This window comes from Pecten maximus, chromosome 12 (genome assembly GCF_902652985.1).
Source record: "Pecten maximus chromosome 12, xPecMax1.1, whole genome shotgun sequence".
NCBI classification, from domain to species: Eukaryota; Metazoa; Mollusca; class Bivalvia; order Pectinida; family Pectinidae; genus Pecten; species Pecten maximus.
Window position 1 is genome coordinate 8,811,929 of NC_047026.1, and position 72,089 is coordinate 8,884,017.

The 72,089-nt window shown below is 37.7% G+C and overlaps 2 protein-coding genes across 7 annotated transcripts in view; both read left to right on the top strand.

The window, feature by feature from the left end:
• The first annotated feature begins 21,905 nt into the window (after window positions 1-21,905).
• On the top strand, window positions 21,906-43,262 carry LOC117339577 (chitin synthase chs-2-like). Its single transcript, XM_033901260.1, has 13 exons — window positions 21,906-22,031; window positions 25,419-25,525; window positions 27,856-28,085; window positions 28,559-28,702; window positions 29,405-30,363; window positions 31,140-31,328; window positions 31,525-31,604; window positions 32,615-32,714; window positions 34,727-34,880; window positions 37,525-37,656; window positions 37,986-38,121; window positions 39,582-39,782; window positions 40,934-43,262. The coding sequence occupies exons 2-13, from the start codon at window positions 25,462-25,464 to the stop codon at window positions 42,682-42,684; spliced, it is 4,140 nt and encodes a 1,379-aa protein (XP_033757151.1). The 5' UTR covers window positions 21,906-22,031; window positions 25,419-25,461; the 3' UTR covers window positions 42,685-43,262.
• A 20,533-nt stretch (window positions 43,263-63,795) lies between these two features.
• The window catches only part of LOC117338783 (myosin regulatory light chain, striated adductor muscle), a 12,429-nt gene continuing 4,135 nt past the window's right edge, over window positions 63,796-72,089 (top strand). The window contains exons 1-4 of one of the 6 annotated variants that reach the window (XM_033900118.1): window positions 63,796-64,018; window positions 67,636-67,651; window positions 69,091-69,150; window positions 71,413-71,488. In XM_033900118.1, coding sequence (XP_033756009.1) covers window positions 67,643-67,651; window positions 69,091-69,150; window positions 71,413-71,488 — 145 coding nt within the window. In that variant the 5' untranslated portion in view covers window positions 63,796-64,018; window positions 67,636-67,642. Of the gene's footprint in view, window positions 64,019-66,775; window positions 66,916-67,635; window positions 67,652-68,944; window positions 69,020-69,090; window positions 69,151-71,412; window positions 71,489-72,089 lie in introns of those variants that run through there. The other 5 variants (XM_033900114.1, XM_033900119.1, XM_033900115.1 and 2 more) reach the window with 5 other exon arrangements.

Consider the following 72,089-nt stretch of genomic DNA (forward strand, 5'->3'; position numbering starts at 1 on the left):
GTAAATATCATGTTTTTACGGAAGAGCATTAAGGCCATGAAGCAAACAAATTTAATTCATTTTTTCATGTTAATAACTCGAAATTTCGACTTAGCAACTCGAAATTTCGAGATAATAACTCGAAATTTCGACTTAGTAACTCGAAATTTCGAGATAATAACTCGAAATTTCGACTTACTAGCTTGAAATTTCGACTTACTAGCTCGAAATTTCGAGATAATAATTTTAGTTATGGAGATTGGTAATGCACTAGATTTAGTGAAAAAAACATGTTTCTCTTAATGTCACACTACTGTAAATATCATGTTTTTGTCTGACAAATAGGACATGATATTAAGAGGAATTATCTCGAAATTTCGAGTTATTAACATGAAAAAATGAATTTAATTTTTTTGCTTCATGGCCCTAATGCTCTTCCGTATTACAAGGAGTACATTTCCGAATGGAATTTTGAATCCGACTGTCACCTGCCCGATCACGTGGTGTTAATTCCAGGATACTCCTGTTTCCTTTCACACCTCACTCGCTTCCATCCGAACCACAGCAGTGATTAATGTAATTTAATAGATCTAATAATTATAAAATTTAAGGACCTTTGATTCGGTCAGTATGGTGTCATTCCAACCTGTTAGAATCTAGAATATTGACCTCACCAAAGGTCAATGATTGATATACGGTTATCAAAACTCTTTGGAATTGTTGTCAATATTTCCAGCGAGTACAATGTTGACTCTGTCGTCCCTATCAGACAGTGATGTACTTTGATCACACAGATATTTCACTCGGCGTTTTATCAGAGCATGTATCTACATTACATATGTGAAAAATATAGGAACAATACAAAATACTTAAAATTAATCACCAGGGTCTAATGAAATAGCGGAATCAACATTCTGAAAATTGTTTTTATTTGTGAGTTTAAAGTTTTAATTATGCGAGTCAGTTTTTCATCATACTAATTAAACATAGAATGACGAGATCCATGTTCCTGTTTTAATTTGGATTTTGAGATCGTAGACTTTTACATTTGCAGTTTGACTTACTGATAAATATCCACTACAACAGGTGTCCCGGCTGTCATTAACACTGCCTCATTACTGGGTTATCACACAGATACAGATATAAGCTGGGCCAAGGTACAACAACCTACACTAAAACAAACCAAAGTTCACAACTAAATGCGGTTACTGCCAGATTGAAGTACAATTTTTAACATCCCGAAATATAACTGTGTATTGAGGTATACACACATAAAAGGTCCCGGATATTGACTCTCAAGGATAGAACCTTGGACAGATGAACGATGGACAGATCCGATTGTTTAGAGGAACAAGGACGTATCTCCAACAATTATTGTTGGAAATGCATGGAAACTAATTATATAATTCACCAATATAAAAAGTGTACAGAATATTTACATGTTTCACAATAATACTTTAAAATACTTAATAATTATCAATGCACAGTCAAGTTCACACACTGGCGGTCTAGACCGGCATGACAATGCAAGGGGCATAACTCGTATTTAAATTTTCAAATCTTGATGTTTGATTTATAAATTTGTTTTGTTCTCACGCTAAAAATACAAAAAATAAATAAATAAATTAATTAATTAATTAAAATATTAAAATAATTTGTGAACATTAGAAGGAAAGAAATGAATATAGCCGTAGATAGGATTAAATAATGATTACAGGTAGAGATACAAATCTAGATATCTTTGTCCAGGAAGTACTCATTACTACATTAGTGCTGACTGGCTGTGATATAAATAAACATTCTGTCTGCATTAGTGACAGGAATGCGGATATTTATTCATGCGCTTTGATATTTAAATAAATATATTCAGAGTGATTACTGTAATAATTTATTGGCGACCAAAGCAGTCGGATCAGAATCTACAGCTCAATTAGTAAGTTGTTTTATGATGATCATTTTTAAATAATTAATATTTTCTTTTAACTACCAGATCACAGACTTAAATAGACTACTGCAGTAAGACAATGTAATTGTTAATCTAAATGTAATATTAATTAATTTACCGGCTCTTACTCTTAATTCCGTGGTCAAACGTCTCATGATTTCCCTCCAAATTGTGGCAGAGTAAAGCGATCCACTGGTATTCTACATTGTAAGGATTTCGTCTTCGTTTCCATATTTCTCTAGTTTTTCTATTTTGTGTCTTTGTTGTTGTTGCTGCTGCTGCTGCTGTTGCTGTTGTTTGCAACTGAAAATGCCGGCTCCAAATGAATTACAATTTTCATTACTAATTAGTTCGTTACTGTTAAGATTTCCATTTTTAACACTCGTATACAGCTTGTCTCTAAATAGCACTAAATGTACCACGATAGATTTCGTCATCACTCACCTGGTCCGTTGCAGCTGACCTTATTCTCATTTTGAGAACGTGATATCATTTGTTACCGACTTAAGTGTACATGACAATCAATCATGCGGGACATTTTCTTTGATCATATATCATTGTGGTGTTTTTTCCCTAGGGCTTCTGTTCGAATACAGCTTCTATTTAGATGTCGTCGTCGTTTCGATACTCATCAACTGTTTTGTTAAAAATAGTACCTGACCATAGGGGTTGGATTGAAATCGAGAACATATTTATGTATAACCGAATATAATATGTTGATAAAGCTAAGTAAGGGAATACTATGCTCCATATTGATTCTTAAAAAAAAGGTTAGCATAACATGCCATTGAAGTGATCAATCACAAAACAGCTTTCAAATGGTTCCTAGGGGGCCGCGGTAGATCTGTCGGTTAGAGATTGCGCCGGTCACGTAATCTCAGGCGAGGGGGCCGGGGTAGATCAGTCGGTTAGAGTGCCAGCCACGTAATCTCAGACGAGGGGGCCGGGGTAGATCAGTCGGTTAGAGTGCCAGACACGTAATCTCAGGCGAGGGGGCCGGGGTAGATCTGTTGGTTAGAGCGTCGGCTACGTAATCTCAGGCGAGGGGGCCGCGGTAGATCTGTCGGTTAGAGCGCCGGCCACGTAATCTCAGGCGAGGGGGCCGCGGTAGATCAGTCGGTTAGAGTGCCAGCCACGTAACCTCAGGCGAGGGGGCCGGGGTAGATCAGTCGGTTACAGCGTCGGCCACGTAATCTCAGGCGAGGGGGCCGCGGTAGATCAGTCGGTTAGAGCGTCGGCCACGTAATCTCAGGTGAGGGGGCCGGGGTAGATCAGTCGGTTAGAGCGTCGGCCACGTAATCTCAGGCCAGGGGGCCGCGGTAGATCTGTCGGTTAGAGCGTCGGCCACGTAATCTCAGGCGAGGGGGCCGTGGTAGATCTGTCGGTAAGAGCATCGGCCACGTAATCTCAGGCGAGGGGGCCCGGGTAGAGCTGTCGGTTAGAGCGCCGGCCACGTAATCTCAGGCGAGGGGGCCGCGGTAGATCAGTCGGTTAGAGTGCCAGCAACGTAACCTCAGGCCAGGGGGCCGGGTAGATCAGTCGGTTAGAGCGTCGGCCACGTAATCTCAGGCCAGGGGGCCTGGGTAGATCTGTCGGTTAGAGCGTCGGCCACGTAATCTCAGGCGAGGGGGCCGCGGTAGATCTGTCGGTTAGAGCGTCGGCCACGTAATCTCAGGCGAGGGGGCCGGGGTAGATCTGTCGGTTAGAGCGTCGGCCATGTAACCTCAGGCGAGGGGGCCGCGGTAGATCAGTCGGTTGGAGTGCTAGCCACGTAACCTCAGGCGAGGGACCCGCGGTAGATCAGTCGGTTAGAGTGCCAGCCACGTAATCTCAGGCGAGGGGGCCGCGGTAGATCTGTCGGTTAGAGCGTCGGCCACGTACTGTAATCTCAGGCCAGGGGGCCGCGGTAGATCAGTCGGTTAGAGTGCCAGCCACGTAATCTCAGACGAGGGGGGCCGCGGTAGATCAGTCGGTTAGAGCGTCGGCCACGTAATATCAGGCCAGGGGGCCGGGGTAGATCAGTCGGTGAGAGCGTCGGCCACGTAATCTCAGGCGAGGGGGCCGGGGTAGATCAGTCGGTTAGAGTGCCAGCCACGTAATCTCAGGCCAGGGGGCCGGGTAGATCAGTCGGTGAGAGCGTCGGCCACGTAAGCTCAGGCTAGGGGGCCGCGGTAGATCTGTCGGTTAGAGCGTCGGCCACGTACTGTAATTTCAGGCCAGGGGGCCGGGGTAGATCACCCGGTTAGAGTGCCAGCCACGTAATCTCAGGCCAGGGGGCCGCGGTAGATCTGTCGGTTAGAGATTGCGCCGGCCACGTAACCTCATGCGAGGGGGCCGCGGTAGATCAGTCGGTTAGAGTGCCGGGTACGTAATCTCAGTTAAAATTCGAGGTGCGTGGTTTGACGCTCCCTACCCGTGTCGGTTTGTGTTTCTCGGGAAGCTGAAAAACGGGTCGGTTTGAGCTGTCGTGGTTGTGTCCTGTGGCAAAATTGATTTGGATGGCATTCGACCGGCCTCACATATTTTGTTCACTGAGACAGTCTCTAACCAGGAGGTCGATATAATTTTAACTTTCTGTTCTTGATGTCGTTAATGTAGGGGGAGTTCGTATGATGTAACCAGGTATGGTGTCACGCCATTGTAACCAGGTATGGTGTCACGCCATTGTAACCATGTATGGTGTCACGCCGTTGTAACCATGTATGGTGTCACGCCGTTGTAAACAGGTATGGTGTCACGCCGTTGTAACCAGGTATGGTGTCACGCCGTTGTAACCAGGTATGGTGTCACGCCGTTGTAACCAGGTATGGTGTCACGCCGTTGTAACCAGGTATGGTGTCACGCCGTTGTAACCAGGTATGGTGTCACGCCGTTTTAACCAGGTATGGTGTCATGCCATTGTAACCAGGTATGGTGTCACGCCATTGTAACCAGGTATGGTGTCACGCCGTTGTGTCCAGGCGTGATATTTCAGTGAGACTACACTACATTCATGGACATACCGTCTTTATGGCCTCCTCGTGGTCTTCTCAAGGACGATAAACCAGCAAAATACACGGTATTTGAAAAATTCAGCGATAATGTCATTTTAAGTCTATGGTGCTAGGTGAATATGTTAAAGGAAAGTAAAGTAAAATTATAAATAATTTTAAATACATGTCAAAATGCATTAAAGGCGGTTTAATTGAACGCTTAAGTATTGAAAACAAACATTTTGGGCACATTTTAAGTCGGTTATAGTTTTTGTAAACAATTTTGATACAGAGAACCTATACAAATGTTGCATTAGATTGTCCCGTGACACCTTTGGGACAGGGTTTTTGTTTGCTGAATATTATTGACTGATGATACGTCCCTTTATTGGCGACATGTAAAGGTTTTGTCGTCCGACCAACTGGAGATAAGCTAGCATGGACAAGGACGGTATTACTAGTATTGAACAAAGTACATGCAATCAAACACTATTATATAATTTTAAATATTTCTTCAAAGATCGACATATCCTTGTTAGCTCGAGAGCATTAGTAGCCTGGTCACGCGATAAACTCTGTTACTATACACGACTTCCGTAAGAACAGACGACGTAGCACAGCGCCTTGACACACAACAAAGGAATGTTCAAAAACGACAAAAAATAAACAAGTAATTAAAGACATTGGTAAATGGTGTTTATTCCTTATCAGTGATATAACTTTGAAGGTCGAGACCAGATTTGAAATACGAGCCTATATAGAAAAAAATACACCCAAAAATATGTAATTATGCAAAGTTGTACAGAATGCCGTCTTTTTGAGAATTTTTAAGGAAGGCCAGTACATTTAAAATTTAAGAAGGGTAACATTTAAATGAAATGGGTAATGTTCAGAGTCAAGTTGACAGTTGTTTCAACATGAAAAGGAACATTGATTTTGTTTCTGTGCGTTGATTCATATATAGTTCGTTTTGTTGGAGCTTCAGATGGCAGCACATGTACTCAACATAATTGTTTTAAATTAAAAGAAAATGCTTTGATTGACAGATCCATCATTTGCTGGTATCTGGACACCAGGCCAAGCATATGAATGGTAATTATAATACTTTCTGAGTTAATCAGGCGGGACGAGCGCGAAGAAAGTTGTGTGTATTTTTTCAGTTCTGGTGTTCCATGAGCGCAAATGCATAATGGAAGTCCCATTGAGACTCCGATGAGGTATTTCTGGTTACCATCCACCAGGTGTATCAATATTATTTGGATCATGCAATTAGTGACGTAATATACAGACATGATAATAGCCGACATGTTTATTCTAGGAGATATATCATAAGCATAGTGAAACAGGTTCAAACCATGCACACATATTTAATATATATCTAGTATCCAAATCGACCAACTAATTAGCGGATAAAGGCATTTGTCTTATCGTCCGTAGTTTGATGTTCCGAACTTATGGAATTTCACACTTTCGACCTCTATAGAAACACTGACGAGTCTCAGAAGAACGGACATGCTGTGTGATACAGATTTATATTGATTTTAATACCACCGTGTACAGCCCCCCCCCCCCCCACCCCCCCCCCCCCCCCCCCCCCCCCCCCCCCCCCACCCCCACCCAGGGTTGCTGAAGTCACTTCTCATATCTATCAATACCTGTGCAACTGACGTCTTTCTTCTTGTTACTTGCTGATCCGTCTGGAATAATCTATCACAAACCTTTGCCGCCTTAGTCGTGAAAGACCAAATATTCATTTATGAAATTGAAAATTGTAACTTAAATCTATCAGTATTCTTGATTAAATGTTGGGGAATGGCAAATAGTTTCGTTTTGTTTCTTGGACAACTCGGAATTTCTAAAAAGCAGAAGGTGGAGGTCTAGCGGGATGAAGTCTTTAAGCTCGCGATACACTATACTGCAAATCACTAAGATTCCGCGAGTTCTTTATTTCGCGAACTGACTTCTTCAGATATATTCACGAATACATGATTTCGCGAACGCTTAACTACATGCATTAGATGGCCTCCACAAGAGTCCTTTATCGGTAACAGATAGCATGGCCGCTATACAAAGGTGTTGTTTTCATACTGATAATCGCGAATGATTTTTAAAATTCGCGTTTGACTCTCCTCGCGTATAACGCGAAAGTAAATCCTACGCGAAATATAAGTGATTTACAGAAGTAAACGTTGGTCGGTTTAACTGTTACATACAAAAACATTGTATGGTGTTCCGTTAGGGCCAAATTTCCAATATCGCTCCTTCGACCCAAACGCGAAGGAGCAAAAATACGATGGCGAAGGAGAGAAGAAGCGAAGGAGCTACTTCGCCATCGTATTGTCGCTCCTTCGTGTTTAGGTCGAAGGAGCGAATGAGCGAAATTGGAAACATTGATAGTGTTTATAATTAATCAAATCATTATTGAGAGTGATTGACCTGTTCCTTAATCTGACGTGCGAGATGTTATATTTTCTGTCACTAATTAGATTGTAGAACCGGTTCGAAGACCCTGTGAGTTGTAAACGGTAATTAGTTAAGGGGTAGCTATTGGCTTTCCGAAGGTTATATTGGTAAATCTCTAAGAATAAAGGTGGCAGAAGGACGGTTAGGTAATTCAGTGTTAAATTGTTGATAATTTTATTGAAGTATTATCTGTAAATAGTTTTGATAGGCTCTGGATATTATCAGATATCACACTTACATTTAAAACAAATAATAAGGGACCGAGTACAGAACCTTGTTGGACATGTATGTGTAGTATTCATAGAAGAATTAACGAGCCAATCTAAAAGTTTACCACGTACGCCGTAATTTGCTAACCGGGGTAGGGGTTGTACATTATGATAACGACACTTACTTGTCTGTATATTTAAAACACTAAATACTTTATCTATTGGTCCTACTATTTGATAAAATGAATTGAAGAACATAAATCCATAAGGAAAACTTGAAACAAGTTGTTTTTAAGCTTAATGTATTATGTTTAATACTTACAAAATCAAAGGCTTTGAAACTCGTAAGATGTTTTAAGGAAAAAATGACCGAATTCCCACTCCCCTTATTTTTTTCTATTTACCTAAGCATATGTATATCATACACTATATATCAATATAATTTTACGATTTCCTTCCTGGTGCTCGGTACGGTAAATGTTGACCCGTGTTACCTGTTATAACGGAGTTTAGAGCCGGCCAGACAGCAGGCAAACCTATTGACAATAACAGATAATGACTTACCAGAAAGCAATTTAAAATCTTCCATAAATCTTTAAAGCTATCGATATTGACGAAGGCTGCAGTTTACGGGTAGATGTATCTGTATAGAGGGTAAACAGGTGACCGGTACTAGGACCAACAGTACAGGTGGAGAGTTCGACCAGGGACCTGGCACAAGGTAGGTACGTATAGTATATACTACAGGGACTTGAGAATTAGTTACAGTCTACATGTATTTGGACCTCCCCTAGTGTGTATCACAGGGACTTGATAATTAGTTACAGTCTACATGTATTTGGACCTCCCCTAGTGTGTATAGCACATTTTGAGACGTTTGAGTGGCTAGATTAAAATTCGGTAAACATTTATGCTTATTAATTGAAAATCAACAAATCAACATTTTCAGTTTTGTCTTTATTGTCAAAATACCGTCTCTGTTTACAACATTTGCCTACTTTTCGGTTTTTTAAAATTATTCATATAACAAAGAAAATTCCAATGAAGTCTCTGTTTTGATTGCGGATTTTAAATTGTCAACTGTTTTATTTAGATTTTAATCATTTCAAAATATATGCCTGACTCTCTGATCATGATTACAAGACAAACCAGGAAATTATGACACACGGAAATTCTTATGAAAAAGGTGAAAATCTTTACAAGTTTAATTTAAATATTGGCAGTGCATAATCGAAAAGCAATATTTATTTTCTTTGTGAGAGTACAGTCGTTCTCTAGGAGGAAGAATAGCTTCTCTCTATCTATACACGCTTTGTACGTGTACATGCATTTCGATTTTAGTTTTGTGTTCAGATCATAGATTTTTATATATATATTTTTTTTTAATTTAAAGTGTTTGTACAGGTACTGTTAACATCAAATGTTTATTTAATACGTCTTCGTTACGTAATGAACTCATCTGTATACTGGCGGCGAGGTTAGGGAAACGTTCATTATGGCTACCACATGTGGATTTGGTGAGCGCCGTGTTGTTGGCATTCTGAATGTCTGTCCTTTTGATGTCGCGATATTCCACGACTACTTTAGATGTGAGGAGGTCTCACCACGTAACTCGTTGACATTTTTTTCTCGGTGGGTCATTTTGTTTCCCTTTGTCACTACCTTGCGGTATATCTTGTCCGCTTTTTACATCTAACAAAACTTACAAGAAGCACTAAACATTGATAGAATGTTACAAACAAAATGATATGCATGAGAAATGCAGTGGTAGATATAGAATAACGTATACCTATTGTGTGTGCTCTGCTTAGTTTCTATTCCAGTTGAAAGCTAATCCATTATCATGGCCGCTGCAATGGGTATACAACAAAGAGGTTCGGCGATCGGTATAATGTCTGTTATTTTGATCGCAGTCTTACAGTGAGGTCCATTTATTTGGCTTTAAATCAAGTGTTCAAATGACACGGGGATTTGGCATTAACATAATGTAAACATTGTTAAGTTCAACACCAATGTCAATACTGTTTCAGTGTATAGATTTTTTTTTTCAAGCAACATTTTTTTCCTAGTAAACTAAACCTAGAAATTCTTCAATCTGTTGCGTCCGTATTCGTCTCATCTTGAAATCCTGGTTATGTATTTGATTGGTTGACAATGTTAAGATAACCTAGTAAATGAAACATGCCTTCAGGGTATCGAAACTTCTGAAAATCTGCTAAGGAAAGGAAAGCTTTACACTTAAGAAATTAACATACACTTGTTTGTTAAACGATTGGCAAAGACTCGTATATTTTTTAACATCCTTACATTACTTATTAAAGTATTCGTAGAATTGGCTGATCTTACACGTTGATTACACGATAAAAGAGTCAATCAAAGAAATTAAATCTACCCTTGAGATGTAAGATGAAGTTGTGTATGTTGATACCAGCGAGCGATGTGAAGGCAAAGCGATATTCTGTGTACACGTTTTTGATAAATCACCGCTACAATCTAGGTCCCGTGAATCAGGTCAACAGCAAACAGAAATTGCAAATATAAACTTTTTTTAATTTTACACCATGTGCTAAACGCTATACCAAATCCTGACATGAATCCCTCGTGTTGGCCCGGGTGGAATCGCGAGGGTCTTACTGTTGGAGGGAAACGGCAGTACAAAGACGTTAAAATGAGGGTAAGATATTATCAAAATATAGCTTTGGTACAGAAACCTTTAAAGAATAAAAGCAGAATACGACCATGTGTTTCGGTGGAGTACGCGTCTTCTGCTTCAAGGACACACGCCATGAACATCTAGGTCAATCAATGCTTTTGAGAAATGAGAACCCGGGCTGACAACGATTGTTCAGACATTTCATTAAACAGGTCTAACCTTACATCGAACAAGGAAACAAAATTTCTCAATGGAATCATGATTGTCGACCTTACAACGTTTGCCTGTATTCAACCCGCATCTCACGAAATAGAGTGCTGTTGTATGGAGATAAGTAGCACATGTATACTCAGATGTTACCAGGTATTGCTGGTATACGTATAAATGTGATTTGACAGGGCTGGGTTTAGGTAGGATACGTGTGGCTTCTAATAAATAATTATTTATATTGCTGTAGACGTCGGGCTGAGATAGTCGTGTCGTCGTCTGTATCAGGTCCACTGTTAAACAAACAGCCACTCTCGTATAACTTATCTGTCAGTTTCACTGGGACAAGTCTCGTGTTTTTGGTCTCGTGTGATGTATGATTGTATTTCTTTGTCATTGTCCGTCGTGTGTCGTCCGTCCACCGTCTTCCGTGCGTCGTCCGTCTGCCATGCGTCGTGCGTCGTGCGTCCGCCCACCGTCTTCCGTGCGTCGTCCGTCTATAAATACGATTCGCATTTTCGATTTCTCATGAACAGCTTACTTGCTAAATGCAAACAAAAGCTGTGTATTGTAGCATAACTGTCCCCCACTTAACCGATGTGTGGAGTAAAGAGAGGTCAGATAGATGTAAAGCTTCTTCTTCAGACCCAGCCATGCCAACGTCAAGATAATTAAATGGTCTACATGTGTTTTATGAATATATCGTTTCCGTTCGGGGAGAATGTAATGTTATAAACGAACAAAAAATATTAGTCTTTTGTTTATTTTGTCTAGAAACAATTCAAACATCCTTTGAACAGCAAAAATGGGACTGAATTGTGTTGCTTTATGAATATTTTGACCGTATAGTAGGACTTTTTAAGCCTTCGAGTGGGGACAAAGTTGGTCAAACAGGCTAAAATTGTGAATTCTGCTTATCAAAATATGAAAGAAAAATATTCCTCGTTGATTGACATGTCCCAACTTTGTGAATTTCATTACCTTTGTGTCCCCTGTTTCATTCCCGTGGGAAGGAAGTACATGTATGATTCGGCGGGAAACATTTAAGGGTGTTTTTCCTTGTCTTTGTAAAAAAAAAATAATATGATTGACATGCGATGCCATTGAATGGCTGTTGAATGAGTAACAAAACAATCTTAATGTTAAATTGAGATCATATTAAAACTGTCTTGCCTTCCACGTTCTTTAATCTATACATTGGCTATAAATATAGTTTGTATATTGTTCTCGGTGGGCAGCTTGTTTTAACATTTTTATTTTTACCTTATCAGCTTCTTTATCGGTATTTGTGTTCACTCATATATAGTAATGTTTGTTACATTATCTATATACATCTTGCCTTTATCTCTTTTCAATATTTTTAAATCGCCATCACAATAAATATGACGCTGCCGAAGAATCTGACTCTACCAATTAATGCTATTTCTTATTCTACAATTAAAATATTATGATTTAAACACTTAAACATAAGATTTCCGCACATAAATATCATTTTGCCAACCTTATGATCCTTCCACGTAAAACTTTAGGCTATGAAACATTTGAAAACAGCAGTGATGTTTACAAAGTGTTTCTCAAGTTGTGATATATAATTATATACCCAATATCGGTGACAAGACGTGTGTAAACAAAACATGTAAACATCTGCACACAATGTTGTTTGTTTAAGGAGGTAAAGTCTTGTCGCCCACACTGGGGCTAGGTATGTAGGTCATAAAGGTATTTGGGGAATCGTCGAAATCTACTTTTGTTTTACTCGGTACGACGTGGTCAGTGGTAGGAAGGGGACTGTCACCACGCAATTTGTAATAAACATTTCAAAGTCTTTTTTATCAGGTCAATTAATAGATGACGGAAAGATTATCTTCATTTAGTACATATCTCAATCTAATCCTATTGGAAAAATACTTATTTATTACTTTTAATGACATTTGAAAAGTTATTACAAATTGCGTCGAGTTGCATGTGCACATAAACGCAATTTGTAATAAAAAATTCAAAGTCTTTTTTACCAGGTCAATTATCATACTTAGTTACATAGGGAGCGCCATAGCTGTCACACATGACCTTAGAATGGCGTTCCATAGCTACATGTACAGTATGTATTTTATTGTCTGACTGGGTGACTATTCACGCAAAGGCCCCCCAGGTATGTATACCTGTTGATACCACCGGCGATATATTTCATTTTCTTGCTAAGTAACGATATCTGTTATCACCGACGAAAAGTTTCGAAAGTAAGACGATCTCGTAAAAATGACTTTTAACAATATGACGGCCTTGAAAATAGGCCTGCTTCGAAAATTAGTCTGGTATCCGTACAAAAAGATAAAGAAGAGAGAGAGAGAGAGAGAGAGAGAGAGAGAGAGAGAGAGAGAGAGAGAGAGAGAGAGAGAGAGAGAGAGAGAGAGAGAGAGAGAGAGAGAGAGAGAGAGAGAGAGAGAGAGAGAGAGAAACCGCGTCTAATCAAGTTTTAGGATTCACGATTCAAGTTTCATTTATTTCTCACCAACTTAATGGTACAGAGATAATAAATTAACATGATATAATATACATATATTTGTGTGTTAAATTAGCATATATTGTAGTTTTGGATTTACACATGAGAACAGACTTTGTCATTAATACATTTGATAAACTCACATCTGAGCTTTTTTATACTTGAACAGTTCAAAACAGAAGAATATTTCAAAACTTATTAACTTTTTCACAGTAATATTGACCAGCTATACACTTTAACGTATCCGTCATTTCAATATGTGAAAAGAGAATAAAATTAATTTGGGATTTGGATTTGTAATGCACTCAAGTAGTGCATGTATGTGTTAAACTCAACACGATAAGTCTTGTTTACACTGTTCACTAGAGAAATCTTAAACACACAGTTACAGAGTAATTAAATGTTATATATATATATCTTAAGGTCTTGGCGTTACAGCAAGTGTTATATAGACATATAATGTCCTTTGTACCGGAGGGATTTCTCTTACAAGGTGCTGTCATGGTTGTGTCCTTGGACAAGACACTTCACCCTAATTACTCTTGATCGCATGCGACGGGCCTCCCGTATGTTGTTCCGTGAGGTAGTCACCAGCTACTACAAGGACACCCCAGCTCAAAATGATACTGGCTGTTCATAGGGCGATAAACCCAGCAATCGATAGAGCTATGTCTAATTTATTTACAAATAAATTACGACTCATGATGTATCACGTTCACATTGACATGTATGTTATATAATATGTAAATACATATGTAATTATCAGTACGTGATAAAAGTCACGAAGACACCCTTCCCAAAGTGTTAAGCGTGTTTAAACAAATCAAAAGTAGTTCGATTCTTCCTGTTTTTTTTAAATCTTGAATTACCTTCTTGTAGTGGAAAGCTTACACAAACAAAACAACCGTGCCAAAACGTGGTGTAGGCTTGATGTATTGTGGTAGGGTAAAGGTGGGGAATAATATTTTTCCAGGGAATTTTGAAAGAAAATTTCTAATACTTTCTCCACATATGACAAAAAATAGACAAGGAGCATTAACAGTTTGATTATATTTACATGTACCGTAAATCGGTTACATTTCGCAAATACTTTATTTCGCGAGCTCACCTTTCCAGACATATTCGTGAATACGTGATCTAGCGAACGCTGATAAAGAAACGACTTAAGATTCAATTTAAAAAATGACGAGATATTGGTCATGGATTCCTAAGACCCCTTTATCGATAACCTACAGACTGTTTGTCATCCAGATGTGTTACTTTCTTACAAATAATCATGAAGAATTTTGAATTCGCGATTGAGCCTCCTCGCGTATTCACGTGAACATAAATCGCACGCGAGATATAAGCAATTAACTGTATATAAGACAATGAGAGATTAAATATATTAAAAAGGGTAAACTGTGGGTCATTCAGCTGATTCGTCCTTCTGGGACTCGTCAGTGATGGTATGGACATCATACAGCTGTTTCGTCCTTCTAGGACACGTCACTGATTCTATGGACATCATACAGCTGTTTCGTCCTTCTAGGACACGTCAGTGATGCTAGGGACATCATACAGCTGTTTCGTCCTTCTGGGACTCGTCAATGATGCTAGGGACATCATACAGCTGTTTCGTCCTTCTGGGACTCGTCAATGATGCTAGGGACATCATACAGCTGTTTCGTCCTTCTGGGACTCGTCATTGATGCTATGGACATCATACAGTTGCTTCGTCCTTCTGGGACTCGTCATTGATGGTATGGACATCATACAGCTGTTTCGTCCTTCTAGGACACGTCAGTGATGTTAGGGACATCATACAGCTGTTTCATCCTTCTAGGACACTTCGATGATGCTAGGGACATCATACAGCTGTTTCATCCTTCTAGGACACGTCAATGATGCTAGGGACATCATACAGCTGTTTCGTCCTTCTGGGACTCGTCATTGATGGTATGGACATCATACAGCTGTTTCGTCCTTCTAGGACTCGTTAGTGATATAAGGGACATCATACAGCTGTTTCGCCCTTCTGGGACTCGTCAGTGATGCTAGGGACATCATACAGCTGTTTCGTCCTTCTAGGACTCATCAGGGATGCAAGGGAAATCATAAAGCTGTTTCGTCCTTCTAGGACGCATTAGTGATGTAAGGGACACCATAAAGCTATTTTGTCCTTCTGGGACTCGTCAGTGGTGCTAGGGACATAATGCAGCTGTTTCGTCATTCTAGGACGCATTTGTGATGTTAGGGACATCATCAAGCTTTTTTGTCCTTCTGGGACTCGTTAGTGTAGTCCCTGTCGGACTCGTCAGCCAAGTTTTGGGCCTGACGTGTTGGTTCTAAACAGGCGACGGAACCCAAAATCTGTATGGAGAGGTGTTAAAATCGCATACTTTAAGACAAAATGAACGTCAACTACAAGTGTATATTTACATCTCTCCCTTCTTCAGCTTAGTTCACTCTGACTGCGTTAAAATTAACGTAAACGCAACGCAATGAAAAAGGGCCCAGAAGGTCTGCAAATTGCTTTAAATGTATTCCAGCATTATTGTGAGACCTGGAAGCTAAAAATCAATGCAAATAACACAAAAGTCATGGTATTTTGTAAGAAAAACAGTAAACATAATCATGTATTGGTATTGCAAAAGGAATTGTCTGTATCACATTGTGTTCATACCACTGTAAACGCAATAAAACACCGTTCAATTCCTATATATTCTAACCATATGTAGGTATTCAAATGAATTAAACGTGACATACATTTTAAGGCAAACTTAGGAAACTAAAGTCCAATATCAGAATCTACCACCTACAATCTCAAAGGATTGTACGAAAGACACTGATGATACAGGAACCTTTCGATAAAAATACCCAAAGACAGTAAAACAGTGGTGATTTTTATACTCTCAGTCTGTGGGGCTAATTGTAACTATATATATATAGAACACCGAGGTAAAACCCATATAACGTGCGACCCAGCACTCCTAACAAAATTATGTAACACAGGTATACATTAGTTCATTTAAATATCAATTGAAATAGATACAGGATACGCTACAGAAATGCACCAAACTATCGCTTTGTCCTTTAAAGGACTCCTTTGATACCGGGAATTAAATGTATGGAGAGACAGGGGGACAGTGGTACAAATGTCAGTACAAGACAGTCGGATGGTCGGGTGGTTCAGTGGTAACACAGTTGTCGGACGGTCGGGTGGCTCAGTGGTAACACAGTTGTCGGACGGTCGGGTGGTTCAGTGGTAACACAGTTGTCGGACGGTCGGGTGGTTCAGTGGTAACACAGTTGTCGGACGGTCGGGTGGTTCAGTGGTAACACAGTTGTCGGACGGTCGGGTGGTTCAGTGGTAACACAGTTGTCGGACGGTCGGGTGGTTCAGTGGTAACACAGTTGTCGGACGGTCGGGTGGCTCAGTGGTAACACAGTTGTCGGACGGTCGGGTGGCTCAGTGGTAACACAGTTGTCGGACGGTCGGGTGGTTCAGTGGTAACACAGTTGTCGGACGGTCGGGTGGCTCAGTGGTAACACAGTTGTCGGATGGTCGGGTGGCTCAGTGGTAACACAGCTGTCGGGTGGTCGGGTGGCTCAGTGGTAACACAGTTGTCGGGTGGCTCAGTGGTAACACAGCTGTCGGGTGGTCGGGTGGTTCAGTGGTAACACAGCTGTCGGGTGGTCGGGTGGTTCAGTGGTAACACAGTTGTCATGTGGCTCAGTGGTAACACAGTTGTCGGACAGTCGGGTGGCTCAGTGGTAACACAGTTGTCATGTGGCTCAGTGGTAACACAGTTGTCATGTGGCTCAGTGGTAACACAGTTGTCCGACGGTCGGGTGGCTCAGTGGTAACACAGTTGTCATGTGGCTCAGTGGTAACACAGTTGTCATGTGACTCAGTGGTAACACAGTTGTCGGGTGGCTCAGCGGTAACACAGTTGTCATGTGGCTCAGTGGTAACACAGTTGTCATGTGGCTCAGTGGTAACACAGTTGTCGGGTGGCTCAGTGGTAACACAGTTGTCATGTGGCTCAGTGGTAACACAGTTGTCGGGTGGCTCAGTGGTAACACAGTTGTCATGTGGCTCAGTGGTAACACAGTTGTCATGTGGCTCAGTGGTAACACAGTTGTCGGGTGGCTCAGTGGTAACACAGTTGTCATGTGGCTCAGTGGTAATACAGTTGTCGGGTGGCTCAGTGGTAACAAAGTTGTCATGTGGCTCAGTGGTAACACAGTTGTCATGTGGCTCAGTGGTAACAAAGTTGTCGGGTGGCTCAGTGGTAACACAGTTGTCGGGTGGCTCAGTGGTAACACAGTTGTCATGTGGCTCAGTGGTAACACAGTTGTCATGTGGCTCAGTGGTAACACAGTTGTCGGGTGGCTCAGTGGTAACACAGTTGTCGGGTGGCTCAGTGGTAACACAGTTGTCATGTGGCTAAGTGGTAACACAGTTGTCATGTGGCTCAGTGGTAACACAGTTGTCGGGTGGCTCAGTGGTAACACAGTTGTCGGGTGGCTCAGTATTAACACAGTTGTCATGTGGCTCAGTGGTAACACAGTTGTCGGGTGGCTCAGTGGTAACACAGTTGTCATGTGGCTCAGTGGTAACACAGTTGTCATTTGGCTCAGTGGTAACACAGTTGTCGGGTGGCTCAGTGGTAACACAGTTGTCGGGTGGCTCAGTGGTAACACAGTTGTCATGTGGCTCAGTGGTAACACAGTTGTCGGTTGGCTCAGTGGTAACACAGTTGTCATGTGGCTCAGTGGTAACACAGTTGTCGGGTGGCTCAGTGGTAACACAGTTGTCGGACGGTCGGGTGGCTCAGTGGTAACACAGTTGTCGGGTGGCTCAGTGGTAACACAGTTGTCGGGTGGCTCAGTGGTAACACAGTTGTCGGGTGGCTTAGTGGGAACACAGTTGTCATGTGGCTCAGTGGTAACACAGTTGTCATGTGGCTCAGTGGTAACACAGTTGTCGGACGGTCGGGTGGCTCAGTGGTAACACAGTTGTCGGTCGGTCGGGTGGCTCAGTGGTAACACAGTTGTCGGACGGTCGGGTGGCTCAGTGGTAACACAGTTGTCGGACGGTCGGGTGGCTCAGTGGTAACACAGTTGTCGGGTGGCTCAGTGGTAACACAGTTGTCGTGTGGTCGGGTGGTTCAATGGCAACACAAACAGGGTTATAGCTGTATACAGACAGTGTTATAACTTGATACAGACAGTGTTATAACTTGATACAGACAGGGTTATAACTTGATACAGACAGTATTATAACTTGATACAGACAGGGTTATAACTTGATACAGACAGTGTTATAACTTGATACAGACAGTGTTATAACTGTATACAGACGGTGTTATAACTGTATACAGACAGGGTTATTACTTGATACAGACAGTGTTATACCTTGATACAGACAGTGTTATAACTTGATACAGACAATGTTATAACTGTATACAGACAGGGTTATAACTTGATACAGACAGGGTTATAACTTGATACAGACAATATTATAACTGTATACAGACGGTGTTATAACTGTATACAGACAGTGTTATACATTGATACAGACAGGGTTATAACTTGATACAGACGGTGTTATAACTTGATACAGACAGTGTTATACCTTGATACAGACAGTGTTATAACTGTATACAGACGGTGTTATAACTGTATACAGACAGGGTTATAACTTGATACAGACAGTGTTATAACTGTATACAGACGGTGTTATAACTGTATACAGACGGTGTTATAACTGTATACAGACAGTGTTATACATTGATACAGACAGGGTTATAACTGTATACAGACAGTGTTATAACTTGATACAGACAGGGTTATAACTTGATACAGACAGTGTTATTCCTTGATACAGACAGTGTTATAACTGTATACAGACGGTGTTATAACTGTATACAGACGGTGTTATAACTGTATACAGACAGTGTTATACATTGATACAGACAGGGTTATAACTTGATACAGACAGTGTTATAACTGTATACAGACGGTGTTATAACTGTATACAGACAGGGTTATAACTTGATACAGACAGTGTTATACCTTGATACAGACAGGGTTATAACTTGATACAGACAGGGTTATAACTTGATACAGACAGGGTTATAACTGTATACAGACAGGGTTATAACTGTATACAGACAGGGTTATAACTTGATACAGACAGGGTTATAACTTGATACAGACAGGGTTATAACTTGATACAGATAGGGTTATAACTTGATACAGACAGGGTTATAACTTGATACAGACAGTGTTATACCTTGATATAGACAGGGTTATAACTGTATACAGACAGGGTTATAACTTGATACAGACAGGGTTATAACTTGATACAGACAGGGTTATAACTGTATACAGACAGGGTTATAACTGTATACAGACAGGGTTATAACTTGATACAGACGGTGTTATAACTTCATACAGACAGGTTTATAACTTGATACAGACAGGGTTATAACTGTATACAGACAGGGTTATAACTTGATACAGACAGGGTTATAACTTGATACCGACAGGGTTATAACTGTATACAGACAGGGTTATAACTTGATACAGACAGGGTTATAACTTGATACAGACAGGGTTATAACTGTATACAGACAGGGTTATAACTTGATACAGACAGGGTTATAACTTGATACAGACAGGGTTATAACTGTATACAGACAGGGTTATAACTGTATACAGACAGGGTTATAACTTGATACAGACAGGGTTATAACTTGATACAGACAGGGTTATAACTGTATACAGACAGGGTTATAACTTGATACAGACAGGGTTATAACTTGATACAGACAGGGTTATAACTGTATACAGACAGGGTTATAACTGTATACAGACAGGGTTATAACTTGATACAGACAGGGTTATAACTGTATATATACAGAGTTATAACTTGATACAGACAGTGTTATAACTTGATACAGACAGAGTTATAACTTGATACAGACAGGGTTATAACTTGATACAGACAGGGTTATAACTTGATACAGACAGGGTTATAACTGTATATATACAGTGTTATAACTTGATACAGACAGGGTTATAACTTGATACAGACAGGGTTATAACTGTATACAGACAGGGTTATAACTTGATACAGACATGGTTATAACTTGATACAGACAGGGTTATAACTTGATACAGACGGTGTTATAACTTGATACAGACGGTGTTATAACTTGATACAGACAGGGTTATAACTGTATACAGACAGAGTTATAACTTGATACAGACAGGGTTATAACTTGATACAGACAGGGTTATAACTGTATACAGATAGGGTTATAACTTGATACAGACAGGGTTATAACTTGATACAGACAGGGTTATAACTTGATACAGACAGGGTTATAACTTGATACAGACAGTGTTATAACTTGATACAGACAGGGTTATAACTTGATACAGACAGGGTTATAACTTGATACAGACAGGGTTATAACTTGATACAAACAGGGTTATAACTTGATACAGACAGGGTTATAACTTGATACAGACAGTGTTATAACTTGATACAGACAGAGTTATAACTGTATACAGACAGAGTTATAACTTGATACAGACAGGGTTATAACTTGATACAAACAGGGTTATAACTGTATACAGACAGTGTTATAACTTGATACAGACAGGGTTATAACTTGATACAAACAGGGTTATAGCTTGATACAGACAGGGTTATAACTTGATACAGACAGTGTTATAACTTGACACAGAGAGGATTATTGTGTGGTTTACTTCACTGTGTGGCCACCATACATTTTAACGTAGTTAAAATTCGTATTGTTGATCGTTATCATATGATAAAGTTGGAAGCATTGGACCATTGTTATCAGTATACTTATATAGGTAAAACAACATTTGGTACCTGTCCTGGAGAATAAGGTAAGCAAAATCATATGTAATAAATAAATAGAAATATAATTCAGATTAACTTTCATTTTCTCCTGGGTTACCTGTGTATGTAGGTATAAGTCGTGGCTAAATTAAGTATGCATACATACATATCTTACCTGTGTTAACAATACGTAAAACATAGGTATCACACTGTTACATACAACAATACTTGTCCTACAAAACAATAAATAAACCAAATCATAATGCAGTCCATCAAGCATGCCTAAATACCGTACACAGGTGTGCTTTTGGACAATTTTGACTTATATTTAATCTGAATTTAATCCTGCCTCAAAATGACCTTGAAGTTTAAACATAAACTCGTACCAAGGTATAGTTTGTAAAAATTGACGATAAGAAATCGAGATGTAGGTCAAATGTTTTTAAAAAGCTATTACATAACCAAGATACTGTACCCGGGGTATTTTTATTGACAGGATTTCTCTTTAAATGTTTACGATACGTTATCAATGGATTATGATATCACATATCAGATACTAACTGTATATTCAAGGTGATTGTTGGGAGAGAGAGGGTGCTGATAGATGACACTTAAATATAGATAACGTGGTCAGATGTAGGTGAACAATTCACAGGTGTTTTAATCAACATAACGGGAAGACGACTTCCACTTCATGTAAACACGAGTACTTTTTCAGTAAAAAGGAAAATACATCAAGCTCATGAATGGAATGGTAAGCAGTCTAAAAATAGATTCGTGAAGTGAAGAACAAAGGTATGTCGAAGACCTGTTGTCAAATAAGATAAAAATATCTCTGTTCTCAGAAACACACACAGTACGGACTTGTTCCGAGAAAACCTCAGCTATACATAACACATTTATAATGGTGTCAAATCAGAGGTTGTCAGTTTCATTGGATCTGCTTCAAACTCTAGTCCTCCCTTTTTCTATAACTCTGGGAAACAATGGCAGACACGTAAGTACATTAACCCAGACTTGACAAGGCTAACCTACACTAGCTACCTAATGTTTTGTTTCTATTTTGAGCTACGTATTGTTTCCACGATACTAACAATGCTATTTCCCTGTACCCTGTTTTATGTTTGCAGAAACCGTGTGACAGGAAGGTTCAGACCAGCTTGTGAAAGAACATGTCTGCCTTGGATTAGATGATTGACAACAACCAACACTCGGTATTACTGAATATATTGACAGGTACAGTACCATATTCGGGGTAGGAACGATAAATTATCCGGAGAATCCGGAAAAAATAATTCCAGATCTGGTTTTAGTATTCGTTTTTGTTTGTTTTGCTGGGGGTTATCACGCGTGAACAGGCAGAGTTGTTTTGAGGCGGTTCTCCTTGTAAGGTTAGGGTTAGGGTTACGGGGGCCCATCACGTGCCATCCAAAGCAATCTGGATAAAGTGCCATAATATTGAAGGTGATAGATATCAAAACATTAAGCGACAAAAAAAAAAAAAAAAAGAGAGTTTGTCATTCATGTGACCTGAATGATATTGAAGACGAGTTCCATTTTGTATTGTATGTCTTTGATTTTCAAATTTAAGAAATACTTTTTAAAATGAACAAATGTATGTGACGATTCCATGCGTGTACAAATTAATGGAATTACCTTCTACAAATAGCTCCAAAGAATTCACAACTTTGGGTAAATATATAAAGCTTTCGAATCAATCTGATTAAAATACAGATCCTAATACTATCGTGTCAACACGATAGTATTAGGATCTGTATTTTAATCAGATTGCTTTCGAATAAGAAAATGCTTAAATCATTATCTGGATAAAAAAAGTTCATGTACAATGTGTGTACACATACTTATCTATTATGTGATTAACAATACATCGTTTATATGTTATAATGCTGTAACGATTATGTAAATACACTGCCCATAATATTTTTTTTTGTAAAATCTAATCTTTTTCTATGTGTCTGTTCTCTACTGGTAGGCAGAGCTAATTAGGTCAAAGTAATAAAGAACTTGACCTTGTTCAAGGACACAGGCACGACAACACAGGCCGACAAGTTTGTTGTATGCATATTACTACATACTAAATACTTAATTTTGAAATGTAGCAATATGCAAACAACAAAACATCGATAAAATCTTAGATCGGCGAAGTTGACAATGTTCAAAAGCTAACCAGCAATCCAATAGACGTCCGGAAAAATCGGAATTCGAGTCTATTTCTTTTTCTTCTCTCGTTCAAGTTACAACGAATCATTTCCTTTCCTAAGGAAATACTAGGGTTTTGCCGATTCCACACTACTTGTGTCTTTTTTTCTTTTCTTTTCTTTCTTTTTTTGGCAGAATCTGTCTGCGTTTTCGCAGTTCCACGCTTGCGGCGTTATGCCATTTTGTATGGACTGTAAAACCCGCCGTTGCATTGTGGGACTACTTTTCAGAGAAACTTGGTCCAGCAGCCACAGTTACTATGTTTAGGAATTCCCCGTATACTTTCATAAATGCACATTTTCTTTCAGTTACTGATTCACGATAATTTGTTAGGTATGTATCAGGTCCGAAAACTGTAAAAAGCTCAAAATGTAAACATTGATATATGTTTTTTTCGTGAGTGTGTGGCTTTAATTAAATTCGATTAATCTCGACAAGAAGAATGAAGCAGCGGTATGTTGTCGTTTCGTTTTGAAATCACGCATTTTCGCAAGGTTGAAATTTCGTGGTCAAAAATACTATGGTCAATCGAGTTAGTTAATAAATAGTATCCGTAATTTTTTCACAGTTCATCAATTCATGCAATTATGCGTTCATTGATTAAGGTATTAAGGTATTAAGGATTAAGGTATTAAGGTATTAAGGTACACAGGTATATAAAGTCGCTCGCACATTAATGATTTAAGATTATGATTCCTTTCCACCACAGGGGCATGTCTAGTATTACATAAAAAAAGCCAGAAATAGCTATATATTAAGATCATATAGGTATTTCTGGCTATTTTTTAATATAAGGCTAGACATGCCCCTGTGTTTCCACGTCAATATAGCCCGATGTAAATATTTTTCTGGGCACTTAGTAATATTTTTCAGCTAAATAGATGAACAGTAGACTATGAACATGTTGGGGAAAACAGCAAACTCGTGTAAATATACGCAAGGTGGGGTATGGATTTGTTACTAAAAATAGCCAAAATCGTTTAACAGTAAATTTTACAATATATTATTATTCAATGGTGTATTCATTTACGACAAGGTAAATACTATCATACTAAAAGACGTTTACTGAAAGCGTTGTCTACTTAGAAAACTTGATACGTTAACATAAGACAGAGGATATCAAATTGTAGACTGGGTATATTTTCTGAGCACTCGAATATCTTAATGTCGCAAGGGGAACAGTGTATATAGCTAACAAAGATAAAATAAAAATAAAAATAAAAATAAAAATGAATCCGTCAAGGCGCTACTTATCTGTGCATGTCGTTTGTGCCATTAAAATCAATATTTTTTAAATTACTCAAACAGGGAGACCATTTCTGATTAAAAAATCAATATAGTGTGTAATACGGAACATTGGGGGGGGGGGGGGGGGGGGGGGGGGGGGGCGGCAAAGCTTATGGATGGTACTTTTAAAAAATCAAATCACTAACTACAAATAGTTGACTGGTTCGATCGATGTCAGTATAACATGACCGAGTGCGGTGTCTTTCTGGGTGTCTTCAATTTCAATTTGAAACCATTGTTGACATATATTAACAGTTATGTTGTCATAAGAAAAAGTAGAGTGTAGAGGAGGGAGGCAATCCTATGTAACTGTTTCAGAAAATATCCTTTGATGTGATTTAATTTCTTCCCCTCAACAAATACATGTCAAAAAGCCCATTTCACTATCCACAAGTATGAAGTAAAAAATCCACATCAAATTATTATACATGTGCCAATGTGTAAACGTTTTGGCATAATTCATACATGTCAGTTAAAATAATCATCAAAGTTTTCTTGTTTAAACAATGCCCCCTCATGTGATAATAATGGGTATCATAATGACAGTTGGCGGTATAACATTATATACAATGTATATCTAGAATGAGAAAATAAAATGACTTCTATCACCAGATCTCCGTGAAAACAATGTTGAAAATGTGTGTACTTCAATTTTACTGTTTTTAATGTTAAAGGGAAGTATTTATCTTTTTCTCCAATCCTGGGATAAAAAAAAATCACGTTAAAACATAATAAGTTCATTTCAAGTTTAAAAATTCCAAATAAGCACCTGTATTTCGACACATTAACAATACATTTTCGTTCGTTTTGGACTACAATATACCATTGTAGTAGTGACAATTAGAAATTATGACAAAAGATAAATGAAAAATCTTCTGTCACTGTATGATATAGCATGGAATACCGCTGGAGTGACTTAAGATACATATATATATATATATAGAACGCCGATGTGGCGCAGCGGTATAAGCTGCGGATATTTCTGGCTAGGCGATTGGGTGCCGTAGATCGTTCGAGGCCCGGTCAAAAAGTTGTCTTCCATCGTCATTTGTGTTGCTATGTTAATTCTTAGCCGAACAATGCATTAACCAACTTTGAAACTTTGTTTTTCATCAGAAGATGGCGTCTGGTTCGGCTATACCCATGGGTAAGATTAACGATGGTTACGATGACGACGAGGAGGATCGCCAGAGGAACGATCTCTCCAGCAGTGGCGACTCCAGGTAAGGAGGGGTCCTCAAATTAGGAAAATAACCTTACCAGTCCCCCCTATACCTCTAAAATCAATTATATTTGCAACATCGGGCATCCCATAAATGACACTTAATACATCAATGTGTATGTATTTTTCCAATTTTATTTTCTTAAATTGTGTATATGTGTTGTTCAAAACATATTAGAGGTGAAACTAACACAAAAAACAAGCTTGTGGTATTTTTCATTTTGTCCAATAGATTGAGATAGAATGAGCAATATCAATTTTCTTTTTTGAACTTTGACCTTCACGTGACCTTGACCTAATTTCATACTTTCATGTTTTATTGCATAAAACCTTATGCTATATTTAACCATTGTGTTATAGGTTATAATGAACTACAATATTGATTAGAAAACAAAATACAATGAATTTAGTTTTCTTACCCCCGTCAATATGATTCAATATTTCTTTGTGGGGGTCGTGTAATAAATGAGTGAAATAGATATTTTCCCCGCATTAGATTTTTTAAAGATTTTTTGTTGTTGTACAGAACATGTCAAAGATGACAAAAATGCAAAGATACTTCCCTGTTGCTATTTGTTTGTGGTTTGGCGATTTTTTTTGCCAGATTGACTAGACTATTAAGGCAGAAATGGTATCAAAAATTATCTCAAGCAAACATTTAGGTTTTCAAGATTCAAGATTTTATTTGAACACTCAGACACATGAAAATGTGTTACATGAGGAGTATACCAATTCACATTATAAAGCATGACAGGACAAGATAATGTCTTGAGCGAACAAGTGGCATATTGATTTTCATGTTCATTTAGGGCAAGGTCATTATTGTCTCGCTAAACTTAAAGATTATAAAACAATATCAACCTATCAGATCTGCAGCTACACAATCTGGTCCATACCTCGAGCTCTGTTCGCGCCAAAATTATAAAATATAGGTAATTATTTTTTAAAACTCTAAACAGAAACGAGATTTAGCAACAACCATCAATTCAGAGGTCTTCCCACTAAAAAATAGATCTTAATAAATCACACGTAGCACGATAAATATGACAATGTGGTCCTACTTTTAATGTGGATATAACCAAATTGCATTCTATACAACATCGAGAGATCCGACAGGAAATCTAACAAGTTGTCATTTTATTAATGCGGAAATAATCATGTATTCATGACAACAATGAAATACAGCGGTAAATATTATCTAATTGATATATTTTCGTTAAAAACTTCCTAATATAACAGTCATCACCACATATTGGATAATTATAGAATATTTATGTAGTTAGTCATGGAATGATTTTCGTTTAAAACTTCCCAATATGACCGTCATCGCCAGATATCGGATTACTATAAAATCTTTATATAGTTATGTATGGAATAGTTTTCGTTAAAACTCCCTAATATACCAGTCGGCGCCACATAGCGGATATTTAGTCAATCTTTATGCTGTTGATAAATTTTGTTGGCAAATTTGACTCTTGAAAAGAAAGGAAAGCAAAGAAGAATGACAGGAAGAAAGACAGATCTAGAGATGTAAGAGTAAGATGAATGTTGCTACATTAGGATATACTACATATTAGGGTTCGTAAATGATACATAATATCTATCTTTAAATACACTTAATTAAAACTAATTATAACTAATACATGACACATTCTAGCTACACATCCAATACACATCACTCATCCATTGTCCACATAAACACATTCCTTAAATCCTGAACTTTATATGTTTTAGGTTTCTTATTCATATGCCATGCATTAGAGGTTTATTATAAACTGTAAATGATATACGTAATATTACAATATTAATATCAACAAAAGATAGGCTTTAACAGTGACATAGAGAGGATAGGAAATCATATAGATGTAAATGTTCACACGAATGTTTTGCTTAGAAACAGCCACTTAGTCCAATAAAAGTTTGATGATTAGGGTATCTATCATGTTTTAGTTAATCAATTCTGTAATCTCGTTATTCTATGTTCATTTCCATCAATTTATTGGTGCATTGGTGTTTCGCTTTCTGTGTGAAGATCAGACAAGAAAAAAAAAACCTTACTATAATCAATATTTATAAATATCAAATTACATGGGCGTCACCGTTGGCCAAATATATAGCAAAGCGGCAAATGTAAAAAGAATTTCTTTAACATAGTTATGCTCTCCGAGTACATTACTGTATTTTGTCTCTGACACGAATTTATGTGGGTTTTGTTTATGTTGTCATTGTTATGTAAATTTGTATATTGTGTATGTGTAGGATACCTGATGAGTCGGAAGACTCAACGTTAATAAAGAACTTGAACACTATTGTTTCTGTTACTGCGTGAAGCGATCAACGTGAAAAGCCGCTATGGAACGTATTCCGGAAGAAGAACTTTCGGACCCGACACAGGGATCTTCACTCATTTCGGACGGAATCTGCTCAAGGCCGTAAAGATCCTAACCTACATTTTCCTGTGTTTCTTTATTTTCGTGGGAGTGATAGCGACCCGAGGATCACTGCAGATCTTAGTCACGCAGCTGTACAATGAGATCAGACAGGGTAACATCAGAAATGATGTAAGTTTTTTTTATTTTATTAATATGTCTCTAACTCGAATGGTTCTCAGAAGTACAGGCGGAAATTTAACGATAACGAAATCACACTTAATCATGATGAGAATGTTTTTGTCATTTCCACACTTCTCATTTCAACAACGCGGCATTAGTAACATTTGACCTAGATATGTAAAGCGGATGTCGGCGATAAAGCAGGAATATATTTTCTCCTTAAATATTCTTTCTTTTTTTTTAGTTTTTCCAAAAGCACCATAGAAATGACCTTTTTTTTAAAATATTTTCCTTCGTTTCAAACATTTATTTTGAGCTCGATTCATGGTTTTCATTACAAAATATTTTCTTGTTTTGCAAACAATACTAAGTCCAAAACTATCACGTTGAAACGTAAGTTTTGCTTGTCTTTGAAGTAAAAATTGTACACCATTGTTGAAGTTAAACATAACGTCATTTCCGCATGCGTCACGTGTTGACAGAGAACGGTGACAGAGGACGCCATCTCGTGGTTATTGATATTGATCATTTGTATCCCGGATCTACTCAATGGTACTATGTGTGCTCTCAGCTTCCTGTTTGGCGATCGGACGTTACCCGGGACCAAGTGCTTCCAGTTCATTCTGGTTGGTTCTTTCATCTTTAATTTATATGTCGCATTGTTTTTTGTTGTTGTTTTGCTTTGTTTGTTTGTGTTTGTTTTTTTTTGTGTGTGTTTTTTGTTGTTTTGATTTTTGTTTTGTTTTTTTTGTTTTGTTTTTTTGTTGTTGTTGTTTTTGTTGTTGTTTATTGTTGTTTTTTTTGTTGTTGTTTTGTTTTTGTTTTTCCCCCTTCTTTTTCCCCGATTTTGAGTAAGAATTTTGGTTTGTTTATAAGTTGGATTGTTATTGTTATTAACGACTAGAGTTACTCAAGTATCAGTTCTAATTAACCTTAATCACCCAAGGATGACATAATTGGCAGCGAATTGTTATCACTTAATTGATCAAATCACTGAAATAAAGCAACGATTTCAATAAAGTGAATCGTAAGCAATTAAGGTTCATGGAAATAGTAAGTTGAGTGATATTTTACCAGAATGAAATCACTATTATGTTACAATCAAACAGAAGTAACTTGACCAATTGTTAATATGTGTCATGACTTTCCATGGGTCTTGATATTGACATTTGATTTGTTAAGCTGTTTGTAAATTTCGTCAGATTTGACTTTATACAAAACATAAACGTTCTCTTTTGACCTTGCTAAGTTGATAAACTATAACAAATTAGCTATGTAGATGAACCTTAACAAATTAAATGATATAATTTTCATTTTCTTTACCACAGATCCAACTGAAGGAAGTACTACACGTTGTTGGGTTGATGGGATTGGTGTTTCGAGTGATGCCCTTCGTCGGTCCCGTGGAGACATCCGCCATCTTGGCTGCGATTCCCGGCATTCCAACAATCGTGCAGGCTATTTTTATCCGTAATGTACATAGGTCAAAGTGGACAATCAGACTGATAATCACCGTCGTCACGGCGCTTGTAATGATGGCATCAGTTGTAGTCATGTGTGTTTTTAATGCCGGGAGAGGCAGCAATTCGACCGAGGACACAGAATTGATGATCTGGATCATCGCATCCTGTGTTTTGTTGTCTCTCAGGTGGGTAGAGACTTACATAACCCGGAATAAAGAAGGCACGGAGAACAAGTACAACACGGCGTTAGGATCCTCGGGAAACGACGGTGATTCGTTCAACTTCCTCGTGTCGTCTGTTTTACGACTACTCGTCGCCCTTGTCCTGATATCGCAATACTTCTGTCGTGGAATCCGAGGCATCGAGACGACATTCCACTTATTTAGGAACATTGATCATAGCGGTAACAACGGGGCGGTGGCAATGCCCCCGTCTAATTGTACCCCTTCTAACACAACTGTGTGCCCTACTCCATACCCCTACACTGTGTGGCTACCGTGGGAGATCCTTCCATCCTTTCTCGTCCATTTCTTCTCCTCTGCACTCGTCTACCATCTAGCAATCACTGCCTGTAAACTGTGCATGCAGCGTGTGTGTTTCGCTATCCCTTTAGTGATTGCGTCTCCCGTTTACGTCATTGCCACGTTTGTGTCACTGGAGGCCGGACTGGATTGGAGTCAAAGTATGTTTGACGGGAACCGTCCCCAGGCGTCTAACTCCATATACATGGCCCTCGTGGTTTTCTTTGCGGCCTGGATAGCACAGGTGTGGTCGTGTCGACAGGCCTGGCATGAACCAACAGAGCGACTCTGCTTCCGGGAAAAGTAAGTAAACGACACTATGATATGAATTAGCTATTCTTTATGTTGGTGGCTAGTTAGGGCCAAATAGCAAATATCACGATCTCGCATCCGCGAGTATACATGTAGGTCGACAAAGTGATGTTGACATCTAGCGAGTAGGGCATACTGAGACCTAAGGTCGAGGTTGCAAGGTTGCGAGATGACCGGCTTGCCTACTTCTGGTTTGTCGTTTTCAGAATATAACCCAGTTTCTAATGGAACAATATGTATCATGGCACACTTGCTTGAGTTAATCTATTGTTTTGAATAAAATAAACCACACTGTTTAATTACTACACAGGGACACTACAAATGATAGTACATTTTTTGTTACTTCGAGTTATTCGAACATTTCAAGTAGGACTTTTATTGTTGGGACCAAATTTTTACTTTGTATTATCCGAGTTTTTCGATCTTTCCGAATTGGAGTTTTCCGAGTATTTTTTACTAGGATAAAGAGAGAATTCGGCCGGGACTGACGAAGTACTTCGAGTTAAGTGGGGTATTCGAGTTTTCCGAGTTCGAGTTAACGAAGTTCCACTTTATGTATGCTGGGTATCATATCATATTTACCTTGTCTTGATCTCCTACAGATAAGAATTGTTCGCCTCTCTTGCTCTGTTCCAGGGTCGAAATTTTTATTTTAAACCATTTCGTCATTTTTATTTGCAATTTGCTACCTCCATCCAGTCGACAAGTTCCTTTAATGTGTTGTAAAAACTGTGATGATTAAAATCGTTTCTTTCTTTCCTTTTCAGACTTTTTGTGATACCGCACTATTGTAGTCCCGTCATCGACCTTTCCCTGCTCCACAGTAGACGGCGCATGCGTCCTGTAAATATGACGCACGGACAGAAGGCGGCATCTACCAGTAAAATCTACATCTGTGCCACCATGTGGCATGAGAATCGCGTGGAGATGAAGCAGATCCTCAGCTCCTTCTACCGGTAAATATAGACATCAACTCCATCACTGTTAGATACAGAGCTAAATTACTCTAGTGGTAAGGTTAAGGACAAATATGCAGTGTAATTATACCCCCTTAAAAGAAAATTGATTTAGATACCCAGTGCTAATCCAGATCATGGTAATTAAGTAGATCTTAATTTTCTTTTAAGGTTCTCATTATGTTTTTGTTGACAGACTTGACCTGGATCAGTTTTCTAGAAAGATATCCAAAGAAGAATTAAAAGCCAAAGACCATGACTACTATGAGTTTGAAGGTATCTCCGTTCATTACAAAAAACAAAACTTGTTTTCATTTAAATTTTTTTATTTCCTGTACTGTCTCGGAAATGTAAGAACATAAAACCCAGAGTTCCATTCTCTTGCAAAATAGAGCCCTTCACAAAAATCAACATTCTATCCTTTAATTATATCACTTTCATTTAGCCAAGAAAGAATATCACTAACCTATCTGACTGCGTAGTGTAACAGGTGTTTTTTACCACCTTCCCCTGCAGAGTCGGAGTGGTTTATTTGAGAGCCAGAGAATAAGGCCTGCTGTATCACACTGTGTGTTGATCATAAAAGGTGACACACGGTTGGCCCCCTGATGAATCGGACATTTTCTTCCGTGTCCTCTATGTAGGGGACTTTAAAGAGACCTATTTCAACACTTGGGATCTTAATTCTTACATTTCTTTTCTTACAAAACTTTCAGTGTTTTGTTTTCTCTCTCTAGGTGTGTCCTTGACCCCCGTCTTTCTTGCTCTAGGTGTGTCCTTGACCCCCGTCTTTCTTGTCCTAGGTTTCTCCTTGACCCCCGTCTTTCTTGCTATAAGTGTGTCCTTGACTGCCGTCTTTCTTGCTCTAGGTGTGTCCTTGACCCCGTCGTTCTTGCTCTAGGTGTGTCATTGACCCCCGTCCTCATATGACCCTTACTTTTGCTAGGACATCAAACACCTTAAAAAGGGAGCCACGGTGGCCGAGTGGTTAAGGTGTCCCGACACTTTATCACTAGCCCTCCACCTCTGGGTTGCGAGTTCGAAACCTACGTAGGGAAGTTGCCTGGTACTGACCGTTGGTCGGTTGTTTTTCTTGGGTAATCCGGCTTTCCACCACATCCAAAACCTGGCACGTCCTTAAATGACCCTGGCTGTTAATAGGACGTTAAATTAAATAAACCAAACATAACCTCTTAAAAATCACAAAAAATAACCGTTATATTTTCTCTCAATCTTATGCTTTCTGTATGATACATAAAATAAAATGTTTTGATATCGATACATAGGTCACGTGCCTTTTGATGACGCCATGACAACGAAGGGCAACAAGAGGGTTCCGAATGATTTTGTAGAACAGCTGATCGAAGTTATCGATGAAGCCGGAAGGTTTGTATGCACTACATACAATGTTACAGACATGCCATATACTTCCATTCTTTATTGAGCAAAATTAACAAACATGTCCCAGTCCGTGTGTGAAAAGCGATTATCTTTCCTTTTGGTCTATTTGTTGAAAGAGTGATAGGTGTAATTACTAGAACAAATGATTTGTGGTTCAACGTCAGCCACTAACCTCGATCTTTACTTACAGCATTACTAATAGGGTCAGCTGACAACTTTCCTGCAGATTTCAATCCCCAATTGTTATTTTTGCATTTCTAGATAGTAATATTCCTGCTTCCGCTACATATTATCTACATTTCCCAGTTGATTCGATATTGGTTCGGCTTTGTTCCGATACCACGATATCCGTGGCAGATGTCGAATACTGCCAGAAGATGAAGATTGGTGATGATGATGGGGATGTTTTGGTCGACATGATAATCTCGCCTGGAAATATTCTAATGAATTCAAGCCTTACACGATATAAAGTGCCACACGTCCTCGATGCTTCTTGAAATGCCTATAGATTCCATTGTCACTACCGTAGCATTTTGAAATTTTGACTTAACCCGAATTTGACCTAGATTTGTATGGCGGGTGTCGTGGTGACCTAGATTTGTATGGCGGATGTCGTCGTGACCTAGATTTGTATGGCGGGTGTCGTCGTGACCTAGATTTGTATGGCGGATGACCTCGGGACCTAGATTTGTATGGCGGGTGTCGTCGTGACCTAGATTTGTATGGCGGGTGTCGTCGTGACCTAGATTTGTATGGCGGGTGTCGTCGTGACCTAGATTTGTATGGCGGATGACCTCGGGACCTAGATTTGTATGGGGGGTGTCGTCGTGACCTAGATTTGTATGGCGGGAGTCGTCGTGACCTAGATTTGAATGGCGGATGTCGTGGTGACCTAGATTTGAATGGCGAATGTCGTCGTGACCTAGATTTGTATGGCGGGTGTCGTCGTGACCCAGATTTGTATAGCGGGTGTCGTCGTGACCTAGATTTGTATGACGTGTGTCGTCGTGACCTAGATTTGTATGGCGGATGTCGTCGTGCCCTAGATTTGTATGGCGGATGTCGTCGTGACCTAGATTTGTATGACGGATGTCGTCGTGACCTAGATTTGTATGGCGGATGTCGTCGTGCCCTAGATTTGTATGGCGGATGTCGACGTGACCTAGATTTGTATGACGGATGTCGTCGTGACCTAGATTTGTATGACGGATGTTCGTGACCTAGATTTGTATGGCGGATGTCGTCGTGCCCTAGATTTGTATGACGGATGTCGTCGTGACCTAGATTTGTATGGCGGATGTCGTCGTGACCTAGATTTGTATAGCGGGTGTCGTCGTGACCTAGATTTGTATGACGTGTGTCGTCGTGACCTAGATTTGTATGGCGGATGTCGTCGTGACCTAGATTTGTATGGCGGGTGTCGCTGTGACCTAGATTTGATGGCGGATGTCGTCGATGAAACAGAAGACGCTTACTCTTTCGAACCACCTGGTCTCATTATCTTTGAACTTGTTCAAGAGTCTCAATACAAATGTAGATTTTATTCATATTTTCCCTCGATTTATCAATTTTGTGTTAGAAGTTCTGTGTCGGTATTATTTCGGTATGGCGATGTTCTCTCTTACTTTTAAATATCCCGTTCCTATTTAAGTAAACACGAACTACAGCAACAACAGTTGATGTCTTCATTTCATTAATAATTATGACATACATGTTTAAAAGAAGATATTAAAAGACTTTATGATATTTCCATCGATGAAAAAAACTGTCCATGGTGCTGTAACAACAAAGGTTCATATGTAACAATAGACTCATCTCCCGTCTGATATCTATTTCACGTCATTTTCCTTTACTCATACTTGTGAAATATGAACAAAAAATATCAGTATCGATTTAAAAATCATAATTCAGAATTACATAAAATATTACATAAGTAATCATTAAGTACTCTTCATTTACAATAACATTAAGTACATAACTTTATCATATGTTGTCAGTGCTGTTCACGGACGAAATATCACCCTGGGACCCCCCGAGAGGGTGATCACTCCCTACGGAGGGCGACTAGTGTGGACACTCCCCGGAGGAAACAAACTCATTGTTCATCTCAAGGACAAAGATAAAATACGACACAAGAAACGCTGGTCTCAGGTACGTTTGTTAGTGACGGGGTCTCAGGTACGTTTGTTAGTGACGGGGTCTCAGGTACGTTTGTTAGGAACAGTGGTCTCAGGTACGTTTGTTAGTGACGGGGTCTCAGGTACGTTTGTTTTTAACGTTGGTCTCGGGTACACTTGTTTTTAACGTTGGTCTCGGGTACACTTGTTAGTAACGCTGGTCTCGGGTACACTTGTTAGTAACGATGGTCTCGGGTTCACTTGTTAGTAACGATGGTCTCGGGTACACTTGTTAGTAACGATGGTCTCGGGTACACTTGTTTTTAACGTTGGTCTCGAGTACACTTGTTAGTAACGATCGTCTCGGGTACACTTGTTAGTAACGATGGTCTCGAGTACACTTGTTAGTAACGATGGTCTCTGGTACAATTGTTAGTAACGATGGTCTCGGGTACACTTGTTTTTAACGTTGGTCTCGGGTACACTTGTTTTTAACGTTGGTCTCGGGTACACTTGTTAGTAACGCTGGTCTCGGGTACATTTGTTAGTAACGATGGTCTCGGGTACACTTGTTTTTAACGATGGTCTCGGGTACACTTGTTAGTAACGATGGTCTCGGGTACGGTTGTTAGTTACGGTGGTCTCAGGTACGTTTGTTAGTAACGATGGTCTTTGTTACGCTTGTTCGAAACGATGGTCACGGATACTCTCAGGTCTCTGGTACGCTGGTTTGCGAAGGGATCTCAGGTACGCTTGTTAGTTAGGGTGATTTTGGGTACACTCAGGTCACGGGTACGCTTGTTAGTAACGGTGTTCTCAGGTACGCTTGTTATTGATGGTGGTCCCAGGTCCGATTGTTAGTAACGATGGTCTCGGGTACGCTTGTTAGCAACGGTGGTCTCAGGTACGTTTGTTAGAAACGTTGGTCTCAGGTACGATTGTTTTTAACGTTGGTCTCGGGTACGCTTGTTCGTTACGGTGGTCTTAGGTACGGTCAGATCTCAGGTACGCTTGTTTGTGGTCTCCGGTACGCTTGCAAGTGGTCTCTGGTACACTTGTTAGTGGTCTCGAGTACGCTTGTTCGTGGTATCGGGTACGCTTGTTAGTGGTCTCGTGTACGCTTGTTAGTGGTCTGGGGTACGCTTGTTGGTGGTCTCGGGTACGCTTGTTAGTGGTCTCGAGTACGCTTGTTAATGGTCTGGGGTACGCTTGTTAGTGGTCTGGGGTACGCTTGTTAGCGGTCTCGAGTACGCTTGTTGGTGGTTTCGGGTACGCTTGTTGGTGGTCTCGAGTACGCTTGTTAGTGGTCTCGAGTACGCTTGTTAATGGTCTGGGGTACGCTTGTTAGTGGTCCCAAGTACGCTTGTTAGCGGTCTCGAGTACGCTTGTTGGTGGTCTCGTGTACGCTTGTTGGTGGTCTCGGGTACGCTTGTTACTGAGCTTGCAAGAAAATGTCTTCAAATTATTCATATATATGAACATTGTATTTGGTGACTTTGAGGTTTGTTCTTTCTGAATAGTCATAATTAACGTCTTGTGGTAAGCTGTAACCAGAGTAACAAGTCTTTAGGACAGTTTTACAAATTTTCAAGTTTAGATTCGGAGATGTTTTATGTTTAATGCCTTATGGGATACAAGATTATGAGGATTATATCATTAACACTATGTGTCAATCTGTTAATCTTTATCATTGTAGATAATGTACATGTACTATTTATCATTGTAGATAATGTACATGTACTATTTATCATTGTAGATTATGTACTATTTATCATTGTAGATAATGTACATGTACTATTTATCATTGTAGATAATGTACATGTACTATTTATCATTGTAGATAATGTACATGTACCATTTATCATTGTAGATAATGTACATGTACTATTTATCGTTGTAGATAATGTACATGTACTATTTATCATTGTAGATAATGTACTATTTATCATTGTAGATAATGTACATGTACTATTTATCATTGTAGATAATGTACTATTTATCATTGTAGATAATGTACATGTACTATTTATCATTGTAGATAATGTAATGTACTATTTATCATTGTAGATAATGTACATGTACTATTTATCATTGTAGATAATGTACATGTACTATTTATCGTTGTAGATAATGTAATGTACTATTTATCGTTGTAGATAATGTAATGTACTATTTATATCATTGTAGATAATGTATTATTTATCATTGTAGATAATGTACATGTACTATTCATCGTTGTAGATAATGTACATGTACTATTTATCATTGTAGATAATGTACGTGTACTATTTATCATTGTAGATAATGTACGTGTACTATTTATCATTGTAGATAATGTACATGTACTATTTATCATTGTAGATAATGTACATGTACTATTTATCATTGTAGATAATGTACATGTACTATTTATCATTGTAGATAATGTAATGTACTATTTATCATTGTAGATAATGTACATGTAATATTTATCATTGTAGATAATGTACTATTTATCATTGTAGATAATGTACATGTACTATTTATCATTGTAGATAATGTACATGTACTATTTATCGTTGTAGATAATGTACATGTAATATTTATCATTGTAGATAATGTACATGTACTATTTATCATTGTAGATAATGTACATGTAATATTTATCATTGTAGATAATGTACTATTTATCATTGTAGATAATGTACATGTACTATCTCATCGGATACGAGATGCTGGAACAGAACCGACCTTTGTTCGGTAAAGAATCCAACTTTGATGACTTTGATAAGTCTATCTTTGAAATGCTCCCGGAGACTGTCAGGATATCGGTAAGATCTGGATTAAGTGAATTTTAACAGCATGTTTTATATACATTAAGCTTATCAACGACGAACAAAAGAAGAATAGATAAGTACGGAATGTAAAACTAGTTAAATAAACTCGTCGCGATTGTCATTTTCACCAACAATTTTACAATTTTGATGCATTTTAAATGTACATGTATATACTAATTTTTCGCTGTTTTCAAAATTAAGTTTAATTTTGATATGAAATGAAAACGTGTGTCTTGCTTTCCTTCATTCTTTTCTTGAATGTATTTACTTAAGATTAAAGTACAGAATACATATGCTATAAGTTATCATTGTTTTTGTTTCAGGCCGAGAACACCTACTTCCTGGCCCTCGACGGGGATGTGGACTTTGAACCGGAAGCAATCCGACTATTGGTTGACCGGATGAAGAAAGATCCGAAAGTTGGAGCTACGTGTGGACGGATCAAGCCAGGCGGATCAGGTAAATATTACTCGTACCAAGCCAGGCGAATCTGGTATATATTACTTGTACCAAGCCAGGCGAATCTGGTATATATTACTTGTACCAAGCCAGGCGGATCTGGTAAATATTACTTGTACCAAGCCAGGCGAATCTGGTATATATTACTTGTACCAAGTCAGGCGAATCTGGTATATATCACTTGTACCAAGCCAGGCGAATCTGGTATATATTACTTGTACCAAGTCAGGCGAATCTGGTATATATCACTTGTACCAAGCCAGGCGGATCTGGTATATATCACTTGTACCAAGCCAGGCGGATCTGGTATATATTACTTGTACCAAGTCAGGCGAATCTGGTATATATCACTTGTACCAAGCCAGGCGGATCTGGTATATATTACTTGTACCAAGTCAGGCGGATCTGGTATATATTACTTGTATCAAGCCAGACTGATCTGGTATATATTACTTGTACCAAGCCAGGCGGATCTGGTATATATTACTTGTACAAAGTCAGGCGGATCTGGTATATATTACTTGTACCAAGTCAGGCGGATCTGGTATGTATTACTTGTACCAAGCCATGCGAATCTGGTATATATTACTTATTCCAAGCCAGACGGATCTGGTATTTATTACTTGTACCAAGTCAGGCGGATCTGGTATATATTACTTGTACCAAGTCAGGCGGATCTGGTATATATTACTTGTACCAAGCCAGGCGAATCTGGTATATATTACTTGTACCAAGTCGGGCGGATCTGGTATATATTACTTGTACCAAGCCAGGCGGATCTGGTATATATTACTTGTACCAAGCCAGGCGGATCTGGTATATATTACTTGTACCAAGCCAGGCGGATCTGGTATATATTACTTGTACCAAGTCAGGCGAATCTGGTTTATATTACTTGTACCAAGCCAGGCGGATCTGGTATATATTACTTGTACCAAGCCAGGTGGATCTGGTATATATTACTTGTACCAAGTCAGGCGGATCTGGTATATATTACTTGTATCAAATCAGGCGGATCTGGTATATATTCCTTGTACCAAGTCAGGCGGATCTGGTATATATTACTTGTATCAAGCCAGGCGGATCTGGTATCTATTGCTTGTACCAAGGCAGATATGTTCGGTGTTTGTTGAAATGCTTTAGTGGTTCAGTTGCCACCATCTTTATTCTCATTTAGAAAATGAAACAATCCTGATTTGACCTAGATCTCCACATTGTAGCAGAAGACGCTTTATCTCTCGGAACAGCTGGTCTTATTCTGGTTGAACTTTAGGAAGTGTCTCCACGCAAATATTTATACTTTGTCGTATTTAACATCGTTTCGTGTCGATTAATAAGTTATAATTACGGTTTATTATTGACTGGTCTGTAAATATGACTTACACCACATTCATTTAGATCGACGACAGCATAATATTGAGAACCAGCTAGAGGTGTGAATATTTTGTGTCGTGTTACAGGCCCTGTGGTGTGGTACCAGAGGTTCGAGTATGCAATAGGTCACTGGCTCCAGAAGTCGGCTGAGCACGTGTTCGGATGTGTCCTGTGTAGTCCCGGATGTTTCAGTATGTTCCGCGCCAAGGCGTTAATGGACGACAATGTGATGAGGACATACGCTTTACTGCCCACGGAACCCCGACACTATCTTCAGTATGACCAAGGTACGTGTTGTGGTCAAGTTATAAACGGGAAATTATCTTAAACAATGGGTTCTTATAAAGGGAGATAATTCATACACAGATGGAAGATAATCCAAACTTAATGAAACATAAGAAAACATATTATATACATATTATATACATATTATATACATATTCTTCAAGCTAACAGGACATTTCAGTCTGTAAATTGTGTAAGATTACATATTGGGTATGGTAATCTTGTGGGAGAGTGCTGGGCTGGTGGTCCAAGTGTCGCTAGTTCGAATCCCGACCAGTGTAATGTGTGCATTTCATTGTACAAGATGTTTTACCCCATTGTGTTCCAGTCGACGTATCTGTAAACGAGTATGTGATAGGGTCTTGTAGCGCTCGAATTGTATTTTATCCTGAAACTGCCATCGCATTGTCGGAATACACCCACCAGCTGTATTCTAGAATCTTAGCACGTGCGTCAATTCGACTGACCTACTTCCAAGTAAAACAACGTTTAAAAGGCGAACATATTTGGATCATTATTGATACCGTTTCACTTCAAAATGATTATTTTGATAACTGTTTCAGGATAAATAGAATACATTGTAAGTATCTTAAAATATACATTGTAAACTGTATTTTTGGCTCGGGACAGAAAGACAAAAGTCTCGCCACTTTTGTCTTTTTTTACCCTCGCCCAAATACAGCTGATATTTGAAGACACTGACCATGTATTCTCTATGTGTAAATTGCTAACACAGAATCCAATGGAAACTTAAGAGAATGGCTAATGTCTTTAAGGGTAAGAAAACCCCGGTTAATGATTTTCGAACGGAGACTGTATTACTGTAATATAGCGGTATATAAGATCTTAATATGATAACATCATCACTGTGTATTTGTCTAAACTTGTGTTTACTTTTGGGTTAATATAACATGATTGTAAATTGGTAGTATGAGCCATGGTGAGTTCTGGTCCTAAATATTTGGTTCCTGAAAACACCAAAATTGCACATTAAATAGTACCTCTTAAATTTACATGACAAAAATCTTTAAAAAAAATTCGCAGTATTTTCCTTGTGGTTTTAGAAAAGTTGGAGAGACCAAAACTCAGCTATGCGACCTTGACCTCCCTTTGACCTCTCTTTATTAATACACTTTCCCTTTTATGATTACAGGAGAAGACCGTTGGTTATGTACACTGATGTTGCAGCAGGGATATAGAATAGAATACTGCGCAGCCGCAGAGGCATTGACCTTTGCCCCGGAAGACTTTAAGGAGTTCTTTAACCAGCGAAGAAGATGGCTGCCATCAACAATGGCCAACATCATCGACCTCCTGGGGAGCAGCAGTCGGACGACGAAGAACAACAGTAACATCTCCTACCTCTACATCATCTACCAAACTGTCCTCCTCGCCTCGTCCATCCTCGGTCCGTCAACTGTCCTCCTGGCTATGGAGTCCAGTCTCCGGACAGTGTTCCCAGTAGCAACGTGGGTGTCCTACGTCATAATCTACGTGCCAACCATCATCTTTATCTTCATCTGCCTCAAGTTCAGTAAGAACACTCAGCTGAATGCCGCCATGGTACTCAGCGCCCTCTATGCTTTGTTGATGATGGCTGTTATCGTTGGTATTATAGTCAGTATAGCCGGCGATGGCTGGTATACACCCACGGCCATTTTCCTCTACATCCTCATCGCCTCCTTCATCTTAGCTGGACTGTTCCACCCTCACGAGTTTAAGGACCTTTTATTCGGTGTGGTCTACTTTATCTGTATACCGGCAGGGTACTTGTTCCTGATCATCTTTGCCATCTGTAATCTGAATGACGTATCTTGGGGCACAAGAGAAACACAAAAAGCTGTCCTAGAAAATCCGAATCGTTCGAGAAAGCCCAAAATAAAAGAAGCAGAGGACGAGTTCAGTGAGGCAGCTCAGGACGTGCTAGCGAGCATTGTGAAGCAGGTAAAAGCTGAAAAGGTCGGAGGGGGCAATAACTCATGCAAAGATGCATTTTTATCTATATTTAGGTGGGCTAATAATCTTGTTGTCCTCAAATCCTTATCGACAATGCAAACCATATTCAAGAATGACCCGGATATGAGTGACGAAACAACTCCCGCTGGTCATCCATTACGGCAAGGTTTCAGCATTTACAGGAAAACGCTCAAAGTCAAGCAAAGCAGCCATGCAATCGACGATGAGTCGTGGGCCAAGAAATCGCCACAAAGGGTTTCCGACAAGGAAGACTCGTTTTGGAAGGACTTAATTCAGACATATCTCTATCCTCTTGACCACGACGAGAAGCAGAAACGGGAAGTATCAGAAATGTTAGAAGATTTTCGAAATCGTATTTCGTTTGGATTTTTCTTCGTGAATGGCTTGTGGGTGGTCATCATGACAGCAATGACCCAAGTCAAGGAATCCGTTAGTGTAACCGTGTATCTGCGTGACATGTATACATTTGAGTTTGAGCCACTGGGATTTGTCTTTCTCATGATATTTGCCGTTTTGTTGCTTATGCAAATGGTTGGTATGATTGCCCATAGACACGAGACACTACTGCACGTGCTTGCCGCCACCGATCTGCGCTCAGATTCCGACGGCATGCTGGCCGCACGCAAAAAGATACAGGAAATGTCGTCTAAAGGAGATGAAAGTGGAGAAGTCGACTTGGAGTTCTCTACTGGGGGAATTGACGTAGAGTCTGTAGAAAACCCAGAGGATCTCGAAGAAATTTATGAAGACTTCCAATTGGTAACCGAGAAGGTTGAAAGAAAACCGAGGATAAAACAGCGACTTGACCTGGATCGAAACTACAGAAAGACTGTTAGGAATATGAAACGACGACAGACACAGAGAAAACAGACCAATTCACGTGTCAACTGGAAAGGGCGTGGCACTAACGGTGACGTAGATGCGTGAGAGCGAGACGTCCGCGTGTTATGTTTCGTAGATGCGTGAGAGCGTGACGTCCGCGTGCTTGACAATCATGTACATATATTGGCCAATACACTTTCTCGTTGCGTATATGTGCATCATAAACGTAATTCAAAGTAAGAGATTCCGAATTATATTCTATTATACTACTTTATATAATGTGATATTAAATAAATATGTATGAATATAAGATAACACTGCATTAAGATATATTACACTATCGTAATGTAGGCTAAGTTAGAAATTAGTGTTAAGTCACTTTCGTCTCATGACATGAATAGAGAAAAAATGAAAAGTATAAAAAATATAAGAATATTTTTTAATATATATTTGTTAACCGATTCTGTGATATTTGAAGTAATGTTGTTATGTGTCGGCATAAACGTTGTTGTAAGGAATTATATTTTTCTGAGTGACTGATTTATCAGCTGGTGTATCTATTAGATGTACTAACCCCTAGTCAGTAAACAGGGTTTAAAGTCATCGGTGGCACCAGAAAAATACAAGTACACAGTGGCATGCATACCTCACCACAGAGACTCTTTTCAATCAACATGGCGGTTAAGGGGGGGGGGGGGGGGGGGGGGGGGGGGGGGGGGGGGTCAGAAACAGTGGCATGCATAACTCACCACAGAGACTATTTTTACTCTACTCGGGGGACAGACACAGTATCGATACATTAATATGGAAGTATTTATTACATGTAAGCGTGTTATAATGATAGTAATAAACATGGTATACCGAGGAAAAAAACCTGTCAAACAGTTAATATTGTATATTATTGATGAGCTAATATTCCAAAGAGTCCTTTAGTTATATAAATTGGACGTTTTAGTTTTAGAAGAAAAAGTTTTTAAAAAAAAGTATAAAATCTATTTAAAACGGTTTGTATTGTTAAAATGTACACCTTACGGTTATAAGAGGGGTTGTGGGGTGGAAACAAACACCATGGTTACAGAACATTGGATGGCGGTCCGGTCTCCTGGAAGGTATTTCTTGTTAAGAACGGTCCTGCTTAATCATAGTAGCTATGAATGACATAAAATGTTTCGATAGAGATTCAGAAACCAATCATGTTATAATACGGCCATTTCAGAAACAGTGGCATGCATAACTCATCGCAGAGACTATTTTTACTCTACTCGGGGGACAGACACAGTATCGATACATTAATATGGAAGTATTTATTACATGTAAGCGTGTTATAATGATAGTAATAAACATGGTATACCGAGGATAAATACCTGTCAAACAGTTAATATTGTATATTATTGATGAGCTAATATTCCAAAGAGTCCTTTAGTTATATAAATTGGACGTTTTAGTTTTAGAAGAAAAAGTTTTTAAAAAAAAGTATAAAATCTATTTAAAACGGTTTGTATTGTTAAAATGTACACCTTACGGTTATAAGAGGGGTTGTGGGGTGGAAACAAACACCATGGTTACAGAACATTGGATGGCGGTCCGGTCTCCTGGAAGGTATTTCTTGTTAAGAACGGCCCTGCTTAATCATAGTAGCTATGAATGACATATAATGTTTCGATAGAGATTCGTGATTGACAAAAGACTTTGTTTTTACTACGTCACAATAGCGTGACGTCATGCATTCCTAACGCCCCAATCATGTTATAATACGGCCATTTGGTCGTTTTTGTGAAAAAATAAAAACTAATATTTTTGTGTGTTTTTTTGACACACCTATAACATCACAACCCCGTTATATGATTAGCGTTAGGATTAGCGTGTTTAATGTATGCGTGTGCAAAGTTGAGTGTGTGTGAGAGTGCACGTGCATTTGTACACTTGTATATTAATGTATATACAGTGTGTATACCATATTTAATTTAATATGTCTGCCTATAATATGTAATATATATTTTGTATCTCCAGGTATCTAGATATATAGATATACTGATTAACCAATCACATTCCATTTTGACAATCAAATATGTTTACAATTGTAATAATTGAAATGAGAAATTATATTAAAGTTGTTTTTACTTTTTATTGTATTATTTTCCCTATTTGGCAATATTCTTCATAATATATAATCGGTCTCTGTGGAACAATACGGACAATTCGAGAGTTCCAGATGTAAAACACACATTATTTGTGTTTAAATATTGTCAGAGATAGAATGGGGTACTTATTACAATGAATAATACATCTGGAGATCGTCGTCCAGGAAGTACATGTATGCTACAATAAATCTACTTATCTGCAAACCACTGGTGGTATACCTATACTGCCGAGCTACTCGACTATTGATTATGACAAGTTAACATTCTGTCTGACCTGCATGAATCACAGGAATGTGGATATTTAATCATGCCCCTTGCTGTTTGGTTTAAACTGTATTTTAGAAGCCGTGCAAAGGAAAGACACTTCTAGCTATTCCCGCCGACTGGAAACCAACTGTTGCTTATTTCTAGGATAAATACCGATATGAGTTCTGGATAAGACAAAAAATTCTTTCAGAAAAAAAAAATTTCCTCTGCTGCGAAGCATTTTCTATTTTTAAAATTCGATTAACGTTTTCTATAATCTATTAAGTTATTACGCTTGGTGCCTGGTTTGTGCGAGGGGAGGTAACTCTTACACACTCCAGATGATTAGACATGGGCAAGTCACCTCTTGGATTTATAAAAATGGCCCTCACCCGTCAAATACTAATCAGTTCTGGAGTTATTACAAAGTAGGCCAACAAAAATGGCCGTGCTGGTTTAGCTGGTTCAAATGATTATGAGGCGAAACCTTCGTCGTTTCCGCAACAGAGATTCCGATAGCAATAATGAAGCTGCATGGTTTAAACCAGTCGATAGTGAAATGATTATTATATATCAAGAACGTGCGATTAAACAAATCATTCATAGGTATAATAAACAACAAATTTACCAGACAAGTTTCTTGTAATGAAAGTTATCAAAGAAAGTACAGAATAGTGTAAGTCACCAAATATCAGCTGAGTCGAGAAAGATCACTCACTCTGTCTAAACACAATACTTTTTAAAATTTCTTTTTGAAAATTGTAAAAAAAAATTTTTTTTAAATGTAAACGAAGGGGATTTCCACATTCTCTCCCTCCATTCACTGATAAACATCCAATCTCTACTCGTCCTAAACTCCTTAACTCCCATTTCAAATAAAATCAAATCACTTTATCTAAATTCTAATGTCATCTGGTGTAAATAGTTGTGTTGCATAATGTTGTTGGGAAAGGGTTACATGAAGGGCATTTAAAACACCAAGATTGAATCTAAGAATTAAACTTAATCATAGTATGCCAATGCAAGTGAGCTTTAAAAAAAGTAATTCTACATCTGTCAGCAGAACGTTAACACAATCACAGCGTTTTTAATGTAAATAAAATTCCTTAAAATGACAGGATAATCACCAGTAAAACATTCAGGAATGCACAATTACGTAAAGAAAAAAAGTTCTTCTTATGTTCTGCCGTTTCATATCTATATATCTATGTATACATGTACTTGCTTTTCTCCTTTATTTCGATCCCTTATGGACAGCACCTATGTACGGAAGCGTATAGGGGACACGACATACTTATTTATAATACATTATGTATAGTTATCATATCCCGTTTTACACACATATTTACTGTTATCATGAGATAGATATGTCGACATAACATACTTTATCTTCACATTTTACAGTTAAATAATCCAACTTATACATATAAAATCATCTATCTAGAGTAAACATATGTCGATATACATAATGTCATTATAAGTCCTTATAACACTATCTTGACTTGTTGCATTATATCTAATATGTTAACTTTACCGAAATCGACTTGTATATATATTTTCCCTGAAGTTGAATCTTTTTATCTAGTTTTCGTGACATATTTAGTTTTATTAAGATGTGTAATGTCGAGAAATCGTCTTGCAATATGGCTATTCGAGTAACGTGGAATCGTTTTTGTACTTTGATATTCAATATGCAGCAGTGTCAAACTTAAATATATAGATACACAACGAGGATTCGTAAACAAGTGTTGGGTATCGTCTCCATATCACCATCGATGGTAGGCCAGGACTGTCAAAGACATAGCCGCGGTGGTCGAGTGGTTAAGGTGTCCCGACACTTTATCACTAGCCCTCCACCTCTGGGTTGCGAGTTCGAAACCTACGTGGGGTAGTTACCAGGTACTGACCGTAGGCCGGTGGTTTTTCTCCGCGTACACCGGCTTTCCTCCGCCTCCAAAACCTGGCACGTCCTTAAATGACCCTGGCTGTTTATAGGACGTTAAACAAAATAAACTAAACCAAACATCATAGACAAAAAGATAGTTTAGCGAAAAAAAGGAGTAGAAAAACCCAGGGGAGGAGGCAGGAAAGGAAGAGGTGCAACAGGCAAGTGAAGAAAATGCTTACGAAGACAAATACATGTATGTAAGAAGTTAATGCATCAAAACAAAGAAAAATCGTTAGAATGTAGCTGCTATATCAAGAAATTACGAATACTATTGTGTTAATTGTCAGAATCTACAGCTTAACTGGTATGTTGTTCTAGGGCTGTGGATGTTACCTATATAGGTAAATCAAAATAGGCCTAGACAAATATGTATTTATACGTTACACGGATTGTAATCTACCTCACCGAAGAAAGGCGGAAGTCAAGGCAGTGTGGAAGTCAAGGCAGTGTGGATGTTAGGGATACAGAGTTCGGAGTATGGGTTACCTCCCCTCCTCTCTACCGCCACCGACGAACCATAGTCTCAAACACGTGTTACAAACACGTTACAATCAACCATCAAATAAGTCGATACTATAGATTAAATAATTGAGTATCATACTAGTAAATAGGAATTAGGCGTGCTCACTTTATGTGTTTTTGTGTATTTTCTTGTTGATTTTTTTTTAATAATGGTGGGGGGGGGGGGGGGGGGGGGGGGGGGGGTAATGGTATATGATATGATAAATAATGGATGCAGGCAATTTACCTCTATATCCATATCTCAATTATTAAAATTAAAAAATTGAAATGTTATTGTTTCTTCCGGATGTTGTGTTATAACCCGCCAAATGGTTGTATTTCAAATCAAGGTCCTTCCAGTGGATATCAAGGTTTATTTCAAAGTCTTTTATCGTTGATGAAACAACATCACGTTCGGGAAGACTGTTCCAGATGTCTACGATTCTAAAACTGAATGAATGTTTTCTGACCTCGAGCTTGCAGTATTTCTTCAATGTATGTCCTCTTGTTCGGTTTGATTTTTCAATTTCAGAAATTCCATTTGTGACCCTGTGGTCGTGCTCCTTGTATATAATTTTAAAAACATGTATGATGTCCCCACTTAATCGCCGATAGGCCAACGTTGGGAGTCCTAGCTTTTTTAGTCTCTCGCTGTATAGATACTCCTTATATCCTGGAATTAACTTAGTTGCTCTTCTTTGCACATTTTCCAATGTTTCTATATCTTTTATTTTATAGTGGCACCATACAATAGCACCGTATTAGATTTGTGGTCTAACCAAAGCCTTGAATAAGTGCTTGAATGAGCCCAAGTATACTATTCGCTTGATTTACTGCTGTAGATTTTGGTTTGGTTTTATTTTGTTTAACGTCCTATTAACAGCTAGGGTCATTTAAGGACGTGCCAGGTTTTGGAGGTGGAGGAAAGCCGGAGTACCCGGAGAAAAACCACCGGCCTACGGTCAGTACCTGGCAACTGCCCCACGTAGGTTTCGAACTCGCAACCCAGAGGTGGAGGGCTAGTGATAAAGTGTCGGGACACCTTAACCACTCAGCCACCGCGGCCCCTCCGCTGTGGATACACTTGAATTTTGAAACATTTGATCAAATACTATCAACAATGTATTATTAATCAATGGGTAAATAGATGGGTTGATGTTGAGTATTTCAAAGGCAGTTTTTAGATAAATATCTCTCCACGCTTCAAACACAAATAAATTTTGTAGCATTTTGATATTAATGATAATCATATCTTAATCAATATTAAATAGTAAGTATTAATAAATATGAATTTTTATATTGTGCTATAGACGTTAACATTTCAGAGAATCTTCACGATGTACATAATTACAGAAGAGCCCTGTAATTGAGGTAGTCTGGATGATTTCAGTCAAAATATTCTTTTGAAAGAGTAAGATGAACGACCCATTGAAAGTGAGAAAAATATAGGCGTGTTAAACTCGACATGATATTATCGAAAGTCAATACTTCCTATCAACATCTGGTATAAACGTAGATTTATGTCGAGACATGCGAAATTCCAGCGCAGTTTTCCTATTGATAGTAATTACTTACACCCTGGAGTAGGCTTACCACTGTGGCAGGCACGTACATACTAACTAGTACCACGTGGTATACGTCCTGACGTACATTCCTAGTCCCGGGGTGGGGGGGGGAGGGGGTACAGCACCACTTACTTCCCTCATACAGAACAAATAACAAATTGACACCGAGTTGTTCATCATGTCCATCAGTGTGTTCTATTTCACTTAAACGTTTTGTTCAATGCCCCTCCTCAGCTTCCCTACATGCTAACGGGATGTTTTATAAGACTTCAGAAAAGGATTTCGCTTTCCGGATCCCCCGATAATTAGAACAGTAATTTATCAGAGTTGTCTCCCCTGAGGTTGCACTCGAACGCCGTCATCAGCCAGACATCAATATAAAGTGTCTATTGAAGTCCAGCTTTGTCCTTTTATGGAAAAAACACAACCATGATCTGAATGAAGACATCCCGTGATATATATGGCGGAGATAGACAATTTCATGACGCGTGCTCTGACCGGGTCTCGAACTCACGATCTACGGCACTCAATCGTCTATATTTAACAATGAACACGATTATCAAGTATCAGTATTATCATCAGTATGCTGAGGTGGTTACATTTTGTACGAAAGCTTCAAAAAAAAAAAAAAAAAAGAATCAAGAAATATCTTTAAAAAAGATAAACGGCATAGTTTTATGAATGCTGGTGGTTATAATGTAAAACTGCTGATGGAATAAATTAACGAACTAATGCGTTAGGGCAGGGATTAAAAAAAATATCAATTTAAATCATTTTTGGCGATAATAAGACTGCATTTGAATCAGGAAAATGATTTTATTAATGTGTCATTTGAAAAGATACATCCACTTATTCAGCTTGCATTAAATCTTAACTTTGTTTCGTTATTAACCTCATATCTGCATTTTGCATTTACCGCTGCATCGACCAATCACATACTTCATCTTGACCAGTAACGCCACCTGTCGCGTCATATCCGGGGCCAAAAGAATATTATACGGCTATGCCGAAAAAAAACTGCATTGGAAAAGGTATTGAATAGAATTATCATACCAAAGTACAAAAATGACGTGCAAATAACACGTAAAATCTAGTAGTCCACAACAATACAAGCATTACTATGTTGTTTTAGATAACATTCTCAATTCTCAACCTTTTCTCGTACGACTCACTAAATGTTTTATACGCAAAGCAGATATATATATAAATGTCGAATATACATCATGGTCTTTTAAGTATGTAAGGGGGTGGGGGTGGGGGTATCACAGGGACTTGAGAATTAGTTACAGTCTACATGTATTTGGACCTCCCCTAGTGTGTATCACAGGGACCTGAGAATTAGTTACAGTCTACGTGTATTTGGACCTCCCCTAGTGTGTATAGTATATTTATAGTACAGCGGTGTATGTCAGGGTTCACCCTGGACCCAAAAATCATGGGCCATTTTGACAAGATTTCAGAAATCGTATGGGGCAAAACATAGAATTTGAAGAAATTTGTGAGTTTTGGTGGGCTATTTTGGAAAATATGGGGTAAATGGCCCCCAGGGCCCCCTCCAGAGTTATCCATGGAATGGTATAGGTTTTTGTGTCATTATCAATACTATTTTTATTGGTTCGTATTTCCAAAGACAGACTCGGTGTCATATCAGCACAATTCTCCTGTCCCGATCAACCCTTGGCTCAGAGTCTCGACCTGGGATCTGACCGCCAATTGGCCCTCTTCCCTGCGGCAGTCAGTAAAAAGTTACTGAACTTAGTGATGGGGAGACGAATTTGGTCGATCACTTCTGTTGGCCTTGAATAGCTGTCCTGATTATCTAGTCAACCCAGCTGTATAACTGAGAGCTGGCATCATCTGGGAAGTTAATACTCTACAATGACCCACCAACACATTACTCCAGTTAGGTAGACAAGAACAGCTCGACATTACATCTTCACATACACGAGACGTGGAAACAAAAAAAGTACTGTTCGCAATATGAATGTCATACACGTGTGCAAAATAAAAACTGGTACTGCGCTCTCACCGAGGCATCACGGGATAGCATATAGTTCCCACCGAGCACGTTGCTGGCCCGCTCGCAGTGATGCCGATACATACCGGTGTTACCGTAAATATCGGTCGGATGGAACCAATGGATGCATACATGTATCTGTAACTAACGATAGCGAAACCCGATATTAACCTTGTCTATAAATCGTAAATACAAGTATCAACCTCATTCTTATAACCCGTTACTCCTCTCTTTCTAACATCATAGAATATAATGTGACACCAGTATCCGGGCCGCCCATATCGAAGGATTAAAAACGGGTTTGTGGTGTCTTTCTGTCTTGGACGGTTCTTTTCTATACATACAATCATATACTCACCAATCTGTCAAATGATCCACATTGTTTTATTTATTTATATATTTCTTCATTAATTTTTTATTTTATTTTTACAAAAAAAAAAAACCCCCAAAAAACCGGAAAAAACCCGGATAAAACAAAAGGAAATATAGCATTGTTCGGCCTTTATATATGTATAGCAATACATTTTATGATTAATTCTTAAACGGGTTGTTATTAAAATATGGATTGTAATATGGCGGTATTTCAATCCCGATACTCAAGTTTTTTAAACTTTTTTCTCCGGTAACACTAGATCTGTAAATCTTGTCGTTATATTGACATATGTGTAACGCCTATGTATACATTGGAGAGAGCATGCCGATATTGTTGTAAAAAGCTTTGGCTTCATCTTCGAATTCTTGTCACTGTTTTTGTCAGAGAGTCTCTCCTGTGTTGTGGTGTATGAGTGAATGTCTTACGTTGACATAATACTACCGATTCTCCCTGGATCACACACCAAGCGATACTTAACCTCTTATGTAGGTATACATAATCTCAACAGTCGCTTTTATCAGCTAACGTCTGTAGTAAGACGATGTGGTTGGGAGGGCCATCACATAAATGAGGTGTTTTTTCTTTCCGTTCGTGATTATGTCTGACGCTCAAATACAAAATGTCTAAATCGCGGGTTTCTGAATAAAACTTTTTTCTCTGTCTCTTTCTTTCTGTTTTCTTAGCCACTTAATAAGTTTCGAGCGTTTGCATTTTCCCGACTGCAATATTGAGCCTCAACTTCTCAAATTGATTCATCACACATGCAGACATATTTTATTTACTTGATGCAGAATAAGTTATTATTTTTACAGTTAAGAGATTATTTTCATTCGAAAACTTCAATTTCTGAAATGAAATTAATTTAAATATTCAAAACTGGTTTGATACGCCAATTTTCACGGAGGAAATGTGTTGTGAGAGTTCGCCTCCTCTCAAAAAATAAATCCTGTCTGTCGGAACTCCTCGGGTGTGATTAACATTCCTGAGTTCCGAGTGGCTAATCTGGCACCTTGTCAATCCATTACTCCTCCTGAGTTCTGTCTAGAGCTATTATATTTTTTTGTTCAGGGCATCGTTATAAATTTATGTGTATTAAATAGATTGGGTGTTACCCGTTCAATGCGGCAGATATTTCAGATTTATGACAAAATACTGATGGTCTACCATATGATTGATATAACATTCAGGGGGAAACATTATTTATTGAAATTTTGTATTATTGCATCATCGAAAAGTTGCTGCATACATCGCTTGACAGCATGATGCACGCCATTTTGAATAAGTTCTGCAACGCAACATTCCATAGTAGTATACGTTAGTCTCTTAACTGTAGAAAAAAAAAGACTTTTTATGTATCTGTTTCACTTTCATATGAAAAAATGAAGTGAATCGAAAATAAAGTTCTGATTGGTCAATTACTATGAACTTTATTTCATTCAGATTTCAGCATTAAGCTCATAACAACACAAAGTACAGTACAGAAAAATTAAATCCAGAAACGAAGTTGTAGTAACTTATATTAATTCATCTCCCGACATTATGTAGTTCAGTTAGCTTAATATCTGAAATCCACACACATAGCTGTTACACAGTAATTTACTTGTAAACGTTATTTGAGTGATTTTATGAAGAAAAAAAAATGAGTGAATAAGGGAGGTGATTGGTCAAGTACTAAAGTACAAATGCTGCACGTGCATCCTAACATAAAGACAAGGATCATTGCAGATAGAGAGAGATTTTTAACAAGTTTACGTTGTTAATAGATGTATAATAGCGCGCTAATTGAGGACGTTACACTTGAAAACAAGTATAGGTGCCAATTTGTATCAATTATGCTCAACTCAAATATTTATGCTTTCGTTTGATAAAGTTTGTCTGTAGAAGTAATATCTAATGTGTAGATGCTTTAGTCTAAGTTGAACATATGTACCACATACTTCACTGACTCTCTCGTGGATACGTTTGGATCTGAACATAAATATCAATGGCTGTGACTATCACAGGGACTTGGTACGGTTATCCACCCGTGGTCTATGATATATATGTATGGATTGTGGACCAGGTCCCTGTGGTGTAGCTGTACCTTTCTGATTGGTCAATACTTAACGTTCTGTCGTCCAATTGACGACTCCTGATATTTTAACGGTATGCTACATTTAGTAAGATATCAAATAATAATATCCAGAGCCATCTTACAAGAATTTATTTTCCCTTAAGTTCTGCTCGAGTTGACTCAATACTTACTTCATGTATTTGGTATTGCCTGTTCTAACAATGCCTGAGCGTATGAATATGTGCCTAATTTCACATCAGCTAATCATTATCCATCCGCCTCAAAAGTTGAAATGCTTTGTCCTAACACTTTGAAGAATTAAAGGGAAAGATTTCCAACATTGAATTGGCAAGTGATTGTTAAGCACATACATATTTATATATAGAGATAAAAATAAGGTATGGCAGAGAGATACTTATTCTACCGATGGATTGATTCTCCGGGGCTTGTTTTGTCGTATTTCTTTAAATGTCGCCATTTCCGGTACCATGCTTTCTCTTTTGTTACCACACTATAAAGATTTTATTTCCGGTATTGTCGAAGTAGACACCACTTTGTACAGATTGACACTTTGTAGAACATCACACCCGTTATCGTTCTTATCAGACAAATATTTGTGCTAGCATGCGTGTATCTGATAAAACTGTGTTACAATAACATTGATTACACGGTAACTAATGAAGCTGAAAGTGACACGATCCCGGAAGTGACGTATTCAGATATATATTGTGTTATTATTTCTAATACATCAGCACTCTAGTATATCAATACATTCCAGCTAATTTCGTCTCGATATACAATTACAGTTCTGCTTCAGTACTATACCGACATGTTTGTACATATTTTGGCAAGTCTGGGAGCCATAATTAACCAAAGAAAAACCTGTTGCGCTTTCTATATTTCTTATTCATATTCAATTAAACGTAGGTTCAATACTGTTTTAACAATCAAAAGACGTATTTTTACATCTTTATAATATTGTGGTGGTGTATGTAATTTTCATTCCGCCTCTTTATGGATTAGGAATGTAAAGTATTATATTGCTACCAAATCGCGTGCCCTCAACAACACATAACGTATGAATTATATATATTATGTACAGCACGTGCATCATGTCTACACACGCGCATATGCACGAGATAAAATATTCCGATATACAAGACACTGATCTCCTCCTACAAGTGTAAAATTGGTGTCAGATGGTGAATCGAGCTTGGTTACCATGGCGACCGTTTTGCCGTGTGTATTTTCGGTTGTCGATTTGTGATTCTGTCTGTTGTACCTGTGAGTTAGGTATATACGATGAACGGAACACTCTGTAGAGTTCCGACAATCAGTAATACTCCCTCAATCAGAAAGAGTCGGCAAACACGTGAAATCATTTATACACAACACATCCAGAGAACTACCATTAGTCCGTTTGTAAATGTATGTTGCTTGCCAAACATTTCCCTGATTATCTGCTACGCTAGCATTGATCATTTGTTTAAAACTTTGTGGCGATGAGTTTGTCTGAAAAAATCCTGAAAGAGAAACCATAAAAAGGTTTTAAGACATGGTGGTAATAATTGTTGACTTTCAAATTATCAAATTTTATCGAAATATTTATCTCAGCCGCTCCAATCGTTTTTACACACTGTCAGGCGAATAACTCAATGTCAAATAAGACAAAATAATGACGATCACAAACCGTGGAATCCTACACGATTTCATAGGAAACAATAAAAAGATACCAAAGTACACAGAGTTACAATCATCTGCCACAAATATCAGGTGTGACATATTGTATTGCAAGCTACACGAAATTACATAATGTAAATATGGTTGCGCAAGCGGATTTCGATACAGTCCAAGCTTAATGAACTGTGAACCGATTGTAGATCGTAGTTATAAGTGATGGTGATACGAGGGGCAGTAACATAAGATAAAGAAAAACTAAAATGAACAAATATTAGTTACACTAGTAACGAGTCATAGTTATACGAGCGACAGTGAAACAAGAGGCACAGAGGGCCTGCATAGCTCACCTGGATATTTCAGTATGTATGGCAAAATACTCTTATTTAAGTTTTTCAAATATTTTCCTACTTTTGAACTGACTCTCACAACAATGGTTCAAGCTTGATGATGCCTAGATCCTGTCATTCTTGAATATTATTTTTCTACATATTCCCTATGAGGCCACCTTTCTCCTGGGCTTCACATTCTTACATTGTAAAATAATTCTCCAGACAAAATTTCATCAAAATCCATTTAGTTTTTCAGGATTGGTAGTGTTTCTAAAAGATTTACCCTTTGGGCCAGGTGAGCGGGAAAATGTTAATAATAAAAGCTTTACAAAGGGCAATAACTCTGTAAGTTACAGATGAATAATTCCCATTTTCGAACTCGTCAAACATTTTGCCGATATATGGCTACATACCAAATTTCATCAACTTGGCTGATATTTACTCAAGTTATCGTGTTCACAAGGTAATTGTTGAACGAACGGACGGACGAACACCGAACGCCACGGTACGGCATCAGCTCAACTTTATCCTTTGGACAAGGGGAGCTAACGAATCAAAGTTATATGAGCAACAGTAAAACTAGTCATAGATATATCATTGACAGTAAAACGAGTCATAGTTATATCATTGACAGTAAAACTAGTCATAGTTATATCATTGACAGTAAAACGAGTCATAGTTATATCATTGACAGTAAAACGTGTCATAGTTATATCATTGACAGTAAAACGTGTCATAGTTATATCATTGACAGTAAAACGAGTCATAGTTATATCATTGACAGTAAAACTAGTCATAGTTATATCATTGACAGTAAAACGAGTCATAGTTATATCATTGACAGTAAAACGAGGCATAGTTATATCATTGACAGTAAAACGAGTCATAGTTATATCATTGACAGTAAAACAAGTCATAGTTATATCATTGACAGTAAAACGAGTCATAGTTATATCATTGACAGTAAAACGTGTCATAGTTATATCATTGACAGTAAAACGAGTCATAGTTATATCATTGACAGTAAAACGTGTCATAGTTATATCATTGACAGTAAAACGAGTCATAGTTATATCATTGACAGTAAAACGAGGCATAGTTATATCATTGACAGTAAAACGAGTCATAGTTATATCATTGACAGTAAAACGAGTCATAGTTATATCATTGACAGTAAAACAAGTCATAGTTATATCATTGACAGTAAAACGAGTCATAGTTATATCATTGACAGTAAAACGTGTCATAGTTATATCATTGACAGTAAAACGTGTCATAGTTATAGCATCGACAGTAAACGTGTCATAGTTATATCATTGACAGTAAAACGAGTCATAGTTATACCATTGACAGTAAAACGAGTCATAGTTATATCACTGACAGTAAAACGAGTCATAGTTATATCATTGACAGCAAAACGAGTCATAGTTATATCACTGACAGTAAAACGAGTCATAGTTATATCATTGACAGCAAAACGAGTCATAGTAATATCACTGACAGTAAAACGAGTCATAGTTATATCATTGACAGTAAAACAAGTTATAGTTATATCACTGAGAGTAAAACAAGTTATAGTTATATCATTGACAGTATAACAAGTAATAGTTATATTATTGACAGTAAAACGTGTCATAGTTATACCATTGACAGTAAAACGAGTCAAAGTTATATCATTGACAGTAAAACGAGTCTTGGTTATATCATTGACAGTAAAACGAGTCATAGTTATATCATTGACAGTAAAACGTGTCATAGTTATATCACTGACAGTAAAACAAGTCATAGTTATATCATTGACAGTAAAACGAGTCATAGTTATATCATTGACAGTAAAACGTGTCATAGTTATATCATTGACAGTAAAACTAGCCATAGTTATATCATTGACAGTAAAACGAGTCATAGTTATATCATTGACAGTAAAACTAGTCATAGTTATATCATTGACAGTAAAACGAGTCATAGTTATATCATTGACAGTAAAACGTGTCATAGTTATATCATTGTCAGTAAAATGAGTCATAGTTATATCATTGACAGTAAAACGTGTCATAGTTATATCATTGTCAGTAAAATGAATCATAGTTATATCATTGACAGTAAAACGTGTCATAGTTATACCATTGACAGTAAAACGTGTCATAGTTATATCATCGACAGTAAAACTAGTCATAGTTATATCATTGACAGTAAAACAAGTCACAGTTATATCACTGACTGTAAAACGTGTCATAGTTATATCACTGACAGTAAAACGTGTCATAGTTATATCACTGACTGTAAAACGTGTCATAGTTATATCATTGACAGTATAACAAGTCATAGTTATATCATTGACAGTAAAACGTGTCATAGTTATATCACTGACAGTAAAACGAGTCATAGTTATATCACTGACAGTAAAACGAGTCACATTTATATCACTGACAGTAAAACGAGTCATAGTTATATCATTGACAGTAAAACGTGTCATAGTTATATCATTTACAGTAAAACGAGTTATAGTTATATCATTGACAGTAAAACTAGTCATAGTTATATCATTGACAGTAAAACGTGTCATAGTTATATCATTGACAGTAAAACGTGTCATAGTTATATCATTGACAGTGAAACGTGTCATAGTTATATCATTGACAGTAAAACGAGTCATAGTTATATCATTGACAGTATAACAAGTCATAGTTATATCATTGACAGTAAAACGAGTCATAGTTATATCATTGACAGTAAAACGAGTCATAGTTATATCATTGACAGTATAACAAGTCATAGTTATATCATTGACAGTAAAACGAGTCATAGTTATATCACTGACAGTAAAACGAGTCATAGTTATATCATTGACAGTAAAACGTGTCATAGTTATATCATTTACAGTAAAACGAGTTATAGTTATATCATTGACAGTAAAACTAGTCATAGTTATATCATTGACAGTAAAACGTGTCATAGTTATATCATTGACAGTAAAACGTGTCATAGTTATATCATTGACAGTGAAACGTGTCATAGTTATATCATTGACAGTAAAACGAGTCATAGTTATATCATTGACAGTATAACAAGTCATAGTTATATCATTGACAGTAAAACGAGTCATAGTTATATCATTGACAGTAAAACGAGTCATAGTTATATCATTGACAGTATAACAAGTCATAGTTATATCATTGACAGTAAAACGAGTCATAGTTATATCATTGACAGTAAAACGAGTCATAGTTATATCATTGACAGTAAAACGAGTCATAGTTATATCATTGACAGTAAAACGTGTCATAGTTATATCATTGACAGTAAAACAAGTTATAGTTATATCATTGACAGTAAAACGTGTCATAGTTATATCATTGACAGTAAAACGAGTCATAGTTATATCATTGACAGTAAAACGTGTCATAGTTATATCATTGACAGTAAAACGAGTCATAGTTATATCATTGACAGTAAAACGAGTCATAGTTATATCATTGACTGTAAAACGTGTCATAGTTATATCACTGACAGTTAAACGAGTCATAGTTATATCATTGACAGTAAAACGAGTCATAGTTATATCATTGACTGTAAAACGTGTCATAGTTATATCATTGACAGCAAAACGAGTCATAGTTATATCATTGACAGTAAAACGAGTCATAGTTATATCATTGACAGTAAAACGAGTCATAGTTATATCATTGACAGTAAAACGTGTCATATTTATATCACTGACAGTTAAACTAGTCATAGTTATATCATTGACTGTAAAACAAGTCATAGCTTGCCTCTGTATTCATGGGTTTAGATTTATATCTTATTTCATTGTTTAAGATTAGTAGCTTATGTTTATACAACAGTCATAGTTACATGTACAAAATGTTTATAAGGACGACCATCAAGGGGAATCTGAAATGAAGGAAACGAAACACAGGGAACGAGTAACAGAAAAGAACAGGATAGACAAGAAACGGATCAACTCTAACTCTACAATAAGGTAATTATAACTCTCCTGGATCTCTCTTCGAATCCATATCTATTTTTTTTCTTGTAATCAAACGATAAAAAGGAAAAAAGTTTTGAAAAAAGTGAAATGAAAGGATGAAGATAATTCAGTGATCTTGGATGTTTGAGTTTGTTGGAACGTTAAGAATGTAGCTTTTGGAGGGTGGTAATAGTGTAAAGTATGTTACTTTTGGTGGGTGGTAGTAGTGTAAAGTATGTAACTATTGGAGGGTGGTAATAGTGTAAGTATGTAACTATTGGAGGGTGGTAATATTGTAAAGTATGTAACTTTTGGAGGGTGGTAATAGTGTAAAGTATATAACTTGTTGGGTGCTAATATTGTAAAGTATGTAACTTTCGGAGGGTGGTAATAGTGTAAAGCATGTAACTTTTGGGGGGTGGTAATATTGTAAAGTATGTAACTTGTTGGGGTGGTAATATTGTAAAGTAAGTAATTTTCGGAGGGTGGTAATAGTGTAAAGTATGTAACTTTTGGAGGGTGGTAATAGTGTAAAGTATGTAACTTTTGGAGGGTGGTAATATTTTAAAGTATGTAACTTTGGAGGGTGGTAATAGTGTAAAGTATGTAACTTTTGGAGGGTGGTAATAGTGTAAAGTATGTAACTTTTGGAGGGTGGTAATAGTGTAAAGTATGTAACTTTTGGAGGGTGGTAATATTTTAAAGTATGTAACTTTGGAGGGTGGTAATAGTGTAAAGTATGTAACTTTGGAGGGTGGTAATAGTGTAAAGTATGTAACTTTTGGAGGGTGGTAATAGTGTAAAGTATGTAACTTTTGGAGGGTGGTAATAGTGTAAAGTATGTAAATTTTGGAGGGTGGTAATATTTTAAAGTATGTAACTTTGGAGGGTGGTAATAGTGTAAAGTATGTAACTTTTGGAGGGTGGTAATAGTGTAAAGTATGTAACTTTTGGAGGGTGGTAATAGTGTAAAGTATTTAACTTTTGGAGGGTGGTAATAGTGTAAAGTATGTAACTTTTGGAGGGTGGTAATAGTGTAAAGTATGTAACTTTTGGAGGGTGGTAATATTTTAAAGTATGTAACTTTGGAGGGTGGTAATAGTGTAAAGTATGTAACTTTTGGAGGGTGGTAATAGTGTAAAGTATGTAACTTTTGGAGGGTGGTAATAGTGTAAAGTATGTAACTTTTGGAGGGTGGTAATATTTTAAAGTATGTAACTTTGGAGGGTGGTAATAGTGTAAAGTATGTAACTTTTGGAGGGTGGTAATAGTGTTAAGTATGTAACTTTTGGAGGGTGGTAATAGTGTAAAGTATGTAACTTTTGGAGGGTGGTAATAGTGTAAAGTATGTAACTTTTAGAGGGTGGTAATAGTGTAAAGTATGTAACTTTTGGAGGGTGGTAATATTTCAAAGTATGTAACTTTGGAGGGTGGTAATAGTGTAAAGTATGTAACTTTTGGAGGGTGGTAATAGTGTAAAGTATGTAACTTTTGGAGGGTGGTAATAGTGTAAAGTATGTAACTTTTGGAGGGTGGTAATAGTGTAAAGTATGTAACTTTGGAGGGTGGTAATAGTGTAAAGTATGTAACTTTGGAGGGTGGTAATAGTGTAAAGTATGTAACTTTTGGAGGGTGGTAATAGTGTAAAGTATGTAACTTTTGGAGGGTGGTAATAGTGTAAAGTATGTAACTTTTGGAGGGTGGTAATATTTTAAAGTATGTAACTTTGGAGGGTGGTAATAGTGTAAAGTATGTAACTTTTGGAGGGTGGTAATAGTGTAAAGTATGTAACTTTGGAGGGTGGTAATAGTGTAAAGTATGTAACTTTTGGAGGGTGGTAATAGTGTAAAGTATGTAACTTTTGGAGGGTGGTAATAGTGTAAAGTATGTAACTTTTGGAGGGTGGTAATAGTGTAAAGTATGTAACTATTGTAGGGTGGTAATATTTTAAAGTATGTAACTTTTGGAGGGTGATAATAGTGTAAAGTATGTAACTATTGTAGGGTGGTAATAGTGTAAAGTATGTAACTTTTGGAGGGTGATAATAGTGTAAAGTATGTAACTATTGTAGGGTGGTAATAGTGTAAAGTATGTAACTTTTGGAGGGTGATAATAGTGTAAAGTATGTAACTATTGGAGGGTGGTAATAGTGTAAAGTATGTAACTATTGTAGGGTGGTAATAGTGTAAAGTATGTAACTTTTGGAGGGTGATAATAGTGTAAAGTATGTAACTATTGTAGGGTGGTAATATTTTAAAGTATGTAACTTTTGGAGGGTGATAATAGTGTAAAGTATGTAACTATTGGAGGGTGGTAATATTATAAAGTATGTAACTATTGGAGGGTGATAATATTTTAAAGTATGTAACTTTTGGAGATGGTGATAGTGTAAAGTATGTAAATTTAAGTACTGTTTAAAAACTTACAGCAATCTTTTTTTTCCTTTTTTTTTCAATTCATCAAAAGTACTCTTTGTCGGAATTGTGGTTTCTTTGGTCAGATAAGACATAGTTTATCCTAAATTCATGATTACAAAATCACACCAATCGGCACTTCAGTGTATGTTTTCAACATTTAATATCGCTGTTTGAATAGAAATTGTTTGACATATCTGACCACACAGACAAACATGGTACTAGACATAAACTGATCAGACCAATCACTTTATAATCCAACTCCGAACATATCACGGCCATATTTCTAATGTTGTTTGCGGTCATGTGGCCGGACGAGATCTCGCGTGACACAGGGTAATTCTGGATGCTGAAAAAGTTTCCTGTGAAACCTAATAAAGTGATTCATTATATTTCGCAAATATACCACATTGGACATGTTTAGACATCTGACCATTGTGAGAAGAATGCTTTCAGGTGGGGTTTGGGCGATTTTCAAAAATCTGCATATTTCAGCTCAAACTCTGCGGTGGAACTAATTTTTTTTTCAAAAAGCAGTTCTATTGCTATGTCGTTGTTTCTGAAAAGAGCATTTTTTTTTTTTTTATTTATTGAAATGTTTCCCGACATGCCTTATTTGTGTAATATTAAACAAACCGCCATTTGCATTTCAAGGTCAAAAGAGAATCAATGTTTATGTTTTTTAAAGTCAAAACTGGTCAAACAAATGTCCCTATTGCCTGTAATGGCACTTGTGAGTATAACAGCGTGGTTATTTTGTGCAATATATGTGAACTACGTGAGTTTAATGGGTTTTCCTGAAACCTGCATTTTTACGCATGTTTTGCCAAATTAACAAGCAGCTTAAACAAATAATTCCATATCAATAGCAAGACGCATGGTTAGGTATGATACCTACTGACAATTGATCAGGTTACTTCTATTACATGGTGATTTGTGCTATTTACATGAACCTTAAAGTTCAAATAAAGTACAATTAATTATTACGAAGATCGTCAATTAATTAATCGAGTGAATAAATTGATATGAAATCAGTTTATACATCAAATTACCATGTCGATCATTCAGCAATTATCTATTCAAAATTATCAATCCAAATATCCATCTTTTAAGATCCATACAGACACCGGGTCAATGAGTACAGTCTAGATGATGTTTGAAATGTTATGAAGTTGTTAAAAGTTAATTAAATTAATGTTTCCTTGAGTAGAATGAATCCGCGTGCTCCAAATTAATGATACATCAAAGGTCAAGGACCCCAGGTTGGTGTTGCTAACATCAAGATGTCGATTATCATCTCCGGGCAAATGTTACACCACAAAGGAACTATGCATAACACTGCAATCTCCGCCTAGACGAGCGTACAAGCACGCGCTTTTCTAATTATAACCCAGTGTGCACAGATACCCCCGGTGTTGTCTGTGCTCTCACACATACAGTGCGCGCGCGCCTCGCCAGTCGTTACTGTATAAGGGCAACTGCTCATATCAACTTCCCAGTAATATGTAAAGGGAACGTACGCAGCACGTGGTATATACACGATGAAGGAACCAACTCATTGGTTCTCATTCAAGGCCACACAAAAAAATATTCGTTTAAAAAGAAAAAAACTCCCACGCATAATCATGAATATATTAAATGTGGACAACCCTTTTTCTTAATGAATCCTGGGAAAGCAAACAAACGTTTGTAAAGGCTTTCCGAGATTCGTGGTGAGCTAAAATATAAAGTTTCGAGTGAAGAAGAAATGCATTCCGAAATTACCAAATAAAACCTACTGTAAATGATTGTAATCGTTAAATATCAATAAGTATTATCTATTAATGACATACTGTCCGTATCATTCCTAGGACCCTTACGGCCCTAAGCGGGCACCATGGGGCGCACAGTAGGCGCAACTCGGGTCTGCCAACGGTCAAATTTCGCCGTGCGCTGCAACCAAATACTTCACACAGCTTGGCCTGTTGAGATCTCTCTATAGGTGTTTGTTCTGCGATATCGTACTCCTCGCCGATAGGGGGAGCAGGCCCATCTATGGTACAAGGGTTGTGACGTCACGGCCTGGGAGGCATGCATGATAAATTGGGGACCAATGTGATTTTCACTTTCGTATCGCTCTTGTTCAAGCCCGGTCGTGAGTCAGCAGCTGTGCAGGTCGTTCGGCCTTATATTCATTAAGTAGTTGGATATCAACTGAAAAGGGTAAGTCTATATCCATTGATCTGTATTAACATTGATCCCAAATCATACTTTATTTTCTTTCTTTTTTATTATTTCCATTTCTTCCCAACCACTAAATGATTTTCATCAATGCCTTTTCGTAACCTTGAAAAGGTTACCAAAGATATTCTGTGTATTGCCCTCTGACCTTTGCACTTATCGATGACATTTAAACACTGGTTTTATGTCCTTGTGATATTTGATAAGTTTTGTTTTAAGTTACAGTCGACATAGGTTATATGACTGATGTTTAATCTAGATAGAATTCCCTGTAATTCTCACTGTGATATATATCAATATGTATTTCTAGTTTTGGTTACTACTAGTAGTATGCAACATCAGTTTGAGCGATGTATTCACATTTAATAATTCTTAACAAACATATTTCGGTGAACAGTTGTATTTTGCTGATTAACAGAAAGAAAACATATTTCTATCCTCGATAATTTATATTTTCACCTCCAATATGGAGGCCTGTTGCATTAATTTCCTGTCGTTAGAGCTATCCATTGATTTCCCCGTCGTGGGCCCCTATCCCTAAAACACCTGATACGGTTGCCTGGAATTTCATCATTTTGCGGTAACATGCAGGAATAAACTCCTGTTTCTTACAAAAATTCCACAGATAAGAATTGAAACGCTGGCTCGAGCCCAAAATCCGTACCCTCACACAGCATGACCTCCCTAGCCAAACTTCTGACTTTCCAGATACTCTCTGGCCATCCCGACCCTGAACAGGTGATTGGTCTGTATTCTTTACCAAAAATTAAACAAAATAACAGTATCTCGTATTTTCATTTTCAAAATATCCATGTTTTGACTATAATTGTATTGCTATAGTTTAACAATAGAACGGAGACAATGAGTCATTCTCGTTTACAGCGATCGTTAAAAATATGTTAGAATCTAAATATAGTCATGGAGACACACCCGATAATATACATATTTTGTGTTATCTCCCTTGTATAATGTACCCCCCCCCCCGGGAACTTAGATTTGCAATAGTCTCCCTTTAAATAACTAACCCCCTCCTTCGCGGAAGACAAGTTTGCAGTTGTTAGTGGGAACGTGCAGTACCCCTTTGCGTACCTGAGTTGTTTCAGAATAGCCAGCCTCAGCATCTGTCTCTCCATTAATCTCCTGCATCAGCAGCTATACGGGGATGAGAACGGTGCCAGAATCTTGGTAGTTCTATCACCAGGAGTAACGCCAAGGTTGCCATGGCAACCGTAATTTGATAGTGAGCCAAGCTTTTTACCTACAGTACCTATATAATTTCCACGTACGTAGGATTCTAGCGTAGGTTGTGTCTTCTACGAGGAAATTCCTGCCCGAAAACACATTCTTCAGCATGATTATTATCTATAATGCAGAGTATATGTTCTTGGGTATAAAAAGTTAAAATAATATTGAAATCGTCTGATCAATTAACTATTCGTAGTAATTAACATAACGATTTGATTTATCGGCTCATTTAAAATAGTCAAAATATAATAATGAGGTATAATGAGAAATTGTTGATTGGCACGTGATAATTGAGAATATATAAACATGAAAAATAGATACATTCTTCAATAGACAGCTGATAATAAATAAATAAATAAATAAAACTTATATTTCTGTTTTCATGATTTAGAAAGTCACAAGTAAAATCGGAACTAATTTATGGAAATTAGGGGGCGTGTCTAGCCGAAACATACTTTGATGGAGTAGGTAATGGTGTTCTCGTAACCTTAATTAAATAATTAGCCCAATTACCAAGTGTCATCGATACATGCTAATATCGGGACATAATAGCAATCGGTGAGGGGCATCGGGGCAGCGTTACACCAACGGGCATATATGGGAACACAATTTAGTTGCTTAGCACCGAGCTAATTGAGTACACGTGCGTGGGTGACTTAGGCGCCTTCTAGTGTCAATTCCATCCCAATCATAGTCAATCAACAAATCAATAAAAAAGAACCGGCCATAAAATAATCCGGAATGTTTTCATGTTTTACGCTGAAGTCACAATCTTTTTAAAAGTTAAAAAATAGTTATTTCTTAAACGATACCCAAGGGTATTTCGCTGTTAAAATTTGACCTTGTTCTTAGTAATTAGTCATATTTAAAAGTGTTTATCATTTCAAACGTATTGTTATATCAATATGCAGGATAGCATCGTAATCAAGCCTCATCAACAGATTACATTGAGGATATTTTTTTCTGTTGAAAATTACTCTCATCATACTTAATGAAGTAAGTTACATATTCCATATGTCAAATATGTAATATCTACATACCCATCGAAACATATCGCAAACCGTTGAATGGCTATGTCTTGTCCGTTAGCTCTCGAATCGTAACATTATTATAAAAGGGGTAAGAGGGATTTGAAAAATAAGTTTCAGACCTTGATCCACATTTAATGTTATTTAAGTCCTGTATGTAAATAATTCAGCATGCGTGCTGTCAGTATGTTTAGTAATATGATCTGATTACGTTTAGCCCCTTCTCCCCCTCCCACAACTCGCGTTAAAACAGCCCACTAATCCCTGTTACCGATACTAATATAATTCCATCATTCGATATCAATAATGATAAGACATGTCCAGTCTCGTGGTGAGCACCCGCTGGGATGGAAATACAATCTGTGCATGTGTATATATTATACGTGCCCCTCCCGTGTCCCCCTCCCCGTACAGGGGGCCGTGTATTGGGGAACGTGCCATCGTTATATATAGCTATGGGTAACCCGATCCCTGCCCACAGAATATCAGCATCAGCATCCCTCACATCCTCACATAGCGGGTCTAGTGTGTGTGTGTCAGTGTTAGCTCAGGATCTAGGGAGTGTGGGACGGTTTATTGAGATCTTCTAGACACCAACACTACACAGTAAGTACTTATCTCTATAATATAGGTATACGATCACTTCTATCTTCAAATCATTCTACTCATTTACAACATAAAAAAAACTTAGTCGATTTTTGTACACATTCGTATCTTAAACGGTACTTGATAGCTCGCTACTGTTTAGTCGATCGTCAAAGCTTTATAAATCATTAATTCAATAACTTAATATCATTGCATAGTTCCTCTGTATGAATGTGTGATAATGATTCGATATTTTTCTCTACTTACTAGCTATACTGAACACTTAATTCTCCTATACAAATTATCATACAGTTATAGGCCAGCTTACCGAACACAGATAGATCGTATGATTATTCATATATTACTTTTCCGTTACTTTGCCAAACTCCTCTCTCAACTTTGCCACACCCCGCCACACCCTTATCCCACATACCCAACTCATTTGAGAATCAATGTTTTCATTTATTTTAATTTTTCTAGTGATGTATGCTTAATTGTTCCAGAATCTTAACAGTACCAGTTAGATTTTCAACTATTCTTGTAATATCGAGGTAGTTCATAGCTGTCGTTCATGGGAGTCTTAACGTGTAACGAACATATAACACATAGTCAACACAATTAATACAATGTACCTTTAATGTACTTGCGTTTTCTGAAACGCACCTTAGTTTTCATCAGGTAATATCTTATCAATTTATCTTATTGAACATATTCTAATAATTTTGTTTTGATCTTTTTCAGAGACAAAATGGCAGATGTAAGTAGTTCCCAGAATTCCCCGCATGTCTTATGTGTGTGTTTACTTACATCAGTGATTATATATCGAGGATTTATACGCCATGTCGTCGGACTTCTCTAATCTTCCCAACTTGGATATTTGTTTACTAATATCAATTTCTCTGGAATTTAAACTGAATCTGACCTAAATCGAGATAGAGGATTCTATATGCAATAAGTGGAGAGAGCAATGGCCGCCATTTCCCCATGGAAACCGGATATACCCGATGCTAATTGGTCATGTGACACGATGTGTGGTGCCCGGATTTAGACATGTCTGCGATGCCTTCAGTTGTTTGATCTTTTCTTTCACGATTCCTATCTTTTTTCTACCCTATATTTATTTAGTTATCAAGATCAATTGCCGTGTTTAGTGATGACTCTGTGTGATTAGATATTTCTTAGCAAAATCAAAGTCTACATATATATATAGATAGATCGATAGATAAATAGATAGATGTATCCTCGCGATGTTTGATTTTAAGGACTGATGGACTGATTTGAACATATATATATTAAGTTATCATTAAGTTATACAATGGTAGATAGAGCTGTCATGAAGTTATACGATGATAGCTAGTTCTGTTATGAAGTTATACAATATAGATAGTGCTGTTATGAAGTTATGACTACAATGATAGTTAGTGCTGTTATGAAGTTATGACTACAATGATAGTTAGTGCTGTTATGAAGTTATAAATACAATGATAGATAGTGCTGTTATGAAGTTATACAAAGTTAGATAGTGCTGTTTGGAAACTTGGAATACAAAATGGAATATCCTTCAGCCTAGTGGAACCATATTCAGGGTTAATTATCACTTTGTATTAACGCATGACTGCGATACAGGGGTAAGTCAGAATGAGGAGACCTCGTGTCGTCACAACCCAAGAAGTTCACCTGAACACCATCCCTTACCTTACATTCTTTTCTGATAGCACAATAATGACGTAGTGTTTTTGAAAGAAGTTATAAATATAAGGATTTTTTTTATATATTCATATAAAATATATATAGATTTTTTGTATTGTTTAGTTAAATGAAAACAAAGAAAAAAGAGTTAAAAACGGAATTGAATCTCAGAAAACAAATTATTCTAGTATTTTTCAGTTATTAACAGATAAACTCCTACAGATATTTTTTTAATGTTTCGGTACTACTATCGTAGTATTTCCTCGTTTGGAGTAGAGCTATTCTCCCTACTGATATCTCCTGACTGAGAATTCCCACCCTAATTCTCTTCCTTGTTTTGTTCATTTATTTATTACGACAGAAAGAAAGGGCACAAAGGGCTACGTCGAATGTGTTCGCAAGGCTTCCACAAAAGTTAATGCAGGAAATGAAAGAGGTATGGATTTTCCATTGAATTTTTTATATAAATAGACGTAGCTAATTTGTGTCTGTACTTTTGTATTTCAGAAAGCAGCAAGCGGAGTTTTAACCAAGTTGCCCCAGAAACAAATTCAGGAGATGAAAGAGGTGTGGTGTACGCATGCGTATGAGCAACCGCACTCGCCATGATATCATGAAAAATATTACTCCCATTTTTTCCCCTTCAGTGACGTCAGCCTCATTAACACGTCATCAACCTGATTGGCATGTGTGCGTGCGCCGCGTTCCAAACCTCCCAACTGATACAAACTAATGTTTTTATTTTAATGGAGATTCGCCCGCCGACCGAGCATGATTTTGATTAATTCTTTTTTTTCCTTGGAGTTTTTACTTTACAGATTATCCCGTCTCACAGCCCCATGTTGGGCCCCTCACACTTCACCGTGTCCTTTACGAGAGTAACCTCCCTTTGCGTTCTGTCTGCATGCGTTCGAGTTACACAAGTTATCTGTTATCTGTGGTCGAGTTATGTATTACACTGATACACATCCAGTCTTCATACAAAGTATCTGTCCATGCTGTTGGAGTTCACTTTGTATGCTTGACTGATGTGCTTCAATTGTAAACAGAAACAGCCACATCTATCCGATTTCTTATGAACTGGTTTTCTGCCGCCTGCGGAGTGACGTAATTTCTGTGAAAATGAAATACCCTGATATCGGGAATAACGCACAATATTGGCTGTAACTCACTACATATTTTTATCATTGATCTCAAATTTAACCATTTTTTTTACCAAAAATAATAGTAACAATTGAATACGAAATTATCTTGATTTGTTTAATGAATATGCGGCGACCTAGACCTTGAGCGAAAGTTGGGTCGTGCGTGCTTTAGCCATCAATCTATTATTTTAACCACGTGTCTGGTTTGACGCATAAAATCTATTATGATATCCAATAATTTCGACCTGCGTTTGGTGCGCCTTTTTAACATGTCACGTGACGCGCCAGTTATCGTTATTCCATACCCGATTGCGCAGCTACGGGCTACAAGGGCTATTCTATAAAACGTGTGCATTTGTCCGCACGATTTTTATATCATATATATAGTATATCTACCGAATTGGTTGATTGTGTATATATATATATTCAAGTGTTTTTCATCTTATATATAACACGCTATGTATAGAGTAGACTTTTATGTATTTATTTGCTACAGGAAATAATTTTTTTTGAATAATGCTTTTTGTTTTAGACAAAACACTTTGATTTACTTATGACTAGCGCCAACGCTGTTTTGTTAATATATTAGAATTACTATGTGAACAGCAGATTTTTTCCTTGTTTCATATTAATTCTGTGAGAATTTTTAGTGCTTTCTATAATTTCCATAACTTATTCTTTATATATAGTTTTTGCTGTTTAGATGTTCTTGTTTAGTTAATATATTACTTTTTTACTTATTTATTTGCGATTTTTACTCTTTTCACTATAAGTTGAGATTCGTGGGATTCCCCATTATATCACGTGAATACTGAGCTATATATAGACACTATAGAAAACCCCTGTAGTCTTCTTCCCGAACAGTGTGTTTGGAATAACTTGTGCTAGTGTCATGCCAAGACTGTTTAATCCAGTCATTATGCATTTCCAGCTTATCGTCGGTAAGATAAATAATCTCCGGAAATGTTGAATAGGACTTTTCTCTCATTTAATCGAAACACTTCGGAAGTTTTCGGAAGACGAAAGAATCCACTTCGTGCTTTTCCGAGCTTGCCGGAAAAACCCGAAGATGTCGGATTAATATTTCGTCGTAAACAAATGAATGGTGTACTTGCACAAGTTAATCCAGTTCTTAAATTGAATATCTTATTGACACGATTAAATTTTCCTTACAGCCCGACCCTCACTACTATGATAACTGCATTATGACTTTACGGTTTTCAAAAAACCCGCAGCTTTTTTTCCCTTCAAATTTGACTTTATATAAGTACTTGCCGAGGCATGCCGTATTAATTTGCATGTCACGTGAGGATTTTTAATCCATCCTATTTATAATGTCAGTCAGTGGGTCTTGATGTCATATTTTTCACAATTCATATTGAAAATGAATAAATAAGTAATAATAATTATGGCAAAAATAAATAAATAAATAAAAATAGTAAATAAATAACTGGTATCCGAATTATCCGGTAATGAATAAATTTATTGTGAAAATATGACGTCGAGACGTGACTATAATTTCCACCAAGTGTTTCTTTAATACTCAATTATTCCATTGTTCTATAATAATCATGATAATGCAATACTTCTTAGTTGTATAAGTGATAATAGTATGATAATTTCTATATTATTTTCTATCAATGTAAGCTTTGTGTAGTAATTGTGATTTATATTGCCGTAACAGGCGTTTACGATGATAGACCAAAACAGGGATGGATTTATAGATATCAACGATCTTAAGGAAATGTTCTCATCCCTGGGTAAGTTAAAAGTTAAAAGTCGACATAACGGCTTAACGTAGACGATAACTAACAAGGCAGGAAAGTGTTCGATAGTTTATCATATTTGAAATGTCTAAAGTGTGTCTCAACTTTTGATCTCACCTTTTTTCAAAATTTCCTCAATTTCTATACTAAAACCAATTCCACCACCAACCAACATTAATTGTCACCAATCCACCTTTACATAATTACCCAAACATAAACCCCAACCCGTCCATTCTACTTTTTTACTGTGTACCAAACAAACAGGCCCAGTTCCCTTAACAAATCTACGAAGCGCTCGAACCACAAGCCCACCCCGCCCACTCTATATGACCGTCGACTCTCCATTTCCATCCTTACATGTACTTACATGTCTTTGTGGTCAACCTCTCGTGCTACCAATCCAAACGCCATGTTATGGTATCAGCCAATCAATGCTTTGCCCTTTGTTGTCCAATCACAATGTTGTTTTGTGTTAACCTCTCAGATCCTTCGTGTTCTAACAGTCTCGTTCTCGTTGTCATTAACCGGGTTCTTGTCCTGTTTACCAATCGTATTGTTTCCTTTAACCCATGTGATATCCTACACTGAGCAACTC

Excerpts from the sequence above, each read along its gene's own strand:
- LOC117339577 (XM_033901260.1), top strand. The coding sequence starts at position 25,462 with ATGGTTACGATGACGACGAGGAGGATCGCCAGAGGAACGATCTCTCCA. Across the intron at positions 31,329-31,524 it reads ATCCTCAGCTCCTTCTACCG|ACTTGACCTGGATCAGTTTT; the intron begins GTAAATATAGAC and ends TTTTGTTGACAG. Across the intron at positions 37,657-37,985 it reads CGGAGACTGTCAGGATATCG|GCCGAGAACACCTACTTCCT; the intron begins GTAAGATCTGGA and ends TTTTTGTTTCAG.